Below are 72,089 nucleotides of genomic sequence, written 5' to 3'. Positions count from 1 at the left end.
TAAGAGCCATAGGAGGAAGGGGGAGGCAGACGTGTGCTGTGTAGCTCTGCTTTTCGTATCCAGCCCATTGACTTCTTAAGATCAGGTCACAAGGACACTCACAATTATTGCATCTAGTATAGCATCAATCTAGTGAATGGGACTAATCTGCAGTACCAGGCATAGCTGCTACTAATGTGCAGAGGCCGGAGCACTGAGGCCCTTTAAATCAGATGATCATAGGGGTGCTGGTGTTGGAACCCCACAATTTGACATTTGACATTGAATCCTAAGACAAGGCCATCAGTATTAACATTCTGTTATGTAAGTCATTTGGAGCGTGCACAATACCCTCCCAAAGGATATCTCAGCAGCAACGAACCACGGGACCACCAGGGATCAGGCTAATGGGTAAATATACATCCTGATCTATCTATCACTGATCTCTGACTATATCTATAATCAGTGCTGACTATTGGATAATAAAATGGCAAAAACTTCCACCCTGTGTATTTCTGCACTAAATTACACAGTTTTGCACTTAATTGTGCTGCTTTTCCCTGTAGATTTCCTATGGATTTTCCATAGCAGATTTTAATGTGGAATATAAAAAAAAAATTACATTTACAGTTAAGGGGTACTCCAGTGAAAATCTTTTTCTTTTAAATCAACTGGTTTCAGAAAGTTATATTAGATTCATAATTTACTTCTATTTAAAAAATCTCCAGTTTTCCCATACTTATCAGCTGCTGTATGTCCTGCAGGAAGTGGTGTATTCTTTCCACTCTGACACAGTGCTCTCTGCTGCCACCTCTGTCAATGTCAGGAACTGTCCAGAGCAGGAGAGTTTTTCTGTGGGGATTTGCTGCTGCTCTGGACAGTTTCTGACATGGACAGAGGTGGCAGAAGAGAGCACTGTGTCAGACTGGAAAGAATACACCCCTTCCTGCAGGACATACAGCAGCTGATAAGTATGGGAAGACTGGAGATTTTTTTAAATAGATGTAAATGACAAATCTATATCACTTTCTGAAACCAGTTGATTTCACGGAGTACCCCTTTTACTGCAGCAATGCAAATTTATTGCAGCTTTTAATATTGGCATGCCATCTGCAGTCACCAAGATTGCATGCCGCTCCATAGCCGTAACTCAATATGTAAAATTATTCACTAGCACTACAAAAAGTAAAATTATAAGTCATGTCCAGACAGCCACATGCTGGTCACCATCATACATCACATATGAGATGTGACTTGTTCAAATACCTTATACAGTGAATACATGTGAATTATATCTACGGCGTGCAGACTGCACTTCATATTCATATTTTTGCAATGCAAAGTGATTGGTGTTGCCGCCACCCAATTCAGATTACATTGTGACAATACACATCAGCAAATTAGAAATTTCTGCTTCGCTGGAAGTGACAAGCGCTGCATGGCCACAATGTGACAGCAGATGGCAGTGTTGCAGAGCTGCTGACCATCACTAGTCCCAGCTGAGAGATGATAATGGGCAAAACTGAGCCATGTCAGGTCTTTCAGCATGTGACATCTGCAGATTAACCCTATATATGATAAATAGGAACATGATGATATGAATAGCTTTATCTCGGTTTGACTGCACCACTGTCCATGTGGATTTCCAAAACCACTCTTTAGTTTTACATTTTGAGTTGGGTAAGAACATGGATTAGTGTATATGTCATACATTAGGTGTATAGCTATAAGGCACTGCACTGACCCTCTCATGTTTTCTCATGTGCCTAATGCGTATTTGCGTCTATATTGTGGACACAGGTCCTGGCCTGTACACAGGTCTAATGACAGCATCATAGATCACTATGACATTTTTAGTTCAGGTCTCTAGATTCACCAATGGTCCATAATATAGATGCAAATTCGTATAAAGGCGGCCTTACCACTACCATCATGCAGTGACGCCAATGGTAAGAAGGCTGACTGATGGGGCACCATCTACATCTAACAGCTGTACATAGGAAGACCACCAATAATGGTGGTTCTTCAACCATATTAGACCCATAGGCCTAGTATACTAGTAGGGATTTGTGCTTAGAAGAGTGACAGCTAGTAGCTATGGCCATTGGATGCCGTCGCCATCTGTCCTATATAAAAGTTTCCTATATGTAATAGCGTAATGATCATTTAAGAAGCCATGCCGGAACAGGAACCATTTTTCCTTCCCCCAACCCCTGGAAAACAATAGGGAATATCTGCACCATAGCAGGACTATTGTGAAGTGAGAGGAAATTGATAGACGGTCGGCTCAAGGTTCAGGAGTTAACCTTACAATCAGGAGTGACCTTGGAGATGATGTGATGACGGCAGATACACACCAGACATCCTTGTGTTAGATGAGCTGACTGGCGATGCCATGGCTACGCTGTTCATAGACTTTACCATCAACGTTCATTGCCAAAATATCTGGCTGATGGGGCAAACCAATGGCAGGCTTTATACAGACCTACTGGCATTGAGGCTGAATATTATAGCCCCATATCGAAACACTGTCATCAATCCAAAAATACGTCCCGATGGCAATTGTATGAAACCCGCTGTAATGTGTAAGATTGTAAAATTACCAAGGTGGATAGGCAGACCCCTATCCATATAGCCAGTGATACTGTGCATATATATGTATATGGATTTAGTCATATATATATATATATATATATATATATATGTTTAGGATAAAAAGTTGCACGACCAGCTGAAACATTTTTAATTACTAGGGAATAAAAAGTAGTGCTTTATTCCCTGTTATCAGCCACAGCCAAAGAGAGTCCAGTTGGATTGAATTGGATGGACCCAATAGAATTAGAGAAGAGAAGGAAGTATAGAAAAAAATAAATGTCTTATATACGTTCAGTCTGGTGAAAGTGGACACCGTTACATATAGGTTAGTTTCACATATTTTGGGTTCATTATTGTACTCTTATTTATAAACTGAATTAACAGCAACATAAGGAAATCTATTGCTGTAAGTTCATGTTATTTAATCTGCATTGGGCCAGGACATTCATAATACAAGCGCAAATCATCCATAACATATTCATGTGAAACTTGCCCTACAATGACTGATATCAACCTATCCTATAAACGTCACGTATTTCGGCTAGAGGCATAACTAATAATCGCCTGAGTCACAATTGTCCAGACTATAATTATATATAAAGTTACGATTTACAGCCATAAAACCAGGACCTCTAACTGGACCAAACTCAGTCGATTGTAGATCCTAAGGCCGTATTCCCACATTGCGGTCACCTCAGCCGTGTGATGTTGCTGGGATGGATCGCCAACATGGCACACCTATTGGTGACCACACGGCCTGCAGTGACGGCAATGTGGGAACGTGGCCTTCAGGTGATCCTAGCTCCGTTCTGTAAAAGTGAATGAGGTGCTTGTGTAATATAGATGCTGTATCATTACGGTGTGGAACCAGTCTTACAATAGGTGGTTCCTAAATTATTTCTTTTGGTTTTTCTCCTTGTATACCTCTATACTACAAAGAACATAAATTTCTTATATTATATTATATAGTGTCCTTCTCTTTCTTAGGATTTTTTATGTTACTCCTGAAGGCCAGTCTGTTCTATCGGTTACCTCTATGGCGATATATATATATATATATATATATATATATATATATATATATCTGTGTGTGTGTGTAAAGGGCGACTGTTCCATCATTGCGGTCACACAGGGCAGTTATCATTACGATCGCTCACTATCTGTCACGTCAAAGGAGAATGGCAGCGTGCAAACAGAACGACAGCAATTTTGCCTGCTCCTTCAGGATCCTGTCCACATCCGGCCCTATGTACGTTGTATTGTCCCATCACGGTTGCACTTGACTCTTGCGGGATCAGATTAGGATTCTCTTTTTTTCTAACCCTTTCCGCCTCCACCCTTTTCTCTTTTGCTGATATATGACTCGGGGTTATAGTAGGGGTCCTGTAATGTCAGCTTGTAAAGTGTGAAAATTAAATTCACAATATAGCAGTGGCCGTGCGGGGACAACAGCAGTCTCCTTGCAATCTTGGCCGTTACCTTGATGAACCCCCTTTGTCCTGTTAATTTGCTGTGTCCCTGTCTTTTGCTGTCATTGAAGCCCCCCCCCCCTTTCCCGGCCATTAACCCCTCTCTTCTATGTGCTGCAACAGAAAGAGTTAACCTTGCGAGCCCTATACTTCATTGCTGACCACCGGGCGCTTACAATCTGTGCATTGCCAAAAATTGTTAACCTGATTTTATCCATATGGTCTTTCAAAATACTGATCTGCGGTATGTTTTCTAGAAGCATCGGGGTTAAGGGAAAGTATAGCCCCTTTAAGAAGACATTGTGCATGTAGGTCTGTGGCATTTGCTAGCCTTCCTCCCCCCCTAGTGTGCGGGGGTACTTCTGGCTGAGGGAGGTCAGGGGTCAACCCAGCCAGCGTTGTCACTGGCTGACTGACGGAGCGAGAGAGGTAGAGAGTGCTGTTGTCACGGCAACCGAATACCCAGGACATTTCATTATTACAAAATAATTGTTTTTTTTTTTTCCCCTTATCGATCGGTTCTGGCAGAGAGCGGAGTCCGGGCGGCCGTAAAGACACCGAGGAAATGGCAGCTAGAGGGAGGGGTGTGGGGGGAAAGAATCCTGAGTGATCATGGTTAGAGACACATACAAAATATCACAATATGTTTGTGCGTGTAAATATATATATATATAGATATATATAAATGTGTATGTGTGTAAATATATATATTTATATTTGTATGTTTTATTTGTAAAAGTAGAATATTTTTTGACACATACACAGTATCACTACTCCAATAATATATATATATATATATATATATATATATATATATATTACATATACGTGTATGCAAATAAATCTTTGATATTTATATGTGGTATACAGGTATATAGATATAATTGAGAAGAAATGCTATAGACCTACATATATACTACAGCAATTTGGACATTCATGTATGCCAATAGCCAGGATCAAGCCATGTCGGTGATATAGAGCATGAACACACAAGTGACATACATGTAGCTAAGTATACATGTGCACAGTTGCATATGAGTAGATATGTCTATGCACTAAGGGCCGTGGGGATTGGGTTTCTTTGTCATGTCTAATAATGTAATGCCATAACTTACTGACCGCTGGGGCTCTGACTGCTGGATCCCCTTGATCCCTAGAACAAAGAGCTGCGGTCCCATTAGAGAGCTGTGCAGAAAACTGTAGCATTGCCCCATTTACGTTCCTGCACAGCGTTGGGTCGTATCTGAAAAGGCCGCTGTGCTTTCGGACCCATGCAGTTTGTAATGGGGATAAATTGTATATTATCCCTTGCAGGAAATATGTCCTTTGTAAATAGTTGCCTGTCAATTTAAATAGTCACCTAAGCAATAGGCACGTGTATGCATGTGATGTATACACAGTATGTTTGTTACCTCTTCTTGTTGCAGGTATTACAGGATGGTGGGCCATGATACTTAGTGACACCACCATGTTGGATTGCTGGGCCTGGTAACAGGACAAGGTGCAGGTACTAAATTAGGCCTAGTGCTGGTGAAAGGGTGTACATTTTGATACCATTGGACTGCACCACTATGCCGAGCGGGAGGGGCCTTCAAGGACTTAAAAGGTTAAAGTTTGGTGCCAATTGTAAAGTGTGTGGATGATGTTATGAAGGGTCAATGGAAGATGCTTTTGGTCTACGTAGTGAAAAAAATAAAAATAAGACTTGGACATGTGTCCAAGTCTGGTAGATTGAAGGCCACAAGGGCTGGTAGATTGAAAGCCATGAGATGTGGCATGAGCCTGGGTAAAACTAAATAAGAGGGCCCCCTGTGAATAAAAGAGTGACTGAGGTAGAAGCATTTGAGCTGCTCTGCCAAGGGGCCTAATTTTGACATAGCAGACAACATAGTAGCCAATACTCTGGATCTAGGAAGATATGGCCACTGAAGAAGGTGGCTTGTAGTGTTTTGTGTGGGTAACAGATGGAGTGTATGGTCAGTCTTGGGATAGTTAGCTCTAACAAGTCTGCTAAGTGGTGGAGTGCTCAACCCCTGGGGAGGCTGTAGTTAGGTCCTGTATGGGGGCTGTAGAGGAATCCCCAGGCCTGGTGGGCCAGTGGATAACTGCAGAACGATTAGATTACCCAGCAGACCTGGAAAGTAGCCTGGGTAGTGAGGGCCTAGGTTGTTCCCTGGTTAGAAAAGCTCAAAAAGTGTTCAGAAAAACAAAGGTGCAGGCGGGCCACACGCCTCTTCCACAAACTACCTGTGTGAAGCAACAAAAAAGCCTGGTAGGGGCTCCTGAAGAGAACAGGGGCATAAAACATTCTATACTATTGAATCTTGTTCTTGAAACATTCAAGACATAGGAGGACATTTATCAAGACTGGTGTACAAGTATCCCAGTCTTAAATAAAGCCCCGCCCCCTTTACCACAGCCGGATTTAATAAGAGGCGTACGCCTTTTAGTACAGCCCGTAACAGGCTGTGTGCATAAATTTACACCTGCTAAGAGCAGGTGTAGATTTTTGCCTGGTTTATGCCTGTTTCCATGGCGTAAACCGTAAAAAATCTGGCACAGGAGGCCACACCTCCTCCCTGCCTTCTGTGTCCCCCTTCCCACCTATTAGGTGAGTGTGGAATATGGCTGGTGTATGCCACAGAAAAGAGACAAATCTGCCCCTTTTCCGTGGCATATGCCAGGGGTGCATCTTAAATTAAATTTCCCCTTTAGTGCCATTTAGCATGGATGTAATCACTAAGCTTTGGTACCTCAGTTAAAACTTTCAGTCAAAAGTAGATTTGATATAAAGCAAGTTTTCAATTTACATTTATTATTTATTTTTTTTAAGTTATCATGCTGTAAAACACAGCTATACTTACTTGTATCCAGGTCCAGTCTACTGAAGGCAGCTTTTTAGTCTTGTGCTGGTTCAAGAAAGAGACTAAACACAGGAAGTCCTGGTCATCTGCACTCACAGAGAAGGCAGTCATTTCATTAACAGATATATTGAGCCATGACTCTCTGTACTGGCCGGGACTTCCTGCGTTTGTTTGTTTGTTCTTTTTCAACCAGCACAAGTAAGTATAGCTTTGTTATAAAGCATTATAAAAAAAAATGAATGTAAATTACAAACTTGCTTTATATCACATCTATTGTTGATTTAGATTTTGAAAGTTATAACGACAGTAACACTTTAAGTATATCTAACTTTGCTGCGGTCTGAGCTGACAACTGAAATGGTGTCACCCCCATTGATAAGAAAGGTTTGCATGCAGAAAATCTGCAATGTATAACAGTACTGACAAAGTGTACTGTATACCTCTATATACAGGGGAGGATTTGTCAAAAGGGTGTAAAATATCCAGTGGAGTAAACTGCCCACCGCAACCAATCACAGCTCAGCTTTCAGCTCTGCTAAATGAAACTATGATTAAGCTGTGGGCAGTTTACTCCAGGGGATATTTTACACCCTTTAGATAAATCTCCCCCACAGTGTCTGAATAATTACTGAATTCCCATTGCCTCATGACAGATACAGCCTGGGTTGTAACCATCAAGACTGCCATGCCACTGCCAAGTGCATCGTCATACAGATCCATAGTAGAGTTGTGTGGACACGGCCTAAATCCAGCAGTCTGCCATGACAAATCATATGCTTTGCCTGTGCCCTTTTCCTCTTTGCTGTCAGCCCAGTGGCAGTCCAGCTGGGAGAGATTGGTTGCTAGGGGTAAACTGCCTATAGCAACTTTTTTTTTATTTTTATAGAGTTACAGGCACTTAATTCCTAGAAACCAATCTAATCAATCATCCAAGGGGCACATTGCTATTGAACTGAGTGACAGGAAGGTGTGGCAGGACATAAACCAAGCCTTCGCTATCTATTGCCCTGTAATCTCAGCTTGGCTATAAAACATTGTGATATATGTAAGGAAACCAGACATGAATCATGGCTGGTAATGCATGGTTTTTAAAGGGTTCCTCCCTGGTGAGTCTACTGTTATAGCCACTTCTATGACGTGTGTATCTCCTGTGGAGTATAGTACGGTAGAAGCCCATGGCAGGCGCTGGTGCTGTAACCGTCATCCGTACACTCACAATTCCCCCTTCTGTACTTGGCATTGCTGTGATGGTGCCATAAACCCAATCAGTAACTGCTGGGCATGGCTGAACGCAGCAATACAGTCACAACATGTCAGCGATTAGTGTATGAACAAACATCCATTCCCTCTTAGTAACAGGATCTGTATTTAGAAGCTAAACGCATTTCAGGAGTCAACTGCATCTTTCCTTAGTAGCAATATTACATTTCACCCTTCCCCATCTTATATAGGAGTATCAAGAAAAGTAGATTATATACAACTATAGAAGACGTGTAAGGAAGACTCCTGGGAAGATAAATCGGCCTGCTTATTCGCTCCTTGCTTTCTTCTTTATCGTTGCATTATTTGGCGGATTTGTCATTCAGTCTATAAAATATAAGTGACCAAGGAGTAATAGCTGCTGAAGGACTTATATATATACATATACTGGTTTAACCCTTTCCCAATTTATCTGCCACAGTGTTTTAGTTTTTTAAATCACGCATACCTTTTTCTCTACTCCTCAATTAGCTATATGGAGGGAAAGATGTGTAATGGATAAAAAAATAAATAAATATATCCATGGGGTAAGACTAAAATAAAAATGAAAATGCACCATTGTTTTTTAGGTTTTATCCATCCAGCTGTTGCAAAACTACAATCCCGTCATGCACGGTTAGGCTATGTTCACACTACGTAAGTACCGCAGAAATCGCGGCCGTTGATTTCTGCAGTACTTACGTAGTGCTGCAGGCTGAAGGAATCCCAGCCAGAGTGTATACCAGGGGTGGGGAACTTCCGGCCCGCGGGCCGCATCCGGCCTCTGAGACCTCCCGATGCGGCCCGCGGCCCGCAGCTCCCCTGTGATGCGCGCCGCTCTGGAGGAGGAAGGAGCCGGCATACACAGCATCCTGTCTGTGTCTGTGACAGCTGCCGAACACAGGAGGATGCTGTCTATGCCGGCTTCTTCCCCAGAAGAGCGGCGAGTGTCTTCAGTCTCCTGCGGGCCGCGCGTGATGACGTCATTTCATCGCGCACCGCCTGCAGGAGAAGACCGGCACAGAGGACCTGGGACAGAAGAGGACATGGGCAGCGTGGGAGCGGAGGTAAGGTGAGTGGGATGTTTATTTTTTTTATTTGGGGGTTAACTAGGCCACCAGGGACATGCCTGATGGGGGTTAACTAGGCCACCAGGGACATGCCTGATGGGGGTTAACTAGGCCACCAGGGACATGCCTGATGGGGGTTAACTAGGCCACCAGGGACATGCCTGATGGGGGTTAACTAGGCCACCAGGGACATGCCTGATGGGGGTTAACTAGGCCACCAGGGACATGCCTGATGGGGGTTAACTAGGCCACCAGGGACATGCCTGATGGGGGTTAACTAGGCCTACCAGAGGCATCACTGGGGGGGTTAACTAGGCTACCAGGGACATGACTTGGGGGTTAACTAGACTACAAGGGGCATCACTGGGGGGGTTAACTACAATAGCAGGGGCATCACTGGGGGTTAACTACAATAGCAGGGGCACTAGGGGAACAATACTTTGCCTTGCCCCGGGTGCTGCAAACCCACGCTACTAACTGCCGCACACGGTATGCGGCCCTCGAATGATTTTATTAATGCCCGACCGGCCCTTGACATGGAAAAGGTTCCCCACCCCTGGTGTATACACATGGTATACATTTAGGCTGGGATCCCTAGCGGAGCCATGAGAAACTGATATGTCAGTTTTCTGCGGCGGCTGTTCATCGAATAGTGGCTGCAGAAAACCCTGTCAGTGCACACTGCAGATCTGGCTGGAAGGTCTATAGTGTGCAGTGGGGAGTTCTGATGCGGGCATGCACGGATGTGCCCGCATCAGAACTCAGCGGCGCTAAAGATCGTCCAGCCGGTACTGCAGTACAGGCCGGGATGATCTTTTCTGAGACCGGCGGTCTCTTACCAAATGTAAACATAAAGGAGAAGTCCAACAATTTTTTAAATCTCGGCAGCCGGTAGGGGCAGGGGGGAATTTAATTACAACTAAGAACATGCCTCTCCACGTGTCCGCGGTGAGTGGCGGGACCAGCCTCGGGACCCCCATGGGGCTCTGAGATCTCTGGCGCTGACACATAACGACCCAGCTGATGGACAGGTCCCTCAGACAGTCAGTGACTGGTACGGGACGTATCTCCAGTCACTGATTGGCTGAGTGGACGAATTAAAAAAATCTCCGGACTTCTCCTTTAAAAGGCAAAGCTTTTGCCGTCCAAGCATGATGGGAATTGTAGTTTTGTAACAGCTGCACGGCTGACTGTTCATCTCTGCTCTAAAGGGAGAGAGGAAAGGGAGATTATATTCAGGAGGCATCATTGTCTACATACAGTGGTAGGAACACAGGGGAACAAGGTAAGCAGCCCAGAATTTTATGGGTGGTAAGAGTATGCAAAAGAGGAGCCCATGGAGCCTCATTGAAGAGTCTCAAAACACGGGACTAGCCAGATATCCCTCCGGGAAGGACCCAGCCAAGGAGCAGCTCCTGTTAGGAAACCACCAAATCCACCATATTAAGTGGTCCTATAAGTCAATGTAATGAAAAGGGATAAACCAAGGCTAGGTAACCATCCACATACAGCTGTTTCAGGGTGTTGCCCCTCAGATTGCTGAACTCAGGGAGACCAGCCAAACGACAACACTGCCGGCTGCTAGTGAAAGCGCTCAATGCAGTGAAGTCCTAGGTGCATTGCCCCCTGGGAAACATGAATATGCAAAAGAGGAGCCCATGCATTGAGCGCTTTTACTAGCAGTGTTGTCATTTGGCTGGTCTCCCTGAGTTCAGCAATCTGTTTCTTTTATGGCTCTACTAGGCATTGCTCCCACCTAGCCAGAATCCTGCTCCACACTGATGAGGGGCAACACCCCGAAACAGCTGTGTGTGGATGGTTACCTAGCCTTGGTTTATCCCTTTTCATTACATTGACTTATAGGGCCACTTAATATGGTGGTTTTGGTGGTTTCCTAACAGGAGCTGCCCCTTGGCTGGGTCCTTCCCGGAGGGATATCTGGCTAGTCCTGTGTTTTGAGACTCTTCAATGAGGCTCCATGGGCTCCTCTTTTGCATATTCATGTTTCCCAGGGGGCAATGCACCTAGGACTTTATCAATTGCTATATGAGCAGCTTCAATAGATATTTTTTAAAGCAGGTGCAAAATAGCTGTACTGAGGAAGCAAATGGCTTGTTCTCTAGTTCCAGCTTCTGGATGTAGCTTACCTATAGGATAATGGTTCACCCCTTAAAGAGCATGGAAAAACAACTATGCATAGCATTACCTTACAGGGAAGCCACCTCCCCAATAGATGGCACTAGAGATCCAGATCTATATCTCCTAGACTAGAGTAAAGCTACCTAGCATTGTTTTTTTCTTTTTCTTTTCGCCAGGAAGCATCGTATTGCTTGTTTGTTTGTTTTTAGCTCTTTTGGGCGTTCCAGGATTTTTCGACGGCAAGAATCCTGCGCACAGTCAAGCTAAGAATAACCTAATTTATCTTTTTTTCTACCCTCACATCCATAGTATTACAGAAATTTGTGTTGTTTGTGGCTAATGCTAGATACAAGACAATAAAAAAACAGTAAAATCGGTTGTCTCCTCAAAGACAACCTATACCAAAATATGGTTGCTAGGAATGGGTCCTGCTTCTAGCACCTTCTGCAAATCGCTGCATTTGCTGGGGAAAGATGAGCAGTACAGGTCAAATTTAGTATTACCTGGTGGTCAGTAGTGATGAGCGAACATGTTCGTACAAACACGACACTAATTGTTCGTGTTCGCCGATCACAAACAATTTGTTTGATGATCGGAATGGGTCTAAAAATAATTTTCAAACATATTGGAACTTACGAATGTATCCCACTGCGTAATTTACACTTTGCACCTGACAATTTGTACAAATGTGCGTAACTCTAGAACGAAACGTACGCAATCTGTACGCAACTCTGTATGCAAGTTAATGCACATACAAAACATACGCTTCTACTGTATGTTCGTTATCTGTTCGTGAATGTTCGGCGAACACGAACAGATAGCGATAATTTTTAGTTTTTATGTTCGTGTTCGAGATCCAAACCGAACATGGGGATGTTCACTCATCACTAGTGGTCAGTCAGATGAATGGCCGCCCATAAAGGATAAGGATAGCTTGAGTCCACCAGAACAGGAGCCACTAATCCTAAATACGGGACCTGCCTCTATGATATTCATATGTGACGTAGATGAGGGCTGTCTTTCTTTTATTGCATTAAAAATATACATACATCAAGGTGTAATTATCAATCTTTACATCATTTTTATAGTCATATAAATAACAAATAAACCACATCCCCATTTCCCATAGGATGCAATAGAATGCATATCGATCAGAAAGCCAGGACACATGACTAAAATCAAATGACAAATTGCCGCTCTAATTCATTTGTCTGGAATAGGTAGTTTCCTCGGGACAAAGGCAAACACAACAGGGAGACAATTAGGAACAAGTGGGTCAGGTAAAAGGAATCCGTGTGTAGCAATAAAGCAGGATTTTATTTTGAAGGATGGAGTAGTGGATACTTTTGAGTGGTACAAACACCAACAGTAATATAAAAGCAATACTATCAATAACTAACAAGCAAATAATGTACTCAGACCTTTAAGGGTACTAAGACCAGAAAGAAAAAAAAAATTATACACACACGCGCACACACACGCGCGCGCACGCACACACACACACACACACACACACACACACACACACACGCGCACACACACACACACACACAGTGAATGTACAGAAGTGGAAAGTCAATAGACTATAACAACCTCTTGCAAAAAAATATGGAATCCCCAGACTCAGTTTTCAGTTCAAAAGATTGTACACTCAATGACATAAAAAATGCATCTATACAGTGATCCCTCAACTTACGATGGCCCCAGGATACAATATTCTCAACATACAATGTTCCTTTCTGCACCATCGTAACTTGAGACCAAACTCAACATACAATGCTACAGACAGTCAGGATCTTAGGCACATGTAAAAAACTAGATGATCGACCAATGAAATTGGCCATTTTACTGGTAAAACTCCAGTATTAGTGAAACACATGCACTGGTTGGCTGTCTGGTATCTCCTCTTTACAGTACAATGTGATACTACATGTCCTGTGCTGCTGTGTGTGTCTGGTATCTCCTCTTTACAGTACAATGTGATACTACATGTCCTGTGCTGCTGTGTGTTGGTATCTCCTCTTTACAGTACAATGTGATACTACATGTCCTGTACTGCTGTGTGTCTAGTATCTCCTCTTTACAGTACAGTGTGATACTACATGTCATGTACTGCTGTATGTGTCTAGTATCTACTCTTTACAATACAGTGTGATACTACATGTCCTGTACTGCTGTGTGTCTAGTATCTCCTCTTTACAGTACAGTGTGATACTACATGTCCTGTACTGCTGTGTGTCTAGTATCTCCTCTTTACAGTACAATGTGATACTACATGTCCTGTTCTGCTGTGTGTGTCTAGTATCTGCTCTCTACAGTACAGTGTGATACTACACGTCCTGTACTGTTGTGTGTCTAGTATCTCCTCTCTACTGTATAGTGTGATACTACACGTCCTGTACTGCTGTGTGTCTAGTATCTCCTCTCTACTGTATAGTGTGATACTACTGTACATGTCAAGTACTGCTGTGTGTTAGTATCTCCTTTCTACAGTACAGTGTGATACTACATGTCCTATACTGCTGTGTGAGTGTACTAACTCATTGCTACAGTACAGTGTGATACTACATGTCCTGTACTGCTGTGTGTGTCTACAGGGCCGATTCTAGCTTTTCTGCTGCCCGAGGCAAAAACTGAAATAGCGCCCCCCCCCCCCCCCCATACTGAGATCAACATCATATAAAAACCTAATACCACTACATAATGACTGCATATCACCACCCCATAGAGACAAAATATTATCGCCAATATTATCACTACACAAGGGAAAAATACCATGACATCCTGAACACACTACCCCATCTTAATGACTCGTCATTCAATTTCTCGTTTCTTCAAATCTGCGCCTTCAAATCTGCTGCAGATCCTGTACGTGTGAACGCACCCTTAACATGTTTTTTTTTTTTTTTTGTCTTGCTTGAGGAACTCTCTTGTCTCCCATTTAGAATCAAGACGAAACGCAACAAAAATGCAAATGTAATTGTAAGTGTAAATGTTAGTGCATGCCCTTTCCTGTGACTCTCCAGGTGGTGAAAAATTATAACTTCCATCTATCTGGGCATGCTGGGAGTTGTTTCACACCAGCTAGCATTACCAGGTCGGGACATTGGCATACTGAGTATAAGATGCTGCAAAGCTGGGTGACCACATTATACAGAGAACAGGACACTGGGAAAGCTGGGTGACCACTTTATACAGAGAACAGGACACTGGGAAAGCTGGGTGACCACATTATACAGAGAACAAGACACTGGGAAAACTGGGTGGAATGATGGGGGAGTAGTACAGAGCATATGTGGCGGCAGCGGGGGGGGGGGCAGATTGGGGCCACATTGAGCAGATGATGGGGGAGTAGCACAGTGTATATGTGTGCAGACAGACCTTTTACATAGACAGCTATTGATTCCATAGAGTGTCCAGCAGGGGCGCACTATATATAGAAGTCAATGGTACTCATTGAATTCTATATGTAGAGCGCCCCCTAATGGACACTCCATAGGAATTACAACTGATTCATGACGTCACGAATTTTGAGAGAATTTCAACACTCCATGATCTACTAAATTAATGGAAATAGCTCTATATGTGCATTTCCCATAATTAATGTACATTAGGAATTTGTCTAACTTTCCATAAGTAATAACATATAAAAAAATACTTTTGGCCGAACACCACATTATACAGAGAACAGGACACTGGGAAAGCTGGGTGACCACATTATACAGAGAACAGGACACTGGGAAAGCTGGGTGATCACATTATACTGAAAACAGGACACTGGGAAAGCTAGGTGACCACATTATACAGAGAACAGGACACTGGGAAAGCTGGGTGACCACATTATACAGAGAAAAGGACACTGGGAAAGCTGGGTGACCACATTATACAGAGAAAAGGACACTGGGAAAGCTGGGTGACCACATTATACTGAGAACGGGGCACTGGAAAAGCTGGGTAACCACATTATACAGAGAAAAGGACATTGGGAAAGCTGGGTGACCACATTATACAGAGAACAAGACACTGGGAAAGCTGGGTGACCACATTATACAGAGAAAAGGACACTGGGAAAGCTGCGTGACCACATAATACAGAGAACAGGACACTGGAAAAGCTGGGTGACCACATTATACAGAGAACAGGACACTGGGAAAGCTGGGTGACCACATTATACAGAGAACAGGACACTGGGAAAGCTGGGTGACCACATTATACAGAGAACAGGACACTGGGAAAGCTGGGTGACCACATTATACAAAGAACAGGACACTGGGAAAGCTGGGTGACTACAATATACTGAGAACAGGACACTGGGAAAGCTGGGTGACCACATTATACAGAGAACAGGACACTGAGAAAGCTGGGTGACCACATTATACTGAGAACAGGACACTGGGAAAGCTGGGTGACCACATTATACAGAGAACAGGACACTGGGAAAGCTGGGTGACCACATTATACAGAGAACAGGACACTGGGAAAGCTGGGTGACCACATTATACAGAGAACAGGACACTGGGAAAGCTGGTTGACCACAATATATTGAAAACATGACACTGGGAAAGCTGGGTGACCCCATTATACTGAGGACAGGACACTGGGAAAGCTGGGTGACCACATTATACTGAGAACAGGACACTGGGAAAGCTGGGTGACCACATTATACAGAGAACAGGACACTGGGAAAGCTGGGTGACCACATTATACTGAGAACAGGACACTGGGAAAGCTGGGTGACCACATTATACAGAGAACAGGACACTGGGAAAGCTGGGTGACCACATTATACTGAGAACAGGACACTGGGAAAGCTGGGTGACCACATTATACTGAGAACAGGACACTGGGAAAGCTGGGTGACCCCCAGTATACTGAGAACAGGACACTGGGAAAGCTGGGTGACCACATTATACAGAGAACAGGACACTGGGAAAGCTGGGTGACCACATTATACAGAGAACAGGAAACTGGGAAAGCTGGGTGACCACATTATACTGAGAACAGGACACTGGGAAAGCTGGGTGATCACATTATACTGAAAACAGGACACTGGGAAAGCTGGGTGACCACATTATACAGAGAACAGGACACTGGGAAAGCTGGGTGACCACATTATACAGAGAACAGGACACTGGGAAAGCTGGGTGACCACATTATACAGAGAACAGGACACTGGGAAAGCTGGGTGACCACATTATACTGAGAACAGGACACTGGGAAAGCTGGGTGACCACATTATACAGAGAACAGGACACTGGGAAAGCTGGGTGATCACATTATACAGAGAACAGGACACTGGGAAAGCTGGGTGACCACATTATACTGAGAACAGGACACTGGGAAAGCTGGGTGACCACATTATACAGAGAACAGGACACTGAGAAAGCTGGGTGACCACATTATACAGAGAACAGGACACTGGGAAAGCTGGGTGACCACATTATACAAAGAACAAGACACTGGGAAAGCTGGGTGACCACATTATACTGAGAACAGGACACTGGGAAAGCTGGGTGACCACATTATACAGAGAACAAGACACTGGGAAAGCTGGGTGACCACATTATACAGAGAATAGGACACTGGGAAAGCTAAGTGACCACATTATACAAAGAACAGGACACTGGGAAAGCTGGGTGACCACATTATACTGAGAACAGGACACTGGGAAAGTTGGGTGACCACATTATACTGAAAACAGGACACTGGGAAAGCTGGGTGACCACATTATACAGAGAACAGGACACTGGGAAAGCTGGGTGACCACATTATACAGAGAACATGACACTGGGAAAGCTGGGTGACCACATTATAGAGAGAACAGGACACTGGGAAAGCTGGGTGACCACATTATACTGAGAACAGGACACTGGGAAAGCTGCGTGACCACATTATACTGAGAACAGGACACTGGGAAAGCTGCGTGACCACATTATACTGAGAACAGGACACTGGGAAAGCTGGGTGACCACATTATACTGAGAACAGGACACTGGGAAAGCTGGGTGACCACATTATACAGAGAACAGGACACTGGGAAAGCTGGGTGATCACATTATACAGAGAACAGGACACTGGGAAAGCTGGGTGACCACATTATACTGAGAACAGGACACTGGGAAAGCTGGGTGACCACATTATACAGAGAACAGGACACTGGGAAAGCTGGGTGACCACATTATACAAAGAACAGGACACTGGGAAAGCTGGGTGATCACATTATACAGAGAACAGGACACTGGGAAAGCTGGGTGACCACATTATACAAAGAACAGGACACTGGGAAAGCTGGGTTACCACATTATACTGAGAACAGGACACTGGGAAAGCTGGGTGACCACATTATACTGAAAACAGGACACTGGGAAAGCTGGGTGACCACATTATACAGAGAACAGGACACTGGGAAAGCTGGGTGACCACATTATACAGAGAACATGACACTGGGAAAGCTGGGTGACCACATTATAGAGAGAACAGGACACTGGGAAAGCTGGGTGACCACATTATACTGAGAACAGGACACTGGGAAAGCTGCGTGACCACATTATACTGAGAACAGGACACTGGGAAAGCTGCGTGACCACATTATACTGAGAACAGGACACTGGGAAAGCTGGGTGACCACATTATACTGAGAACAGGACACTGGGAAAGCTGGGTGACCACATTATACAGAGAACAGGACACTGGGAAAGCTGGGTGATCACATTATACAGAGAACAGGACACTGGGAAAGCTGGGTGACCACATTATACAGAGAACAGGACACTGAGAAAGCTGGGTGACCACATTATACAGAGAACAGGACACTGGGAAAGCTGGGTGACCACATTATACAGAGAACAGGACACTGGGAAAGCTGGGTGACCACATTATACAAAGAACAGGACACTGGGAAAGCTGGGTGACCACATTATACAAAGAACAGGACACTGGGAAAGCTGGGTGACCACATTATACTGAGAACAGGACACTGGGAAAGCTGGGTGACCACATTATACAGAGAACAGGACACTGGGAAAGCTGGGTGACCACATTATACAGAGAACAGGACACTGGGAAAGCTGGGTGACCACATTATACTGAGAACAGGACAAATCACCAAATCACACTACCTACATCAGTAGTGGTGTTCCCTGGCCACCAGCAGCGCTACAGAAACCACAGTCAGCCACCTCTTCCTGTGGAGACACGTGTCGGCTGGATGCTTTTGCAGGTGGCAGTGGTGGGCTCCCCCACACACAGAGCCTGCAGTACACCGCGCTCTGCACCAGCTCCCGCACTTCTCCCAGCCCGGCTCCTGCGTACCCCCTCAGCCTGCGCTGCGTACTGCAGGTTGAGAAACCCTGCTGTAGTCAGTGAGCGGTCATGCATATAATATATGCATGGCTGCTCACTGTGCAGGGGCGGTTAGTGCCGCCCCTTGCAGGGCCCTATGAGCTGCCGCCTGAGGCGAAGACTTCACTTCGCCTCATGGCAGATGCGGCCCTGTGTGTCTAGTATCTCCTCTCTACAGTACAGTGTGACACTACATGTCGTGTACTGCAGTGTGTTTAGTATCGCTGAGTTGGGAGGAAGGGGTGTGGAAGTCGGCACTCCGGGACGTAGAAATATTAAAACATAACTTTTATTCGTGCATGTTAAAATACAGCGGGTGGCATAGCAGGACCTACGCGTTTCGTGCTACTGCGACCATGATTAAGCGCAGTAGCGCGAAACGCGTAGGTCCTGCTATGCCACCCGCTGTATTTTAACATGCACGAATAAAAGTTATGTTTTAATATTTCTACGTCCCGGAGTGCCGACTTCCACACCCCTTCCTCCCAACTCAGCATTGCATGAGGCGTCTGGCCAACGCCTCGAAGATCGAGCACCCTTCTCAGCCTAACCTGTTGCTGCTACAAACATTCTACGGTGAGCTGTATCTCTTTTTGTTTTTTACCTTTTATATTCGCTAATACTGTGTTTAGTATCTCCTCTCTACAGTACAGTGTAATACTACATGTTCTGTACTGCTGTGTGTTTCTACTATCTCATCTCTACAGTACAGTGTGATACTACATGTCCTGTACTCAGGGCCGGATTAAAGGGAGGGGGACAGGTTCTGGAGGAGGACGGGTTCAGCCACATCCAGGAGAAGCAGGTGAGGGAGCTCTGATCTCTGGGGCCTCCTGTGTGGCAGAGCGGTGCACATCTTCTCCTGCCAGCCGCACAATGACGTAATTTCATCGCGCGCAGCCTGCAAGAGAAGATCTGTATGCTCCGCCAGGGACATGGATACGGGGCACTAATTGTCCCACCCAACCCCTACCAGCGTGCGAAAAATCAACATGTGGCCGGATGCATACGCACCGCGAACATACGCCCGCATCTTCAGTATACAACCTGACCATTACTGGACCATTTCCAGGCACTTGCCAGTTGGAAATACAGTGCCACGGTGCCCATTACATGCCCTGGCATTGACAGCTAGTTGTCAATAGCCTGTTACCCCTTACTGCTGCCGCTCAACAGAAGTAGAAACAAGATTCTGCTACACCATCCTGCTTCTCCTGTACATTGGAAACTTCAGTCCAAGTTCTTAATGAAAACGTTTGCAATCAAGCAGCGAATGAGTCAGAAAAACCTTCCTTTTATTGAAAATCACCCGGAACTTAAAAGCCCAATGAAAACACACTGTTTACATGTTTCCGCTAAGTGCCTTGATCACAGCGTATGAAATTACATTATTTTTAGACCAAGCAACATAACCAATTATGCAATGATCACCCAAAAAATCTTAAAGGGGTATTCAACTCAAACATAACTTTTGATATGTTGCTGCCCATGGTGAGACTAACAATTTCTTCCCCACTTGTTATTGTCTATTTGGTTTCATTACCCCAGTTCTGAGCTGCTGCTTTCTGCTGAAGACATAAAAAACAGTGTGTGAGCTCTTCTCTCTGTCTCCCTCCTCCCTTCTGGGACAGCTGATGTAAACAAGTCCCTATCTGCAACATTGTAGTTTGTTAATCACAGTGAGTTGATCAGCAACTTGACCTCAGATTAACCCTCCTTGCATTACAAAGAAACTAAAAAGTTGCAGATACAGACTTCCAGTGACTTTTGTTCAGCCGTCTTGGAGAAAAAAGCTAACACAAAGTTTTTTGTGTCTTCAGCAGAAAGCAGCTCAAAACTAGGGGGAAGAAGACTAAATAGATAATAACAAGTATGGAAGGGATTGTTAGTCTCACCATGGGCAGTACCATATAAAAAGTTATGTTTGTGCGGAATACCCCAATACACAACTATGTCGCTCCTCCTCATATTTTATGACTCCTGAATTTCTTTATTTCAAGTTGGTTCTAAATTTCTTATGGCATGGTGACAGTCGACCTTTGTGGAACTGAGCCTTGTTGTGGACCAATTTTTCATGATAACATTATACGTGGTAATCTTTTCTTTTTCTTTCTCCTTTTCAAGCTTTGGCAGTCAATGTGTAATCTTTACAACAACTATCTGCAGATTTCCTCTTTATTCTATAGACTTCTTTCTCAACATTTTGCACCTGATAATGTGCTGTCACGCCAGTGACTCTACTATTTCCTGTGCAATTCATCTCTACCTTTTACAGTGTTCTTCGCATCTAGTCATTCTCACACACCTGCCATTTACACTTACAATAATGCTTTACTTCACCACATTGTATAGGTGCAGAGCTGCGCTCTTATGGTTTGTTATTAAAGAAAAAAAAGGCAAAAAAACAATAATAACAATAATAATAACAATAGACCAGATTTTATTTTATTGGAGCTAAACATTTGTAGTACCATAGACATAAGAATATTCCTATTAGTATCATAAAATGACACGTTTACTGGCCATTATATAGTTGACTGTAATGGGTGGTCCAGGCACGAGGAGGTGGCAGCGAGCAGGGAATGGGGAGCAAACGAGCACTGACAGCACTCGTTTGCTCCTCACAGTCGGCCCGTGGAATAGGGCCATAAAGAGTCCCCAGTTATCACCAGAGCCCTCCTTAAAGATGCCCTTTGCTGCGGGAAACTCCCACATCGCTACCATAAGAGAAGGTCCCTGGTGATCGCTGACTGAAAAGAATCAGGTATTGCCTGGGATGAGAACCATAACTGCTGACAAACTTCAATGCCCTATGAGATGACGTTGACCAGTGCAAAGCTGAGCAGAGAAACAGGGATGGAACACGATCCAAATGGGAAGAATGTCACTAGTAGGTGAGCGAAATGGCAGCAAGCTAGGAAGCACAGACATGGTTGCTGACTGGAACGACACCAGCAACTGAGCACAGAGGTCTGAAGGTGCTGGCTATAAATACCCTCAGGTGATCAGCCTAGAATTCACTAGAACTTGTGCGCTGAGCCTATAAATACAGGTGAACAGGTGTGCGACTGCCACTAGAGGGCACCCAATCCTCCAGGAAGCCTGCCTAGCACAGGGGAGAAGATGCTAGAAGACAAGTACACTAAGAAAGAGCAGAACGAATAGATGACCGAAACGCAGTGCGACCAACAGCAGGTACGAGATAAGGGACACGGCCACGTGCCCTTACATTGATTAAGGAATGGGCTCAAAAATTCCTTTCTGCTTATACATGGTCACAAGTTCTGGTCTTCACCTATAGCAATTGCTTTTCCTGGGTCCTAACTGTGGCTCCAAGTATTCAGATACCCCCAGGAATTACAGTGAAACAATAAACAGACAGACTTAACAACCATACAGGCATCTATAAATACTGGCAAGAAATAAGGGTAAGAATAGCAATTCACCAATAAATGACAGGAACCAGACTGAGAGAATGAAGTTTGCAATACAGCAGACCATGATGATAATCACAAACAGGCACTAGGACCCAGAGACAAAGCAATGCAATGTTTAAAACAAAAACACAGAAAATGAGCAAATAGGTATAATAGGTTGCAGCACATATGGATACACCCAGAGGCATAACTAGCCCCATAGCAGTCATGGCGGCTGCTATGGGGCCCGGTGGCCTGCTCCTGCAATGCACTGGTCCCCTGAGCCGTCATCATTTGCAGCACCCAGTGGCCGAGCAGACCTTAGTGGTCAGTTGGAAGGGGGGCAATCAAAGGTTTGCTACGGTGCCCAGCCGTTTCTAGTTATACCCCCGGATACACCCAGCACCTTCACAATCAGCTGCTTAGTGTCCTCACTAAACAGTAGTGGGGCCTAAAAAAGTTGCCGCCACTCACTGTTTAGTGGCTGGAACTGGTAACTGCAGGTCACTGCTTCTGGCCCCATTTATTGTGTAATGAACAGTTGCAGAACAGCTGATTGTGGGTGTGTCGGATCCCGACGATCATTGACTAATGACCTATCCTGAAAATGTTTTGCCTGAAAAGCTCCTGCCCTTGCCCTTGAACACTGAGTAAAAGAGGCTGAATTTACGAGCGGATTACACTTGAAATTCTGCCTGTCCTATTTCTTTAATGGGATTTCTCTTGCGCGTCTGCTCTCCGCTCAAAGGATGAACATGTTCATTCTTTGAGTGGAGAGCAGACGCGCAAAAGAAATCCCATCGAAGAAATACAACAGGCAGAGTTTCGAGCGGAATCCGCTGGACAGACTCCGCTTGTAAATTCTGCCTCTTTTAATCAGTGTGCAAGGGCTCTAAGGGCCCTATTCCACGGGCCGAGCAATGATGTAAACGAGCGCCGATCTGCTAGATCGGCGCTCGTTTACTGGGCCTATTCCACGGCCCCGATGATCGTTTAGTGAGGGCCGCAGGGACATCGTTACTGATGTCCTTGCAGCCCTTGCAGCATACATTACCTAGCAGGGCTTTTCCTTCGCTCCGTCTTCCTCCCCGAGTCCCGTGGCGCAGGCCGCTCCGGAGTTGATGCTGCGCGCGGGACCCAGGGAAGAAAGACTGAACGGAGGAGAAGCCCTGCTAGGTAATGTATGCTGCTTGGATCGTCGGTCGCCGCCGTGCACCGCTATTCCACCATAGCGATGTGCGGGTGGCGAACGACGATTTTAGGTTTAAACCTAAATGAACAATCAGCCGATGACACGATCATCGGCTGATCGTTCTCTCTATTCCACCGAGCGATAATCGGCCGAATCGGCTAACCTGTTAGGAATGCCATTCTACCCTAACCTAGAGCTGAGTGCTCAAGATAAACGGATCCAGAACAATGGATCAGCTAGGAAAGCAAATTGCCCAGAGGGGTAGTAGAACAAAATTAAATAGCAGGATGATCAATATGATCCTTAAAGCGAATGTACCATTATGTACATCACTTTTTTATTTTTTACAGTAGCAGATCGGTGCCAGCACAGGGATTCTGGTGGCACAGTCCTTTTTTTTGAAACGCCCTCCGATTCCCGCGCCTGTTCTTTGGCTGTGGACCAGTGTGGCTCTACCCACTGGGGAAGGCCCGTTGGCCACCAGTGGGGCCATATCGCTTCCTCTTCCTGACACCATAACCAACATACCTAGAGGCTAGACTCTAGTCTAATGTTAAGTGAATTTCATGAAGATGTCTGGGTTTCACAACTGAAATGCTCTGCATTTAACTCTCAGTGTCTAGAGAAGGTGGAAGCAGCCCAAGGACTGCCTGGAAAACAGGTATACAGCCTATGGCTTTATCCTGGTTTTCCAGGACTTCATAGGGCAGTCTAGAACTTCTCCAGAAGCAGAGAGGTAAAGGGAATCTGTCAGCTCCTGGGCCCTACCTGAGGGTCTTACAATGTGCTGTAGCTAGCAGCCCCCAGTGAGCATGGTGCCTTTTTGGTAATTTTCCGTGCAGCGGATTATGTACAATCTTATGTGTTTGACTGTAATGAAGAGTCAAAGAGAAGATGTTCGTGTCACACTCTGGCACACCTCTCCACTCCTTCCTCTTCCCTCTTCTTAAAGGGGTTACAAAAACATGGCCACTTTCCCCCTCTCTTGTCTCCAGTTTGGGTGGGGTTTTGAATCTCAGTTCCATTGAAGTAAATGGAGCTTAATTGCAAACCGCACCTGAACTGGAGACAACAGTAGGGGAAAAGTGGCCATGTTTTTGTAGCGCTAGATAACCCCTTTAATCCTCCCTCTTCTTCTTCCTGCTGGCTCAGCCAGTGGTGTAGCTACAATGAAGGCAGGGAAGGCGACTGCTATGGGGCCCCTGCAGGAAGGGGGCCTGAGGAAGCCTGCCCTGCCTTCATGGTAGGTACCCCGCTCCCCCAGGGGTCCAGAGAGGAAGAGGGACCCCCACTGCATTGTTCAGCCCCCTCACTGTAGTGCCGGGTGAGCGGGCTGAACATAGAAGCAGGACCTGCCAGACGGCACAGGAGAGGGATGAAGGACCTTTGGGTCACATGACCCAAAGGTCCTCAATACTTCTATGTGAAGATCAGCCCGGACTACAGGAGGAGGAGGGGTAAGCCTGGGAGCTGTAAGTGCTGTGTATATGTGTCAGAGAGTGTATATATGCAGGCTCGGACTGGGCCACCGGGGGGCCGGGGAAACCCCCGGTGGGCCCCGAGCTGGAGTGGGCCCCGCCCCCCTGTCAGGGGACACAGGGCTGAAGACTGCAACCATGTGGTCTCCAGCCAGCAAGCCCAGCCGGGGCCCCGTGCTCCTGGGGGGCCCACTCAGGTGCCGCACCTATCTTTTTAACTGGAAGCGATCGCAACAATCGCTTCCAGTTAAATGTAGTGTGCTGATTGACAGCGTGAGAAGCCATAGGCTTCCCGCCCTGTCAATCACTCTTGTGACCGCAAGCAGCGTTTGCTTGCGATCACAAGAGTGTCAGTGTCACCTCCGTTCCCGCCCCCGACAGATCCGCAGCATCCTGGGGAAGTCCCAGGCAGCACGTCGCTTCTGAGTTCAGTGTGCGCTGCGGCGGCTGGGACTTCCGTCTGGGAGCTTGTACCGGAAGTCTCAGCCACCGTGGCGCACACAGAGCTCAGAGTTCAACAGGATGCGGCTGATCTGTCGTGAAGAGAGAAGAAGACACCCGCAAGCGACGGGGGAGCGTGTTGTAAGGTGAGTTGTTTTTGTTTATTTTTAGGGGGACAACAGGAGGGGGCTATATGGGGGATGGACAACAGGAGGGGGCTATATTGGGGTGAACAACAGAAGGGGGGCTATATGGGGGATGGACAACAGGAGGGGGCTATATAGGGGATGGACAACAGGAGGGGGCTATATTGGGGTGAACAACAGAAGGGGGGCTATATGGGGGATGGACAACAGGAGGGGGCTATATAGGGGATGGACAACATAAGGGGCTATATAGGGGATGGACAACAGAAGGGGGGCTATATGGGGGATGGACAACAGAAGGGGGGCTATATGGGGGATGGACAACAGGAGGGGGCTATATAGGGGATGGACAACAGGAGGGGGCTATATGGGGGATGGACAACAGAAGGGGGGCTATATGGGGGATGGACAACAGGAGGAGGCTATATGGGGTATGGACAACAGGAGGGGGCTATATTGGGGTGAACAACAGAAGGGGGGCTATATTGGGGTGAACAACAGAAGGGGGCTATATGGGGGATGGACAACAGGAGGGGGCTATATAGGGGTTGGACAACAGGAGGGGGCTATATGGGGGATGGACAACAGGAGGGGGCTATATGGGGGATGGACAACAGAAGGGGGCTAAATAGGGGTGTGAATAACAGAAGGGGGCTATATAGGGGGGTGAACAACAGAAGGGGGCTATATAGGGGGGTGAACAACAAAAGGGGGCTGTTTAGGGGGATGGACAACATAAGGGGGCCATATAGGAGGATGGACAACATAAGGGGCTATATAGGGGGATTGACAACAGAAGGGGGCTATATAGGGGGATGGACAACATAAGGGGGCTGTATAGGGGGATGGACAACAAAAGGGGGCTATCTACAGAATATGGGGGATGGATAACACAGGGGAGCCATTTATAAGGGGGACAACATAGGGGAGCCATTTATAGGGGAGACAACACAGGGGGGATGTATATAAAAGGGCATGCACAGAGGGGGTCATATACTATTGGGCAGTGATAGGGAACCTTGGCTCTCCAGCTAATGCAAAACTACAGTTTTAGCTTTGGCTGTCCAGGCATGATGGGAGTTGTAGTTTTGCAACAGCTGGAGAGCCAAGGTTCCCTACCCCTTGTATAGGGGATGCACAGAGGTTGTCATCTACTATAGGGGGACTGCGCATAGGGGGATTTCTACTATAGTAGATGCACATGGGGCCATCTATATGGAAGACTGAACAAGGGACCAGTAAAGGGGCCAATACAGATGTGCAGTGTGTAGAGAGATGAGGATGGTGCCAGAGTGTGAAGCCTAATATGTCTGTCTGGCAGATTCTGTGGATTCGTGGCTTGGAGAAGTTCTAATAGCCCAGGGCAGATGGAGAAGAAAATGAAAAGCAAAGAACTCCGATCAGAGAAGACGTCTCCTGTGAGTCACCTGATGTAACTGCAGTGTAATGTATATAGTGTATAGAGCCTGTGTAGAGCTGGGTCTGCCTCTATATGACTGGATGAGGTGATAGTGGTCTGTGTACAGAGGATTTTATTCAGTAGCAGTGGTGACGGTGTAAGTCAGTATGTGGTGGTACTAGTCAGTAGTAGCGGCGGTAATATTTCCCCCTTGTATACTGGTAATATTGGTCATAGTATACCGGATTTGGTCAGCACCAGTATAGCGGTAATATGTATGGTGATACTATTTCCCTCCTATATACTGGTATTATTGGTAATATCAGTCTTGGTATACAGGATCTGGTCAGTAACAGTATGGCGGTAATATGTGTGGGGATATTTGCTCTTTATATACTGGTGTTATTGGTAGCTGTATGACTTTTGTATCTGTATAAAGTGTTATCATGCAAAGAAACCTGTCTTATAGCCAATTGCACAGGGCAATTATAGGTAACAAAAGCTCCTAGGAAGCCCCATGTAAAAGTGTCAGAGATCAGCTGACGCGCAAATGCCCGCTAGTCGGCTGATTTGATCTTTTGTGCAGCTGTATAAATCATTGTTGTTGGCCGCACATCTCAGTGTATTCCTGCCCTGCTGATTAGCAATCGTTTGCAGCCCTATGCTGCCCCATATCACACCGTGTTAATGGACCCTTATTAACCCCTTAAGTTCAAAGCCTATTTTCGTTTTTGCACTTTTGCTTATTCCATTTTAAGTTTAAAAGTCCATAGCGCTTGCATTTTTTCACCTAGAGACGTATATGAGCGCTTATTTTTTGCGAAACCAATTGTACTTTGTAATGACAGGCATTATTTTTCCATAACATATGCTGCGAAACCGGAAAAAAAATCATTTGCGCTGTCAAATTGAAATAAAAACGAATTTGTTTTGATTTCGGGGAGTTTTGCATTTACGCCGTCCGTCCTATGGTAAAACTGACTTGTTATGCATGTTCCTCAAGTCGTTACGATTACTATGATATATAACATGTATAACTTATATTGTATCGGATGGCCTGTAAAAAATTCAAACCATTGTTAACAAATATACGTTCCTTAAATTGCTCCCTTCCCAGGCTTATAGCGCTTTTATCCTTTGGTCTATGGGGCTGTGTGAGGTGTCAGTTTTTGCGCCATGATGTGTTCTTTCTATCGGTACCTTGATTGCGCATATACGACTTTTTGATCGTTTTTTATTACATTTTTTCTGGATTTGATGCGACCAAAAATGCGCAATTTTGCACTTTGGAATTTTTTTGCGCTCACGCCGTTTACCGTGCAAGATCAGGAATGTGATTAATTAATAGTTCGGGCGATTACGCGCGCGGCGATACTAAATATGTTTATTTATTTATTAATTTATATTTATAAAATGGGAAAAGGGGGGTGATTTGGACTTTTATTAGGGGAGGGGATTTTTTATTAATAAAAACACTTTTTTACTTTTTTTTTTACTGTAACTAGAAGCCCCCCTGGGGGACTTGTATATAGACAGCACTGATTTCTCATAGAGATCAATGCTGTGTATATACACAGCAAAGATCGATTAGATCAGTCATAGATTACTATGGCCGACGCTGAGGCCCGGCACGGGCAGAAGAACGGATCTCCCCCCCGCGATCGCATCGCGGGGGGGAGATCCGTCCCACTAGACACCAGGGACGTGCGGCGCAGTGCCTCTAAATGCAGCTGTCAGGTTTGACAGCTGCACTTAGAGGCTTAATTAGCCGGCGCGGCAACGGGACCCGCGCCGGCTAATAGAGGCACTGCCCGGCTGCACGTGTCAGCCGGGATCAGCGCCGTTCAGAGCGGGGTCCCGGCGGGACCCCGCTCTGAACACCCCGAGCGGCACCATGACGTATCAGATACGTCATGGGTCGCTAAGGGGTTAATGTTACCATAGATAAGTATAGTGGCTGAAGGGTGGGCCCCAAGAATGATTTCCCCTGGTGGGCCCAAGCACTCCAGTCCGACACTGTATATATGTATCTGTGGGTATATGTATATGTCAGTGTGTGTATATATATGTATCTGTGGGTATATGTATATGTCAGTGTGTGTATATATGTATCTGTGTATATATTTATATGTCAGTATGTGTATGTATCTGTGGCTATATGTGTGTGTGTATGTCAGCAATGTCTGTAGCACTGGTGTATATGTGTGTTTGTCAGTAGTGTCTGAAGTGATTGACAGGTTTGCTCCCAAAGATGTTCTGCAGCAGCTTCTATTAATGCTGGGCTCTAATAAAAGAATCCACCATTAATATCTGCTGCATTTTCTTTTATTTCTGGTTGAGTATTTCTTACTACACTGAGATGATTTCCCTGTGTACAGTCTACTCATGGTGTATACATCAGCACTAGATTACAGCGTATCTATGTGTGTATGTCAATGGCGTATCTGTATATACGTTAATGGTGCCTCTGTGTGTGTATATGTGCGTCATTGTCTGTGTTTGGCGCGGGGGGGGGGGGGGGGGGGGCGTACAGGATTCATGGGGCCCCATACAGTTTTTTGCTATGGGGCCCCATGAATCCTAGCTACGCCCCTGGGCTCAGCTGTCAGATTGGAGCTGTGGTCTAGGGGTAACTCACCTGTCTAGACACCTGCCAGCAGTTCATTCTCTGGTTTGAATCCCCTGATGGAAATTAACTAGAGGTCTTTTTTTCCCTCATTATTATACCATTTTTAGGGTATAAACCCACACACCGTATACGCAGCAGAAATGCAGCAAAAACGCAGCAAATACGCAGCAGATGTGATGGTGAAGATTTAATGCTGTGTTCAGTTATTTAGATCTAATCTGCTGCGTATTTGCTGCGTATTAGCTGCGTATCGCAGTAGTAAATACGCTGCATATACGGTGTGTGGGTTTTATACCCTAAAGGCTATGTTCACACACAGTACTTTTGCTCATTATTTTGCAACCAAAACTAGGAGTGGATTAAGAACACAGTAAGGCTATGTTCTCACACTGTTGAAATTGAGCGGATGGCTGTCATTTAATGGCAAATATCAGACGTTGTTTTAAAATAACAGTAATTATTTGCTATTAAATGACGGCCATCAACTCAATTTCAACAGTGTGTGAAACAGAGCCTTTATGTGTTTTCAATCCACTTCTGGTTTTGGTTGAAAAATATTGATCAAAAATACTGTGCGTAAACATAGCCTTAAAAATGATACAATAATGATTAAAACATTAATAAATAAAGACCTGTATTTCATTTCCATCAGGGGATTTGAACCCAAGAATGAGCTGCTGGAAGGTCTCTAGACAGGTGAGTTACCTCTAGACCACAACTCCAACACATACCTTATGCTGGGTTTACACAGAACAATTATCGTTCGAATTTGCACCATAACGATCAAATTCGAACGATAATTGTACGTGTAAACGCAGCGAACGATCGAATGGCGAGTGAGAAATCGTTCATTTTGATCTTATACCTTGTTCTTAAATTGTCGTTCGGAAAAAATTAGTCCCTGCTGCGATTTTGTCTGCAGCCCGCCCCATTAACCCCCTGGTCGCCGGACATTATACATTACCGGGTCCTCGTTCCTGCTTGCTTCGGGGCTCCCGGTGTCTTCACGGCCCGCCCGACCAATCAGTGCGCTGCGGCGGGGCAGTGCACTGATTGGCCAGGCGGAACGTGCCGGGAGCCGCTGAAGCAAGCAGGAGCCGGGATCAGGTAATGTATATCGCCCCCAGCCCCCGGCCGCACGATCGCCCCCAGCCCCCGGCCGCACGATCGCCCCCAGCCCCCGGCCGCACGATCGCCCCCAGCCCCGCAGCCCCCGGCCGCACGATCGCACCCAGCCCCGCCGGGGGCTGCGATGCTGGGGGCAATCGTGCGGCCGGGGGCTGCGGGGCTGGGGGCGATCGTGCGGCCGGGGGCTGGGGGCGATCGGGGCTGCAGGGGGGCGGGCAGGATATACATTACCTGATCCCGGCTCCTGCTTGCTTCAGCGGATCCCGGCACGTTCCGCCCGGCCAATCAGTGCGCTGCCCCGCCGCAGCGCACTGATTGGCCGGGCGGGCCGTGAAGACACCGGGAGCCCCGAAGCAAGCAGGAACGGGGACCGGGTAATGTATAATGTCCGGCGGCCGGGGGGTTAATGGGGCGGGCTGCAGACAAAATCGCAGCAGGGATGTACATCCCTGCTGCGAGTTTCTCTGCTATTGAAAGTATAGGGCTGGGATCTGCAGCGAGTCTCCCTGCAAAAACGCAGCAAGGAGACTCGCTGCAGATCCGGCAAGTGGGTTTGTAACCTTAAAATAAATATATATATAAATAAATGTATATTTATATATATATTTATTTTTTGACAGTATATTTAATTGCACAATGATGGATTCGTTAGAATTAAATTATTGAACAACGAAACTGAATTTATTTAATCGAAAATGTGTTTTATTAATTAAATATTAATTAGTACAGGAAGCTCCATAAGCCGTTAATTCATATTGCCGGCAAAAGAGCTTTCTGTACTAATCATCACTTTACTTTAATGAAAACATCAAATGTTTCTTCTAATTATGTTATCACAATAGCATTATTAGAAGAAACATTTAGAATTATATGTGCGCTCATATAAATAAATAAATAATTTAAAAAAAACGCATAGGGTCCCCCCTATTTTTATAACCAGCCGGGTTAAAAAACAAACGACAGCAGCCTGGTAACACCAGGGTGGAAAGAGCCATTGGTTTAGGCCCTCCCCAGCCTAAATCTTACCAGCCTGCTGCCGCCCGGTCCAGGAGCGCCAATTTTGACGCTCCGGGACCACTGGCACCCAGCTCTTCCCAGTACCCCTGGTGGCATTGGGTACTGGGGTAATAATAGGGGGTTAGTGTTAGCCATTTTATACCGGCTAACACTAGGCCCCAACTTAGTAATGGATTCCGTCTATTAGACGGCTTCCACTACTAAGTCTATAAAGTAAAGAAATAAAGACAAGACACAAGTTAAAAATTTTTTTTATTCAAATAAAAACACCCCCACACCCCTCATTGACCATTTTATTAAAAAAAATAAATAAAAAAATAACGCTGGTCATCGACGTAGTCCACGGAATCCGACGTAATCCCCAGGATACCGATATCTGAAAAACAAAAAGGGAGAAACACACAAAAACGATCACATTTGAGCAATAATCAGCTCGTGAAAACACAGGGAACGATCAAGCGATATGCAAGAAATTCTTTATCTTGGTCTTTCAACATGTTCTCAAATCATCGTTGGTCATTTGCTGAAAATTCTCAGATCGCTTAAGTGTTAACAGTCTTTCATATATTCATCCTATGATTGAGATGGGCTTAAGCGATCTTAAAATGATCGCAATAAAGTCTTTCCGCCCCCCCCCCCCCTTATCTGCTTTGCACGGGCGGGGGGGGGGGGGGGGTGCGCGATCTATAAGGATACATGGGAGGAGGGGGCATCTATGAGGGGGAATACATGGGGGGGGGGATACATGGGGGGCCATCTACAAGGGGAATACATGGGGGGGCATCTATAAAGTGGATAACATGGGGGCCATCTATAAGGGGAATACATGGGGGGGCATCTATAAGGGGGATAACAGGAGGGGCATCTATAAGGGGGATACATGGGGGGCCATCTATAAGGGGGATACATGGGAGGCATCTATAAGGGGGATACATGGGGGGCCATCTACAAGGGGAATACATGGGGGGCATCTCTAAGGGGGATAACATGGGGGCCATCTATAAGGGGAATACATGGGGGGCATCTATAAGGGGATAACAGGAGGGGCATCTATAAGGGGGATACATGGGGGGGCATCTATAAGTGGGGTAACAGGAGGGGGATACATGGGGGGCATCTATAAGGGGGATAACATGGGGGGACAACACAGAGGGGGCAATCTATAAGGGGGAAAAATTGGAGGCCATCTATAAGGGGGATAACATGGGGGCCATCTGTAAGGGGGATAACATTGGGGGGCCATCTATAAGGGGGATTACACGGGGGGGGCATATACAATAGGGCATGCACTGAGGGATGCATGTACTATAGTGGTCTACACAGAGGGGGGGAGGAATATAAGGGGGATCACATAGAGTCAGCCTACCCACTAAATGAGAGCACAAAGGGGCCAATACAGATGTGCAGTTTGTAGAGAGATGAGGATGGTGCCTAATGGAGTGAGGAGCCTAATATGTCTGTCCGGCAGATTCTGTGGATCTGTGGCTCGGAGAAGTTCTCATTACGGCCCAGGGCGGAAGAAGAAGATGAAAAGGGAAGAACTCTGATCAGAGAAGACGTCCCCTGTGAGTCACCTGATGTAACTGCACTGAAATGTATATGGTGCACACGGTGTTAGTCAGTATGTGGTGGTGTTAGTCAGTATGTGGTGGCAATATTGGTCTCAGTATACAGAATTTGGTTAGTAACAGTATGGCGGTAATATGTATGGTTATAATATTTCCTATATACTGGTATTATTGGTAATATCGGTCTTGAGATATACCAATAGCATCGCTTGGTCAAGGAAGGGGGGGGCCCAAGTTGACCGCTTGCACCAGGGCCCAAGAGACATTAGCTACGCCCCTGTATACACTTATCTATGTATGTGCAGAGAAAGAGGGATGGAAAATGGTTGACCCTTGTTCAGAGAAAGATAAGCCATAGCGAGAGTACGCTCGCTGCTCCTTACCCCTCCCCATAGAGGACAAAAAATTCTAAAAAATTTTTTTTATACGTTTACATAGTAAGGCTATGATCACACTACGTAAGCTATGTAATAATCACGGCCGTTGTTGCTGATTTGCAACAACGGCCGTGATTACTACGTAGCTTACATAGTGCTGCCTTCAATGGAATCCCAGTCAGAGTGTATACACTCTGGCCAGGATCCCTTGCGCCGCCGCGAGAAACTGACAGTGCTCACAAATGTCAGTGCTCACAATGGAGCGTACGGCTCCGGCTGCATGCTTCATTGTGAGCAGTGGGGAATTCTGATGCCGCTGCGCACGGATGCGCCCGCATCAGAATGAAGGGGCGCTAAAGATCATCCGTCTGCTACTGTAGTAATGGCAGGGATGATCTTCTCAGACACCGGACGTTCCGTGACCCGGCCGGGTCACGGAATGGCCAGTGTCTTACAAAATGTGAACATAGCCTAAAGCTTTAAGGCTGAGTTTACATTCATCCAGTGATCCGGCAGCATTTCCCGCTGGCGCAGTAGAAAAGCGCCGGATTCATGATTTATAAATTCCTGATTTATGTCTGGTAGGCATTTAATTGGGGGAGGGGCTATGGCATGTTTTTTAAAACTTTTACATTTTTTTTATTTGACAGCTTTTAAGTCCCCCTAGGGGACTTTAACATTTTTACATTACATTTCTAAAACTGATCATTGCTATGCCATAGTATAGCATTAATCAGTGTTATCTGCGATCAATGCATAGAGCCTGCTTGTGGCAGTAAGTGCCAAAGATTTGTAATTTACTTCTATTTAAAAATCTACAGTCTTCCAGTACTTATCAGCTGCAGGAAGTGGTGTATTCTTTCCAGTCTGACATAGTGCTCTCCGCTGCCACCTCTGTCCATGTCAGGAACTGTCCAGAGCAGTAAAAGTTTTCTATAGGGATTTGCTACAGCTCTGCCAGTTCCTGTCATGTACATGGACATATAAAAAAATGTGCTGGCTCCGATCTACTTTTAGGTGGTGCTTTGCATATAGTCCAGTTCACATTGCACAATAAGAAAATAGATGTGGCACTCACTAACAGTAACTTTGTAAAAAGACCTTTTTTTCATCTTCATAGACAGGCGACGGACCGTTTCATCCATCTCTGTGTGCTGTCATGTACATAGGTGGCGGCAAAAAGCACTGTGCCAGACTGGAAAATATAAACCACTTCCTGCAGGACATACAGCAGCTGAAAAGCACTGGAAGACTTGAGGGGGAAGATTTATCAAACATGGTGTAAAGTGAAACTGGCTCAGTTTCCCCTAGCAACCAATCAGAATCCACCTTTCATTTTGCAAAGAGTCCGTGAGGAATGAAAGGTGGAATCTGATTGGTTGCTAGGGGCAACGGAGCCAGTTTCACTTTACACCATGTTTGATAAATCTCCCCCGAGGTTTTTAATATAAGTAATTTACAAATCTTTATAACTTTCTGCCACCAGCTGATTTGAAATTTCCCCCCCCCACCAAAGTACCCCTTTAAATCGTGCAACCTTATTGAATATAAATTCCAACAGACTTTGTATAAATCAGTAAGACAAGTGCATCAGAAAGTGCATACAACTGGAATATGTCCTCCCTCCTAATGCCATTATTCACTCTAAAAATAGTCCATTGTGTACTGAGGGATCAATTACATGCTGTCTATAGAGAGGAAGTGGTTGAAGACAGTGATTGTGGTGGTCAATGTTGCTGCTCTTCGCTAGAACAGTGGTCAGTTGTCCACAGGGTAAAGCGTATGCTTGGCCACCATGTCATACTTTCTGAACAGCGGACTACCATAGTGTTTGGCTATGAAAGTGAATGGCGTGGTAATCGAGCACACACGCGTCCGCTTTATTGACCTCCATTCTGGTGATTCCCCCACCCATCAGCTAGTGGATAGCTTTTAGGGCCCTATTCCACAGGATAATTGTTCGGATAATCGTTAAATCATTCGGAATGAAGCGATAATCGTTCGGTTGGATAGCAGTTGACGATTAAACTACGAACCAGAAATCGTTGATCGCTTAAAGGGAACCTGTCACCCCCCGTGCCGGGGTGACAGGCTCCCGACCCCCCGTTAGAGCCCCATATACTTACCTAATCCCGCCGGGTCCCGCTTCTGGAGGTGGTCGGGTGACGGAGATCTCAGCCGCTGCAGCCCGGCGCGCGCGCTGAGAGATGAGTCACCCATAGAGAATGACAGGAGAGTCCAGCGCTCCGTCATTCTCTATGAACGTTGGACTCATCTCTCAGCGCGCGCGCCGGGCTGCAACGGCTGAGATCTCCGTCACCCGACCACCTCCAGAAGCGGGAACCGGCGGGATTAGGTAAGTATATGGGGCTCTAACGGGGGGTCGGGAGCCTGTCACCCCGGCATGGGGGGTGACAGGTTCCCTTTAATAAGACCTGGACCTATTTTTATCGTTGTTCGTTCGCAAATCGTCCGCATGGAATAAGACGTTGTGTGGTCGTTCGCAGTAGCAACAAACGCAATAGCAACAAGACGACCGCAAGAACGATGATAAGTAACGATCACCGTTCCGTGTAAATGGGGTGAACCATTTCAGGTCGTTTGCAATAGCGGTTGTTTGAGATCGTTCGTTTATCGTTAACGATTATGCGAACAATAATCGTACTGTGGAATAGGGCCCTTAGGACAGCCCCTTGAAGAAAGTGTTAACAGCGACACAAAAACACAGTACAATTTTATGGACCAGAGAGTAAGTTTACGCAGAAAACCAGCGTAAAGGCCGCTGACATCATTCAGCTCTGTGGCTCCAGGCCAATGTCAGCTATAAATATCACCAGAATGATCTGCCACCTCAGGCTTACTCCACACACAAGGCCGCTGTACTATGTCGCCATGGCAACCCATCCGGCCCTGCGCCTTCTCTCTCCGCATTGCTTCAATGACGTCCTTCCAAATAAACAGCGTAACCGCCCTTCGTGAATAGGACTTATGTAAACGTAGAGTCAACGCTGAGCGCCCAAGTCCTGGGAGTCACGTGAGGGCCCTGCTTTGCTGCGTGACAGCGCATTATGGCTTTTCGCCCAGCTCCACTCTGCGCATGCGTCCCTCGCGAGATGGCGGCTCGGGGCGTGGACTCCAGCGGCCGGTGACGTCACGGGGCTTTTACGCTTGCGCACTGCTAGGTGGAAAATACCAGAACCTGAGAAACGCTGAGGTAAACGGACGGCGCTCGTTCTTCAAATTCGTTCTTTAACGTCGACGACCGTTAACGGTAAGCGGGGGGTACAGTTTCATGAGTGAAGGGCGCAACGAATTGTTGTGAGGGCGAGGTGGGGATAAAACGTTATAATATTTATTGGTGCGGAAAATGGCGACGAGGAGTAGTTGAGTGACATGGCGGCCGTGGTGCGTCTGTGGTAAATAGGAAGGTTTATGAGGTAAATGATCATCGATTTTGTCTCCTCATCCCTCTCTATGGGCTGCAGTGTCCCGCCGGTGACTCCTCGCCTCCCCGGGGCGGTAATAGCGGTATACTGAGGGCTAATAGCCGAGTCACGGCTCCATCATGTGATGACAGGCGGCCATGGCGGAGTAATGACCGGTGTTGTCGCAGTTCCCAGCAGGGCACCGAGGGGTTAATGATGATTCTCACCTCAATGGCTGCAGACTGGGGAATAACATAGTATTATCCGGGATTTCTGCTTCCTTCTGCTTAATGGCTGCTGTTGGGAATTTGCTGGAAGTGTCAGACTAGAAATCGCCTCAGTCCCCGGCTGGACGGGCTGCGCGGTGTCCTTTAAGGGTCATGTGACAGTAGTCAGTGGAATGTTAATGTAAAGCTTAGAGAGGACCTGTCACCCCCGTACCGGGGTGACAGGCTCCTGACCCCCGCTAGATCCTCCTATACTTACCTGATCATGCCAGGTCCCGCTTCTTGATCCGGTCCGGTGACTGAGATTTCCGTGCCCGAAGCCCGGCGTGCGCGCTCCTGAGATGAGTCCGATGCCCATAGAGAATGACTGGTGAGTCCGATGCTCCATTCATTCTCTATGAGCGTCGGACTCATCTCAGGAGCGCGCGCGACGTGACGTGATCAGGTAAGTATAGGGGGGTCGGGAGCCTGTCACCCCAGCACAGGGGGTGACAGGTTCCCTTTAAAAGGGTAGACCAGGATGCAGTAGAGGTTTTACCGCTTCTTGTTCCGCCACGCTTTACTTAAACTCCTGTCACGTTTTCTGCTCCTCCGTTACTTCCGAGATATGCTGTCACCGGTGAGAAGAGTCCATCATCGGCCATGGTGCCAGTATCCCCCTTCAGTCATTGATTTCCTGAGCAGGCTGCCGTTGTGGGAAAGGTCAGCAAGGGATTGGAAGACTTAACAGGATGACCCTAGAAGGAGCGTAGTCGGGTAAGGGCCCATTCACACTACGGAATAGGTGCCGAGATTCCATACGGAACCCCCTCGGCATGGATTCATCGCAGAATCCTGCCTTCTGTCAGTTTGAATGGGAGGGCTTGTGCGCCTCCGCTCAAAGAATTGGCATGTCAATTCTTTTGAATGAAGAGGCACGAGCTCTCCTATTCAAACTGATGGAAGGATTTGGCACAGTCAGTTTGAATGGGAGGTTCTGTCGCCTCTCCGCTCAAAGAAGTGAGATGTCAATTCTTTGAGCGGAGGCACGCAAGCCCTCGCATTTAAACTGATAGAAGGCAGGATTTGGCTAATTCCATAGTGTGAACGAATAAGATTTTTATTATTTTCTGTGGTGCCCCAGCACTATATCAAACAGTTTAAATGGCTGTGGTACCCCTTTAATGGGGTTTTCTGGGCAAAAAGGATTAATGGCCTATCCTCAGGACCACTACCCCTAAGAGTCAGTTGTTAAAGTGATACAGTCACCCCCCCACTCTATTTGCCGTTCACCGCACCATCCACAAGCTTAAAGGGAACCTGTCACTCCCCGTGTCGGAACCAGGTCGACCGGCCGCTAGAGCCCCTTAAACTCACCTCGTTCCCGAAGTCCCGTTCCTGGAGCTAGTCCTGGGACGGAGATATCACCGTGGGAAGCCTGCCGCGCGCACTGCTGAGATAGGTCCGATGTCATAGAGAATGAATGGAGCCGTCATTCTCTATGGGCGTTGGACTCATCTCAGCAGCGTCGGACTCCCCTCAGCAGCGCGCGCCAGGCTTCCCACGGTGATATCTCCGTCCCGGACCGAGGTGAGTATAAGGCCCCTTTCCACTGAGCAAAACTAGCGGAATGAACATGTTCATTCTTCAGCGCGGACAGAGCAGGAGCGCGCACCTCCCATAGACTCCCATTATGAGCGGTAGGCTAATGGCATTCGGCCGCGGAATTCCGCTAGTTTTGCTCATTGGGAACGGGGCCTAAGGGGCTCTAGCGGGGGGTCATGCCCTCAGGTACATCACCATACACCTAGTGACAATCTCTCCTACGGAAAGTGACAAGGAGGTGGGCTCTTCTTGTTGATCAGCAACAAGATGTGCCACTAACGCTGGGTTCACACTGCGTTTTTAGCATACGTTTAACGGATCCGTTATTTTTAACGGACCAAAAAAAATAGTGTCCGCAACGTTTTTGTGTCCGTCAAAAAAAAAACGGATCCGTTTTTTTTATAATGGAAGTCAATGGAAAAACGGATGCACACAAATGCATCCGTTTTTCACCCGTTTTTTCATTCCGTTTTTTTTACATGGATTTTTACAATAAAATGAAGAGGAAAAACTGTATATGTTGAGATTGGCATTCTCTATTGATCTTATAAAACATACGTTAAGGGGGTACTCTGACATCAGTAATATAAAAAAAAAAGTGTAGTTAAAGCACCTGCTGCTTCATTCAGTACAAGGCAGCATGCTGTAACCACACTCCCTAAATGTCCCAATAAAGATCTGCATATCTGCGAAACCACACTGAAGCCAGTACTATTAGTGATAACATTATATATAAGTAAGTTCTTCATCTTTAGGTGATTTTTTTTTTTTTTTTTTTTTTTAAACTACAGTATAAACCCTTTAACTATTAGCATATGTGTCCTATATGATTAGATATACCATGAAATATGGTTTGGACGCCTTGAAATGCCACCAAGGTGTCAGTAGCTACTCTCCTGTTTCCGCATCTTTACTGTAATGAATAAAAAGGTATTTGTCCTGTTCTGAGTAGAACTGCAGCACCCAGTTGACTAATATTAATAATCTGTCATTTCATCTGTATCTGTCACCACACATTATACACTCGCAATGTGACTGGTGATTCATTCTATTTAGTACATTAACTGGAATGGTAATAGCTGGTTTGTTACGACACAGATTGATGAATTCATATATTTAAAATGTAACAAGAAAATGAAGACGCTGTAATCCCCAGCTCAATAAAACATTGTCTTTTATTTTGCTGTATTAAAAATTGACATTAAAATACGTGCCTACGTATTTCAGGAATGTCCCGTAATCATGGCAACATACTAACAAGTAAAAGATAGACAATATATATGCCGTTGATAGCTTAGCAACGCCCCCAACCAGGTGAAGCTAGACACGAAGTGTACACACAGGTCACATGACAAAGAATGTAAATAGACATGCAATATAACATGTGATAACTCACATGGCACGTGCTAATTCAGATATTTACAACAAAGCAGTTACTACCCTGTTTCCCTGAAAATAAGGCATAGTGGAGGATTGAAATATAGCTTAAAATAAGGCATCCCCTGAACATAAGACCCCAGTTGCCACCGGGGTTATGTTTGGTTATGCTGATGACAAATATTGTAGAGTATATAATAAATATTCTCTTTTTTTGTGATTTTTTTTTTTTTTTGTGAATTCTTCATGGAAAAATAAGACATCCCCTGAGTTAAGAGCTAGCGCATCTTTGAGAACAAAAATTGTGTGTTTTTTTTCCGGGGAAACACATTAGTAAAGCGATAGGTCAGTTTTAGAATTCAAGCCTATTGTATTTTTTTCGCTGATCTCCCTGAGCTCAGTGATTGTTGTGTTTTGCTCACTTTCTCAAAAGACATAACCCTAGACTGTTTCTAGGGGTGCGAAAGGGTCAAAGTTCTCAGAAAGCATGAGGCTTTCTGGATACTGAGATTGGATACCAGGATGCCTAAGGACTTGAATTATATAATAGGCCTATCAATTTTTTTTTACTAATAACTGCTTTGAATTTGCATGTGCCATGTGAGTTGTCACTTGTTATATTGCTTGTCTATTTACATACGTTGTGTCATGTGACACATACCGGTGTGTGTACCTCATGTCTAGCTCCACCTGGTAGGGGGCGTTACTAAGCTGTCACGTTTATGATTAACTGCATATATATTGTCTGTCTTATGGAGCTGGGGATCACTGCATCTTCATTTTCTTGGACTTTACCAGTGTACGGCCCGAGTTACTCGTTTTCTCCTATCTGAAAACCTATGGACTAAGCAAGTTTTAACGCTGGTGAGCTGACGTTTCTTCTATGTTTGAATTTAAAATGTAAACAGATATTCCGAGTGACTGCCCGCTCAGCCAAACCCTGACTGCTGCGCTTTCCCACCTGTCAGTAATTGGCTGAGTGGGCTGTCACTGCTAAGAAGACTTTGGCTCAAAAGGCACAGGGCCTGGCTTCCCCGTGACGGCGCCGTTTGATCCGTGGGTTCAGCTTAAAGAGGATGTACCTGGTGGTACATCCTCTTTAACCAGTGGTTTGTCATTCATTTTCTTATAGAAATCCTAAAACTAGTTTGTTTTGCCTAAAAATCCAAATAGGTAAAAACATATTTACGCAATTTGTTGCGTTTTGTGGACATGTGGCGTGACAGATCTAAGTCATATCTGTCATACATTCTGTTTCATTTTTTTCATGTTTTAATGGTCTTTTCCCAAGCACTGTAACCTTTTTATTTATTTTTTTAGTGTCATAGCCATATGAGGGCTTATTTTGTGCGGGACAAGTTGTACCATTTTGGAATACGTATGACTTTTTGATTGTTTTTATTTCAGATTTTTGGGAGCTGGATTGCCAAAATTAGCAATCCTATCCATTTTTATCTTGTTTTATGTAGAAGATGAGGGGAGAGGCAAATTTTGTTTAATTTATGGGGGAATATTTAATGTACTTTTTTTTCTCACTTTTTTCTTGTCCCACAAGGGGATTTTTCCAGTGATCATCAGACCAATACTATAATATTTTTGTCTGTATTCAGGCAGTGTACCCTATTCTGCTACATGGCCGGGTACTCCGGCATCCATAGTGGCCCTTGGAGCATTCACAAGGCCTCATGGCTGCCATGGAGACCTAGAGACTACGTCAACCAGATGCCAATAGGTAAGTATTACAGCCCCAGATTTTTCTCCTGATTTGACCATGGCATTTAAAGGGTTAATTCACCAGGAACTGGGGTTTCCCTAGATATAGTGGGAGCCCAGCTGTCAATGTGCTCCTATGATCTTATCACAGGGTGTGGAGTGGTGTACTGAGCTGCTGTGCCTTGGGGTCCTATTCCACGGGCCGAGCAGGGCCCGATCAACGATGTAAACGAGCGCCGATCTGCTAGATCGGCGCTTGTTTACTGGGCCTATTCCACGGCCTGACAATGGTTAGCGAGGGCAGCAGGGACATCGTTACTTTCATACATTACCTGTCCAGGCGCAGTTCTTCTCCTTTTTCCCGGTCCCGCATCGCAGCAGCTTCGAAGTGCCCTGTCTGAACTGACAGACCGCTCAGCCAATCACTGGCCGCGGCGATTCCGGCCAGTGGTTGGCTGAGCGGTCTGTCAGCTCAGACAGGGCGCTCCGAAGCTGCTGCGGTGCGGGACCGGGTGAAGGCCTGCGCCTGGACAGGTAATGTATGATGTTTTGAAATCGTCAGTCGCCCACTGCGCACCACTATTCCACGTAGCGATGCTCGGGTGGCGACCGATGATTTTAGGTTTGAACTGGCTGATTGTTCTCTCTATTCCACGAATCGGGCCGATTATCGCTCCGTGGAATAGGCCCCTATTCTAGGCCTGCCAGGAAAGGCAGTGGCCTAGAATAAAGACCTTTAATTACTGCTCTAAAAGGCATATCTGTGACCATTAATGGTGGTTTTACACGGAGCGATAATTCGCCCGATCGCACGATTAACGATTTTGAATGAACGATTTTTTTTTTATAACGATCAGCGTTTAGACGGAACGATACATCGTACGGAAAAATCGTTATGCCATCGTTTTGCGATCGCTTAAGCCTATCTCACACATAGGTGAAATTGTTAAGAATGTTTACACGTAACGATCTGTGTTTTTTTTTTTTTGTTTTTTTTTTTTTGCGAACGATCAACGACGATTTGAGAACATGTTGAAAGATCAAAATGAATGATTTCTCGCTCGTCGCTTGATCGTTCGCTGCGTTTACACGTACGATTATCGTTCGAATTCGATCGTTACCGTGCGAATGCGAACGATAAATTGTTCCGTGTAAAACCACCATAAGGGTACAAAAAAACTACACAAAAAAACAACTTTTTACATGTGATTGTGATTTGTCAGAAGTTATGATCAGTGGGGTCTCTGTGCCAAGACCCTTGCTGATCAATAAAATGCTGGGGCAGAAATACTCAAGCCTTCTATCTCTGTCACTTTCTGCCTTCTATCCTGATCAACCTTTTGATTGGTGTGTCTTGTATTGACCTTCTATCAATTGGTGCACTGCTCCCTCACCTCCCAGAGGAGAAACAAAAGAGCACCACGTTCATCCAAGTGCTTCTGCACCCTGATTTTAGCGATTAGTTTCAGGACCTTGATTCCACTGGTCAAAACTGCTGACAAGAAAGTTAAAGAAAAAAAAAATTATTAGGTACGTTTTTTCCCCACTTCACAATGTAGTATTTAAAGGGAAACTAATAACAGGTCAGAAGATGTTTCTATAGGACAGAAGACACTGGAAATCAAGGTAGTTTTCTTGCCTTCATCCTCATCATTAGACTGTTTGGTTCTCTGGACGAGACTACAGTCCTAAGTGCACCGATTTGCCCCACCTGCCTGACCCACAGTATTCATCCAGCGCCCTGCATGGGTGTCACTCTGGCCATCCCTGTAGTCCCAGTCCCACCTTATCAAACTGCCTAAGGCTGGGTTCCCACTGTTCCCACTGCATTTTTGCAGTCCGTTTAATGTATTCATTTTTAAATGGATACTTTTAACATACACAAAATTGTGGTCAACCATGTTTTTGTGTATGCTAAAAAAAAGCATCCATTTTGATCCCCCATTTTATAATGGCGGTCAGTGGAAAAATGGATTTAAAGGGATTGCACACATTTGCATCAGTTTTTCCATGGGTTTTTTTTCCGCTCTCATAAAATGTATACATTAAACGGACTGCAAGAATGCAGTGTGAACCAAGCCTTACTTAAAGTTCACAACAGTTCACAAAAATTATTTATCTACCAACCGCCCCTTGCCATGGCGCGTATACTTTCCACAGGTGACCGGTGGCGTGGCCTCATTCTGTTCCCTCGGTGCTGTTCAAATCTGGCACTCGCTCCTGTGACCCCTCTTCTGTCTTCTGTGATTGAAGGCCGGACGTCCACTTTCCAATGCATTCTCTATGGGAGAGCGTGACTTCCGGCCTTCAATCACAGGAGACAGAAGAGGGGTCACAGGAGCAGGTCACGTGAGATTTGAACGGCGCAGCAGGACAACGATCACATGTAGTGAGTATACGTGGCATAAAATTTTTTTTGTGGACTTTTTCTTTTAAGTGTTAATAAAATGGAGGATTTTACAAAAACTGTGCAGAGGATGGAGGTAAGAAAACTACCTTTATTCTCTGCGTCCCCTGCCCTATGGGAATGTAATAGCAGGGTAAGGTCTTCTAACCAGCTGTTAGTTTCCTTTTAAGAAATCTCATTTACTCTCATTACCCTGTAATATCAGTGGTAGTTTCAGTAGCCTGTGTCTTTCCTTATAAGAGTATGGTCTTATGAGAAGGGGCCTTACTTCTCTTGTTTGACTTTTAAAGTGGCTTTATTTTCTTTGTATGTGTACCCTCTATGTTTTGATTCTTGTGAATATACCATAAGCCATCTGCAGAATCCTCTTCTCCTTTGTGTATGAGCGGACCTGATTGATATTTACCCATGCAATGGGACTGCAAATAAGCTAGGATTATCATTTTACAAGAGGACCTGTGGGTAAAACAGTGCATGTTTTATCTGTACGTGTAAGACACTCTGGGGTATTGGATTAATGTTAGGAGTTGTATAGACATCATTGATCAGAGCAGTGTTGAATTAACACCTGTTGTATATTTATAGATTGACAGAAATAAGCTATATTTTCTGTCTCCTTATTAAGACACCCTTTGTCAGGATGGCGATACATATATGATTCGCTTGTGGTGCAATGAAGTCAGAAGTGATTAATGGGTGGGTTATGGACAGGATTACTCCTGGTTTATTGATCATTAGGCATTCTATTCAGTGAGCTGTGCTAGTAAATCTCTACAGCTTTCTGCTGCTTTAGAAGTAAAATACCAAATCTGCCTTGGTGAGGGAGCAGAGAAAGCCTTACACCCTGTGGGCCATTGATGACTGCCAGTAGTAGTTATGTTGTTATCTTTGGTAACTTCCTTAAAACACTTGTCTGTGTCAGTATGTAGACTTTATTTAAAGCTGTTCTAAGGGGGATCTATCTTCAGCATCTACATTATCTGTTTGAAAGAGTCATCTAAATATGACCTATTGTTAGAAATATAATATATCCTGAAATTCTGTACAACGATTCTTGTAATTAGTCCCTGTCCCTAATCTATTGATCCTTAAAGTCCTCTTTAAAGCTGCACTTCGGGCCAATTTGCAGGTTTGCAGTGCTGCTCTTTCTATTTCTGTGGGGTTCAGTATTGTGACGCTTTTTACGTATGCATATATGAATATGCATAGTGGCCAGCCCCAGGGGGTGCTCTGGGCAGATGGGTAACGCCAAGAATGCTCCAAACCCGGAGATTAGCATATGGGCAATTATCAAAAAGCGGCACCATACCGGACCCCACAGAAATAAGAAGAGCAGTACTGCGACCCTAAGGTAAAGAGCGGCTAGGTGAACTCAGCAGGTTCATTGGCCCGAACCTGCTGATAGTGCCGCTTTAAACCGTCCGATCATCGGCAAGGAGCATTGCTAGAAACGCTCCTTTGGCCGATAATCAACCTGTGTAAAACTGTCCGCAATCAGCTGAAGGCTGGAAAATGCCTGATCGTTGGCTCATTGCATCTTTTGTGCGGCTTCTAAATTCATGGCTACCGGCCCACCCATTTCTGTTTAAACAGGATGTGCAGTTGCAAGCAGTACATTTAAATGGCTGCACAAACAATATAGTGATCGTTTGTGCCTCATGGCCACTTGATAAATTGTGCCTTCTAAAGGCACTGCAAAGGAGCACTGATCTCGCTGATTGGCACTTTCTTGGGTCCTTGCAAGATCTGAGGGGTGAGTATGTGGTTTTTTTTTTGTTTTTTTTCCCCCTTTTATGTGTGGAAAAGATGGGAAACCCCTTTTATTTCACTATTATTACTATGCTTTTAATGTCCTGTTCCAGTAGGTGTACTTATCCTTTTAAAAGGTTATGGTGTTTTGATGGTTTTCTTTTGTAAACTAAATGTTACTTCCTTTTCAATAATTTCTGTTTTAAATTTTCTTTCAGAAACTTGATCTTCGTACGTCAGTGTTGGCATCATACCAAATTGTTAGCTGCTTTTAGTGGACCTCTTAATGCTGAAAATTGCAATGGCTGCAGTCAGAAAGCCAGTATTCTCTCAGTCCTGGGAGGAGGACGAATGCCTGGAATACTATGGCATGCTTTCTCTGCACCGTATGTTTGATGTGATTGGATCCCAGTTAACAGACGGTGATATTGATGCCCTGTCATTCCTACTGAATGAATCTTACTCATTTACTCACCCTCTTGACCCTAACATCTGGAGTGTAGAAGAAGCTGGGGAAGGTCCTTCTAGCGCTTTGCTTGCTGCATGGCACAGGTGGAACAGGAACTCCAGTGCATCTAGCAATAGTAAGTTGGATACCACAGACCTACAAAGGCCTAAAAATGGTACTGAGCTACTTCTTGAACTGGAAAGAAGAGGGAAATGTGATGAAACCAACTTCAAGCACCTTCTTCAGCTACTGCGAATTTTGACCCGACATGACCTCCTTCCATACGTGTCTTTAAAAAGACCTCGTACAGGTAATACCCATAAAGACCACAATGTCCAGTTAACTAGAAATAACACATACTGCAGTGAGTTGTTTCAGCACAGTTTATAGACCAGTTCCCAGTCCATGTTTACTCAGCTCTAATTTCACAACTGTACCCAGAGATGGGTGATTGTAAACATAGACAGTTGTCACTTGTGCTCATAGCTGAACAGCACAACCAACACAGCTCTTTTATTTAACAGAGCTAACACATATTTAGAAGCTGCGCTGTGATTGATTCTAAGATTGCATAATAGATCTCCTCCCTAAGCAGTCAGCTGTATTTGACTGCAGTTATAAAAGAATGAAATATTGTTGGCCAAAAATGGTCAGTCAGTCTTGTGGCTGATCATAAATTCCATCTTTATTGACAGTTTTTATGGACAGTCTTACCTATGTGAACAACCACCTAAGATAACAGTAGTAAAAATGATCATTAACTTACCCCCAAGTCTTACCCCCCTGTCTTTTACCTGCAGAATTTTTTATGCTTTAACTTCATATGAAACCTTGAGGCAGCCATGCATTATCAGTAATTGTTGGCTGAACTATCTATTGCAACAGATGAACCTTTGGCATGGCTGAATGTTTGTTTTCTCTATAGGGAGGGATAAGCCACCGCCAGTCTCCTCTGGCAGCAGCTTCTCTGCACCTAGACAGTTGGTTGGGGTGTTAAGGCCCTATAACACAAAGCGATTATCGGCTTTATTTGGCCGATTATTGGCCATTACAGCTGATATCACTTTGTCTTATAAAAGGCAGCAATCAGCTGACATGCACAATGTTGGCTGATCGTTATCTTTCGACATGTTGACAGACCAACGACTAGGATAGCAACAATCTGCTGCCATTGCTATGTGGAACAGGAGCGGTGGCAGCAGACCGCACCTCAGCTCCATGCAACCCCCCCGCTGCTTTATGTCGGTGCGTGTAATAGCGCCAGGAAAAAGAAGCTAGGTTGGAGCTCACTTGCTCCTGCTGATCGCCCCGTTTAATAGTGGCCTTTGAAAGCCAAAACGCCCAACACTTCTCTCCATTAACATAATAGGTCAGTGTGTGTGTGTGTGTGTGTGGGGGGGGTCAGGCCACCATAATTAATCAATTGGTGGGTTCAGCCAGCTTTAGTATAAGGTGTAATGGCACCATTACCTTTTAGATGCCATCATTGTTATATGCAACGTCAGCCATTTGCCTTGACAAATGTAAATGTAGGTCTCATTTTTTCCCTATATTTGACTACAAGATGTTCAAGTGTTGTAAAATTTTATATATTTAATTTTGTTTTTCTTAATTTGTTTTCATAATTGGACCTTTCTTTTCTGTACTTTACAGTGTCCCCAGAGAGATACACATACGGCCCTTCAGTTATAGACTCTGGCAAACAGATGGATGGATGTTTTAATTCAACAACATCACAGACCAGTGAAGAAAGCTGGGAGACTGGTAATGCTTAGTTATCTGTAATATGTTGTATACATATCTAAATTTTCAGGAGGGCACATCTTAAACTACTAATGACCTAAAGTTTATACATTTAGTTAAAAGGGTTTTACCTTGATGCATTTGTACAGTCTCAAAGATCCCTACCAAGCAGGACTGTGGAGTCGGTAAGCCGCAGCTCCAACTCCGACTCCTGAATTTTATCAGGACCGACTCAGACTCCCGACTCCTGCTCCTTCATAAATGGCCGGTCAGATACCAGGGGAGTTATTTATCACACTGGTTCAGCAGCTTCTCCCAAATGTCCTACATGATCCTGGTGCAACTTCTGAGTGAATAAAGGAATACTGTATATAAAGCAGCTTCTCCTGTGTGTGCAGAGGATTCAGCCAGTCTCCAGCCTCCATGTCCTGAACAACTCAGAACTAGACTAGATGGAACAGGTGGTTTTTCCTGCTGACAGGCTTCGATGTTTCTAACTAATATTCACCATACACAAAGAAACACTGCTAACACTGCCAAATCCCTGTGATACAGAGGGGCCATACTGATAGTCACACATAGTGATGTTGAGGGTCACTGTGGGGGCAAGCAATAGCACACACACACAGCCTGCTGCAGCCATAGCGCGCACACGCACACACAGCCTGCTGCAGCCATAGCACACGCACACGCACACACAGCCTACTGCAGCCATAGCACACACACACACAGCCTGCTGCAGCCATAGCACATACACACACACACACACACACACACACACAGCCTGCTGCAACCATAGCGCGCACACACAGCTGCTGCCATAGAACAATGAAGAAAACCACACAATCTTCTACCAGAGAGAAAACACCACACTGATGACTGAGGTTACTGCTACATTAATGTCTTCTCCTCCTCCTCCTCTATATTACACAGGATATCTTTATATTACACTACTGCTGAAATACAATCATCCAGCATCCAGGAAGAGAACAGCACAGATCTCCCCCCACACAATGGATTCTTCCAGCTCAGAAACAAACTGCCAAATAGTGGCTGACAACCTTTCCCCGACCACCCTTATGTAATAGAGCCAGTGATCTATTAGAATGTTGCTCATAAAATATATTGATGAGCAAAACTTATAAAATTCATATCAAAACTCAATTCTAAATTGTTTAAAGATTTTTTTTAAAGCTGGAGTCGGTACATTTTTTTTCCGACTCCAGCCAAAGCTAGCTTCGACTCCAGCCAAAACTAGCTCCACGACTCCGACTCCACAGCCCTGCTGCCAAGTACATTGCTGGGACTGGACCTCTAATAACTCATCAATATAAAGTGCTAGAACTAATGTTGAATATGTAAATGGCAAAAAAACTTATTTATTTCCTTTTCTTTGTGTGTTTCCGAAGGTGTTGACTTTCCAAGCTTCACGTATTTGATCAGATTTTTTCTCATTGAACAATTGTAATTTCTCTAAATTATTTATTGCTATTGGTTCTATTTCACAGGCTCTAATGGGAAGAAGAGAAAGAGAGTAGGCAAAATAAACAGGGGCCGCTGCACAAAACCCAAAAAGAGCAAAGTGAGCAGTGCCACCCCACCAGCTGAGACAACCCAGAGCAAAGTTACATGTGGTAAGTCATAAATCCCTCTGTCCTCATTAACTTTTCAAGCATTTCTTCCGAAATGTTGCATCCATTTTTACTAAAGAACCATGGCCTTTAGTGGGAACAGGTTTTCATAGATTGATAGTTACTCAAGGTGTCAGTTATTCCGAGGGCTTGCTTAGAACTGTGGCAATTTTCTGTGATCAGTGGTTCAGACTGTCAGCTTCTCTAAAGAGTTAAGTAATGTTCTGTTATCTGCCCACTAACATTTTCTCTTACCTGCAATAATACTAGTTTCTCTATTCACCTCTACATAACATTCAAATTACACAACTAGATCTGTTAACTGGAACTGAATGCTTCCAACCCAATTTAGTAGTGAGATGCTGCCTAAGTAATGATGAGACTATACCATCACATGCCAATTTACAGTTACACGGACTGTATGGCTTGTCAGTGTCTTCCCAGTTGGTATTTGGTCCTACTGTCCTGTGCCTCTCTCATGCTGCTTTATAACATCTTGACTTAGTTTAAGGTCTTGTGCTACTTCCCTTCTATGGAACTAATTAAAGAAATGAAAAAAAAAATAAACAAATACCAGGCACTGGCTTTTAAACAACAAAATAAACGAGTGCAAGGTAAAAGAAAAAATATCATATGACGTACTGGGTTTTCGCCATGTTGTGGAGAGAAAATGCAAGCTTAGTGGGGGTTTTTTTTTTAAGTGATGATACAAAATCATAGAAAACTCAAGATGTTTCTTAAAACGCATCTTACTGTGAGTTGACTCTTGTATCACAAGCTTTGGATATTTCTGTCCTTTGGTTTGTACTTGTGCATACAGTTAACATCTGAAAATGGGTGTCCTCTGCTTCTTTATGACACCATACTATAGTTGCTGGCATCTAAAACCCAGAAAACTCTCCTTTTAAAGCACGTTTACCTGCATGATTCAAACTCAAGAAACTGTCTTGCCTTCATAGGTCTCCTAAACTCAAGTGCCTAACTATGGGCACTATCATATGCACATCCTTTTTAACGATAACCTGCTGCTGTGAACATGTTGCCTACAATACAAAACAACTCCCCCAAAAAATCCTAACCAATTAAGTAGCTTTCCATCATTACACTATGTATGTCTTAGTTCCCCATTCACTGTGTTCCCCCAGAAAAAGGCGTCCGTTCTATGTGTCATTTAATTTCTCTGTGCTGCAACGTTTCTCACATTTTGACAGTTTCAGGAAAACAGTGCTTAAGAAGATATTTACTAATAAAACTAGTAAATACAAAAAAATTCTTCAAACCTGTGCTACCTGGATGAAACAGTAAGACCTTTCAACTTTTAAGTGTTGTGCTTTTTCTTCTTCCTTTTTTTTTTTTTTGTACAACTAATTTTCACTTGCAGATGGACCCGTTTGATTCATGATGGTGGTCCTTTCTGACAGTGATGGATGGGGATAGTGTTACACCCCCCCCCCCCCCCCAATTAAGATCTATTCCTGATGAGTTTAATTTTACTTTGTTTTGTTTATTAGCTCAGCACTTGCAATGCACTCTTTGGTGTAGAAACGAACGTTCTGACTTGATGCTGAATACTTGATTTTAAAGGCTACTTGTGGGAAAACTTTCCCTCCGGTCCATTTATAGTCTATTTTTCCTTAAATCGTCCACAGTAGGGGCTATATTATCTTTTTTACTGTAGATCAAGAGGAACACCAGAATGCTCAGGCATTACTACGAAGTAAATTAAACTACTTTTTAAACTTCAGTACTTTTAACGTGTACCTGTCGTTATAACTTTCAAACTCTAAATCAATAGTAGATGTGATGTAAAGCAATTTTGCAAGTTACATTATTTTTTTTTGTTATGCTGTAAAACAAAGCTGTACTTACCAGATATCCAGGTCCAGTCTTCTGAAGGCAGATTTTCTGACTTGTGCTGGTTGAAAATAAGAGACTAAACACTGGAATTCCGGCCAGTACAGAGAGTCACGGCTCAATGTGTCCATCAATCACATGACTGCCTTCCCTGTGTGAGCGCTCAGATGGCCTGGGTAATACAACACTTCCTGTTTTTTGAGAAAAAAAGGATAAAAACAGGAAGTGCTGTGTTTTTTCCACGATAACTAAAAAAAAAATTAATGTAAATTATAAACTTGCTTTATATCACATCTACTGTTGATTTAGATTTTAAAAGTTATAACGACAGGTACACTTGTAGCTGTCGGTCTCAGTCACTGGACAACTTGCAGAGTTCAAGCTACAATTTAAAAGCTGAATATTAAAGAATCTTTTTTTATTTTAATGTTAGTTATAATAGTTTAGGGATGGTCCGAACCTGCCGATGTTCAGGTTCGTATGAACCCGAACGCTCCGTGCAGCGGGTGGATACAGCCTATGGTTATGGCTGTATCCCAGTTTTCCAGGCGGTCCTCCCGCTGTATCCACCCTCTCCACGGAGAGGGCAGACAACGGGAATCATTTCCGAGAGTTCGGGTTCGTACGAAAAATGAACCAGGTTCGGACCATCCCTATACTAGATTTGAGAAACATGTCGGCTTTCTTCCACAAACCGTGCCACACTTGTCAACTGGTTGTGTTGTATTGCAGCTCAACTCAGTTAAAGTGCTGCAACACCACACATGACCTGTGGGCAGGTGTGAAACCTTCTTTGGAAGAAAGCAGCCACGTTCTAATCTCAATATCCCCTTTAATATGGTATACGTGCACACAAAACCCCCCCACTTTTTTCTGTGCTTTATGCCACTTTTATTTTATTTTTTTAAGGTATATTTGGTTTACTTTTTTTTGGGGGGGAGGGGGGGGGAGGATAGCATTCTGGTTAGTTCTATTTGCAAGTGTGCAGTTTTATATGTGCATAACCTTTCTGTGGGTTGTTGCTCTCCCTTACACGAAGTTCTCCTCCTAGATGTATCATGTGAATGTCATGGTATTATGTTGCTCTCTCTTCAGTCGACTTTCTCTGAAATTTAACTTCCAGGTTTACTGAGGAAAGGTTGATGCTTAAGAGAGAAAATCTCTCTGTTAAAGACATGATCATGAGCTCTACCCTTCAAAAATACAAGCGTACCATACAAAAGGTAAATGTATGCCTTCTACAAGTGAGAGACCATTGAGGCATAGTATTCCTTAGTGACCACATACAATATGACCATCAGTATCTTTTCCTCTTCCTCTCTGCATGCAGATTCAGGACCCACGTGCTGGATTGTTAGATATGTTCATATTTTACCCGGATTGATAGTTTTAATGTTACTAGTCTACGCTCGATGTTCATTTAGCAAGAGTTACCAAGTCTTAATTTTCTTCCACTTAGAGCCCTTACGCTTCAGATAGTGGGCTATTCCAGTTTCCTATCTCTGAATTGTTAAACCATATGAATTGTTTGTCTGCTTTTAGACCTCACAATATAGCTTTCTTGCTAGACTGTTGTCCAGTTACTGCAGATACCAGAAATAAAAGGTCCTAATGTATCTATCATTAGATGTAAAGTGTATATTGAATTCTTTTAGCATGATCAGAAACGGCATCACCTCGAGCTGCTTTATCAGACAAGGCCTTAGGGCAAGAGTAGTGCTATTTCTGTGCACATTCTGCCAACTACAGCCCATTTCAGTTTGGTCTTAGTGAATTGCACACACTTGGATCAACTAAAGAGCAACTCCAGTCAGAAATGAACATTTACACACACTGTTTTACATGAGGTGCATTATGACCCTATTTTCCCATCAGTTGAGTAATAAAGCATTTCTAAGATGCTCTGAATACAACTAAGCATCCCTATGCAGCCTTATCCATGTTGTCAAGAACAAGTCCACTCTACAAAACAGGTATGCCTCTCATGTAGTGATCCCTCACCATTCCGATTCCTGCCGATCTGCAGACGATTCCCTTTTGTAATGGGAATTAAATACCCTGCATAAAGCTTCAGTATATTGGCTTCTAGTGGCTGCTAGGTTATAGATTTAAGCTATGTTCATGCACTGTATGAACAACGGCCGTTGTTTAGCATGTTCCTACAGAACATAGAAAAATTATTTTAGCTCATGTAAAAAAATTTTATTGACTTTAACGCAAAGGATGGGTCAAAAAAAAATACTGTGTGTGAACAACTAAAAACAGTGGCCAGAAGAAATTGACATGTTCATTATTGGTGCAGCTTTGGTGAACAACGACCGTTGTTCGCTTCATTGTATGCACAAATGGCCGTTGTTTGCATTTAACTAAATGGAAATGATCAATGTTAGCAAAAGTATGTTGTGTGAATATAGACTTATTAGGCAAACTCCATTTATAAAGCTCTGTCTTGCCTTGTCAGTCTAGTTGACCTGTGACAGACCCATGAACAAAAAATATTATAAATTGAGCCACCTATCATGCTTTGTCACTTGTGACTGAAGTTGCTTTTTTCAAGGGTAAACTAACATTTACATGCAGTGGTTTCCATACATCTGAATGGGGTTGTTGCTGCAGCATGTGCATGGACTTTCACTCCCTTGCACTCAGTGATACTACTGAAAACCACATGATTGAGGGGATGCTGCCATCCTGAATCACCTGCCCACATGTTGGATTCCTCTTTTGTCCTGTGGTTTTTCCATGGTGTACAAAACTATGTAAAACTATACATTTTAGTTTTTTTTTTTTTTTTTTTTTTTGTAATGTGAGTGATATGGAGTATCCTTCAGTAAATATATATACATAAATTATAATCTCTATTTCCTCCATCACTGAAAGTTTTCTCTCCATAAAATTAATGCTAAAGCCTCAGATACACCTTTTATCTTCTGCTATCTGCTGCCACAACAGTGTTTTTTTCAGTTTAGTCAGATATTTTTTATTTCCTTTTACTAAGGGAAAAATATTGTGTAAATAAACGCTTACAAAAGGCACTTTTTTCATGAAAGTGAATATCTTGCTACTTAGAAAAGAAATGTTCTTTTGTATTTGTCAAAAGCTCAACCTGTCTCTCTCGGTTCACAGTTAAGACCGCCAATGGAAAAAACCTTAAAAAGCTGCTCTGACAGCCTGGCTCTACAACTCAATGGTAAACATGGGAGCAAAAATACGAGCTTGTTTTGTTTCTGCTTCCGTCTGCGCTGTATTATACAAGCTGCTCCATTCATCCTATACTGTAAACTGTCTCTTCATGGACATTCAGTCACTTGGTTCAGGAATCCTAAACTGGTGTGGGTTTTCTTTCAATTGTGATGTTTTTTAATAAAGATTTTTTTTTTCTTTAGTCACCCAACACTACAAACGGTAATTCAGATACAGTAAGCTTCATGGAATATGACTGCTCTCTATGGGGGTTTAGATGAGTCTTCCTGGTGACTGTCCCTCAAATACTATGGGGGAGATTTATCAAACATGGTGTAAAGTGAAACTGGTTCAGTTGCCCCTAGCAACCAATCAGATTCCACTGATTGGTTGCTAGGGGCAACTGAACCAGTTTCACTTTACACCATGTTTGATAAATCTCCCCCTATATTTTTAAGGGGGTTTTCCTTCTGTAGACATTTACAGCTCACTGGTAGAGATGAGCGAATCGGGTTCGAGTCCACCCGAACGTTTTGGTATTTGATTAGCTGCGGCTGCTGAACTTGGATAAAGCTCTAAGGTTGTCTGGAAAACATGGATACAGCCAATGACTATATCCATATTTTCCACATAGCCTTAGGGCTTTATCCAAGTTCAGCAGCCACCGCTAATCAAATGCCGAAAGTTCGGGTTCGGATGGACTCGAGCATGCTCCAGGTTCGCTCATCTCTACTCACTGGATATGTGATAAAATATAATAGATACCATCCCCAACTGTCATTAGAAATGGGTCCCCTGACCTCTGGTTAGGCAGCTGACACATTTAGGTGGAGGCTGAAAGTAGTTGTTTTTTGTGTCTAGTAGGAAAACCCCTTAAAGTGAAGTTCTACATTTGGACAACTTTAAAGTGCTACTGTCTAATAAACTTTGTAATTGGGTTTATTAGACTTTCGCCAGGCCCCCCCTCCCTCCTCTCTCTTATTCACTGCTCATTATCGGGAAATCTCGACCCTTTTACATCAGTCGGACCCTGTCTGTTCTATGAAGGAGGGAGGAGGAAGATTAGTCGCCAGCAGAGAACAAATGATTACACAGCGGGACCTGTGTGAAAGCTGGTATTCAGAGGTCCGAGAGGTCAGTGCTGACTTCAGAGGAGATAGCCCGGAGATGTAGCTAAAAATTAACTCTTTGTTGTCCTGTTTTGGTGCTCATCTCCCTCCACCCCTCCCCTCTCTATAGAAAACAATGAAGTCGGGGGAGAGTTTCAAACTGCTTTTTTATGATAAAAATGCATTTTTCGGCTAATAAACCCAATTACAAGGTTTCTTAAAATCGCCTCTACTATTGATTTCTGCAAAAAAAATGTAAACGACAGTGACTTTAACTCAGACTGCCACTTCAGGTATATAGAAAGAGACAACTCGCTGCTGTTGATGGATCCTTCGTTGTCCCTGGTCAATATTATCAGTGCATAGACTATTTGGATGTAAATCCAAACCTGTCCTACAACTAGCAGATGCCACATTTTGTTCAGATGAGGAAAACATTTCTACAAGGATTTGTTCATATCCTTATTACATTTAAGGTATCCACAGTTTGTTTTAAACAGCACCACTCTTGTCTTCAGTTTTTGTGCAGTATTGCAGCTATGTTTTGTAAAGTAAATATGTTGTGTAATACCACATACAACCTGAGAACAATAGTGGTGCTCTTTCTGTGAGAAAGTAGATATGTTCTATTCCTCGATGAACCCTTTAATGCTTTAAAAACATGTATTAAAAAAAAGGAGAAAATGGGTGGACATCTGCTTTTATTTGTAATTCACATAAAAATTATTCATTGTAAAAATGTGGATATCTTCTGCAATCTATTGCAAAGGTTATGGGATTTGTCATCAAGTAGAAATGGTTAGGTTGTCGAAAGGTATTGTCCAGGTTTAGATAAACATGGCTGCTTTTTCTAAAAGAGTGCCACACTTGTTCAGAGGCATTGTGTGGTATTGCAACTTGGCTCACTTACAGCCCAGTTCACTTAAATACATAATCTGTGGACAGGGGGAAGCAGTTTCTGGAGGAAAACATCCATGTTTTTCTAATACTGACAAAACATTTAATCTGTCATTACCAAGATATCTTAGGTAATGAGATATGAGTAAGAGATCAGAAGACTTTCTCACAGAAGATGTCTGCCTACATTTGTAATACAGCATCTTCTGTCTCTGTTATAAAACTTCACCTTTCCGGATGTCACCAGTGTAAATACCCAGAGGCAGTCAAAAAAAAAACACTTGGTTCTCTTTTTAATGAGCTTCTATAGTTTGGATTCTGTCATCTGCAATAATTAAGTTTCGTTTGTTTGCTCACTACTGTATATAATAATTGAAAACTTATTGTACAATACATAAAAAAAAGCATTTTTTCCCATCTGTAGTCGATGTTTGTATCATGTACCTGTAAAAGAAATCAGATTTGGTCATCACAACCAGGCAAAGTCCTTTCAGTGCTCCATCAAAGTGCATTTGTGATATCTGTCCAGTTGACAGATAATTACAAACAGTGGAGGAGGTTAAAAAGCTGAGCTGCGATTTGTGCGATACAGTGTGATAAATCTCCTCTCTTATTCCACACTCTACTTCCGAATTCATTTGTATGCTGAAAACTGAATGAACTATAAGGACTTAATAATAATTCTGTGTATCGGATAAAGCAGAAATGATCCTGAAAATGTTTGCCTGTTGGTGGTGGCACATCTGATGATCTATGCGAACAACAAATGGGAAGATTAAGTGTCGGTGACATAAAATAAATCTAAGGTTTTACACCATCATGTAAAGGTGGTTGAAAATAATGTAAACGAAGTGCTATATATGCAGAAAAAAATTGTGTGTTAAATGTGAACGTGTATCACAGCACAGATGTAAGGTCAGGCGCTCTGTGCATTTCTAAGGCTGCTAGACATCAGTTATACAGGCCAAGTAAACTACCATATGAATGTATCAGAAGGGGGCACAATGTGTGAAATCAGTATAAAGATGTGAGCAGGGACATAACCGTGACAGCTCTGAATGGATCACTACTGGTTTATGTCCTTACATTGATGATTTGGAAGCTTTCCACATCTGTGTGTGCAGAAAAAAAATGGTTCTGTGAATTGTTATGCAGACACAATAACCCTCCAACGTAACTCTTACGGCTTCCATTTCAATTAAGTGCTTTGCACTAGCTTCAACCTTGTTACCACTTACTGATAATGCATTCCTCAAAATACCTTGCCATGTGTCAATCCATGGAGTGCTGGTTTTGACCATTTTCCTAGCCTTAGACGATTTAATATTTTTCTCTAGCAAAGGGCATTAACACATTGTTTGTGCCATCTCCGGTGTCCCCACTATTCACATCCATGCATTTATTTTGTAAGCCTTGAATCGCCTTAGAGCAAGGCATCCTCCTTCTGCTAGAATAGCTCTGGTATCCTCCTCCCCTGTCATTGATCTCTACCCTTTGGGGAGATGTTGTTTTTATGTACCGACAGCAACAACAAAAAATGTTCTATTTTGCACTGTTGATTAAATACTTCTACAGGTTGACTGACCTTCAACAAGAACAGAAAAAATAAAGCGGAAAAAAATCACTTATAAGCGTATGTAAAAGCCACATATTTGTTCTCCTAATTGAAGTGCTGAATTTTGGTCGTATGTCCCCCCATTCCTATTTTCTATTCATTAATGCTACAAATCCAGTAGAAGCTGTGTAGATATTAAGGAGCCATTAAACATTGCAACCATTACTTGCTGTACTATACGTACATGTGCTGTGACGTGAATAAAATGGGGTGTTGTGAAGACATCCCTAACTTTGGCCATTATAAAATGTCTTGTAGATCTCGATATTGGCTGCAAACTGGTAATTCCAATGTGCTCTTCTAGTGCTTTAGAGCTGTTACAGCTTTGCTGGTCCTTCATATCTTGAAGGGTATACACTATTTTTTTTATGGAAAAAGTTGCATGATCTTGTAGCATTTTCTAAGTGTGCTACCTTTTTTTAATGGTTTCCGTTTGTTCTTCCCTCCCCCTCTCTTTCCTTTTACCTTCCTCCATTTTCCAGGAATCAGATTGCGTGTTCGAGCAGAGTACTGCCACCACGACACAATCCTTAACCAGAACGTACTGTCTGTAAAGCAGGATCCACTGGAGAAGCAGTTTGATCTGTTTAGCCAGTCCAACACTGTGCTGAAATCCAGAGACCTGGGCTCCATTATCTGCGATATCAAGTTCTCTGAACTGTCCTACCTGGATGCCTTCTGGACGGACTACATGAATGGCTCCCTGCTGGAAGCTTTGAAGGGGGTTTTCATCACAGACTCTCTAAAGGAAGCTGTAGGACAAGAAACCATTCAGCTTCTTGTTAATGTAGATGAAGATGATTATGAAGAAGGTCGGAGAATGCTGCTGGAGAATTGTCCCCAGAGGTCAGATTGAACTCCTAATAATAAAGGACCTGCAACATGTTCTCGTCACAGTTGAGAAGTACTTTTACTGTGTTAAGTGCCTGCTGGTCACCAGGAATACAAAATCTATGAACTGTTTCAGCTTTCTCACTTGTCAGTCCTGCATTTGTGAAGAGTAGATTTTTACTTGAAGGGGTTGTTTTCAAAATGGGATGTGAATTGGCAAAAAGCTCCCAAGTAGAGGCTGATGTTGTACACATCCATTCCTGTGCTGAAACAGGTCTGTCACTGGGTTGTGATAGGAAAAGAAACCAGCCTGGAGCTATCCAGTGAGCAGGAAGATATGTCAGAATACTTTTCAGTGGCTATTAAAACTTTATTTTTTATTTTATTTTTTTTTAAGAGCTTATTTGCATTTTCACATTCCAAGTACCCAGGCAGTACTATCTGTGCTAGGCTGTCTGTGTTTTTTTTTTTTTCTTTTTTCTTTTTTTCTTGTCTTCTCTCTAGATAAAGGGAAAGATATTATTTTTTTTAAATTACTATACACACAGTGTAAGCAAAAATATTGCCGAAATAATTTGTGCGGTAAGATTAGTGGTTTGTGACTTGAGGTCTTTTTAAAGACGTCCTTTATTTATTTTGGAAGTCTAGCATTTTACGTTAAGAAAAAAAAATATATTAAAGCTAAAATTAATATATGTACAATTAAAACCCTGAGAATAAGAGAAGTTAGAGACAAAGTGATGCATATTATTTATTGGCAGCTCTACATGAGGATCTGCCTGATAAATGTATACCTCTACCTCATGGCTTTACCCTGGCTGTGAGGAATGTGGTAACAGGCGAGTGCTTATAGTACGGTTCTACGATCAGTCACAGTGGAGTGGAAAGGTGTGTAGAGAACCAGTATTTAGCCAGCCAGTTCCCACACCTCAATAGGGATCACATGTGTTGCATCTTGTTTATTCATAGGCCAACTTTTTATTTTGGGCACTTACATTTTGTTTCAGCCTACACCATGCGTTCCTCTGATTTGTATAGACAACTTGTTGCTAGAGGTCTTGGGATGCAGCCATGTGGTGCTAGTTAGTATTGACTAAATCCTGTGCCGGTGGTTTCAGAGTACAATGCAAAAAAGGAAGATGCAGACTGTTTATTCCTGTTCTCCCACTTGTTAATAAGTGAGACATAGGAATCATATCCACCTGCACCAGGTATCCTTGTTTTTGTTATGAAACTACTTGTCACCCCTCTGACTTGTATGAATTCATGATTTGTACTGGATCCCATCTAAAGGGATATTTTTACTATGTAAATAAGAAGCTTTCGGAGAAAGCTGTGTAAAAATGATTTTGTAACAGAAAATATTTCTAAAAGTCTCTTGTAAATCAAAAGTAATAAAGATGTCTGTTCAGTGTTGACTGTTGCAGTGATATGTCATCTTGTAGTATATTTATGAGCATGCATAATACTGAAACCTAAGTGCATGTGTATCCTATGCAGAAACACGTTGATTTCTCAATTTTTATTTATTTTTATTTTTTTTTTGCATTTGTATGAACTGGGTAAATTACCAGGAATAAAAGTGAATATGCCTGAACACCTTAAAGTAACCAAGAAATATGGAGGGTGATAAAGTTTTGTCCATTTCATGAAATTTGAGTAAAGATTATCTACTAAAGAAAAGCAAGACTACAAGGAAATCTAGCAGCGGGTTAGGTGATCCTACTGATTCTAGTAGTGCAGGTCCCAGGGAGGCCACATACACTTTTATTATGTCTCTGCACTGGCACTCCGCAGTGACCAGCAGCCTAGAGTGACATCAACCAGCTGAATAACTAGTTTGCATTCTGCAGAAGCAGGCAGGCGTCCTTATTTACATATTTAAAAAAGTTACTCAAAGCTGCAGCCGCACAGACATAATAGGAAGTTGCATGTGGGCTCCCTGTCCCCTGCCCTACTAGAATCTATCCTTAGGTTAGGTTCTCCTAACCTGCTGTTAGATTTCCTTTTAATATTTAATGCTACCAAAGATATAGGACAACATTTTATATTTAGAAATTAAGGTCCGTCCTTTGTGGGGCATAGCATTGGTTATCATGATATTTCTTTTTCGAGAGAAAAATTGGAAGAGCTAGGAAACAGGTGTGGTAACAGAGAGATGCAAAGTACATGCCTCTTCTAGGTGTCCAAATGACTGAGAACCCTAAAGCAATGTTAACAATCACTCAGTAGTAGTAGAGGGTCGGCTCTGGAACTGGCTGTTAAAAGCAAAATTATATACTGAGGTAATTCAGTGGAACAAAATGTGTGCACTGAAAGAGTGGATGGATTGTTAACAATGAAAACAAGTTACAAGAAGAATCTGCAGCAATTCATACCTAACAGTAGAAGCTTTTACAAAAATGGAGAATACAATTTTTTTTTTTTTTTTAAGATGGCAGATCTGGGGGGCGTGCGATTGAGAGAGCACACTGTTCAACTGTTAAATCTCTGCACATTATGTCATCCTGAATGTGTGCGATTCGGTGTATTGTGTTTGGGTGGGTCTATGTGCCCATGTAGTAATTTATTTTTTTTGAAAATTAAAAAAAACTTTGTTAAAGCATTATTCACCTACATAAGGCAATCTTTGTTCAGGACCAGGGAAGACCTTCAGGTTTGTGATATTCATCCTGCCTCTGAAAAGGTATAACCTGTCAATGGATAATTAAAGGTTGAGTAGGTAATTAAAAATGGGTTCAGCAAGTGTTAAACACAACAGTGTTGATTCAACAGGCCTCCCCCCCCCCCATTACAACACCATTTATTAGGCCTATATTTTCAGCCAGGAGTTGTAATATACCAATGCATCGAAATGACACTGAAATAGGACTTATTCCCTGGAATCTGCTTGTGAGTAAAGCTATCCATGCAAAATACAATAAAGTTGATGGAAATAGTGATTTCTTCCTAAACAGCAGTTCAATTGATGGAATTTCCCATTTATCTCAGCCACTGATAGACGACCACCACCACCAGCTAGAGAGAAGTCGGCTGTGTTTGATATTTTTGGCTAATGGGTGAAAGATCTTCCATCCACTAACTACTTATAGAGCAGAATGTCCCCTTTTAATATTTGTTGTCAATGATCTGGTGGTGTTCATCATGTATAATGCTTTTTTTCTTAATTCTTTATCAGATTTTATCATATTGAAACAAACAGGTGGTTACAAGCTACACAGAGAAGAATGCAGACTGAACAACGCAGCTTATAGTTACAGTAACCACAAATGTTAACTGTACATAAACTTATAGCAAAAGCAAAACTCTTTTAAGAGAATAGAAAGAAAGGGAGAAGAGAGACAGGGAAGTGGAAAAAAAAACACCCCAGGGGGGAATGGGTGAGGGAAACTCAGACCTGGACCGCACAAAAGAATTCCTAGATGGTCAGTAGCTGCTTGTAGTTGGTGGACCCCTTAAAGACAGTCCAGGCCGTCCAAGCAGAGGCAAATTTCTCGGACCGTTCCTGCAGAGATGCCGTCAAGTCCTCCATCCTCTGTATGTCCTCCACCTTGCGGATCCAATGACCCACTGTAGGCAGAATCCTGGACTTCCAGTGTGCTGGAATGCAGGCTCTAGCTGCATTAACTAAAAAATGTTAGTATAGATTTTTTATATCGCTTGGTGGGGATGTCTGACAGGACCAAAAAACATGCAATGTGCCCTCCTTCACTCCGCAGTGCCAGCAAATGGGGGGTACCTCAGTGAAGATCATATGCAATCTAACGGGCACATAATACCATCTTGCTAACAATATATAACCTGTCTCCTGGGATTTACAAGCAATAGAAGATTTGTGTGTAAATTGGAACACCCTTTCTAATTGGTTCTCAGTCAAAGTGATATTCAAATCCATCTCCCGCTGTGCCACAAGGACGGAAACCTTCAGGGGGTAAAACAAGGAGAGAGTAGAATAAAGAAAGGAATTGGCGCAATGGATCAGAGCCCATGCAAATTGTGTCAAGAGGTGAGGGTTCGTACCCCGACTGTTCCGGGAGAGACCTCAAAGTGTCAGTTGTCGGACTCGCCAGTCACACAGACTGGTCAGTTCTCTTAAATCTAAGAGTTCCTGAGCAGTAAGCCAACTGTCATTGTTAAGGAAATCCTGCGCCCTATATTTCCCCGCTCTCCGCCATACCCAAAATGGCCCCCTGACAGTCCTGGGCCAAACTGAGGGTTAGGCTAGGTTCACACTGCGTTTTCAGCATCCGTTTACTGCATGCGTTTTTTGCAAAAAAACGCATGAAAAACGGATTGCAAAAAACGGATTCATTTGTGTGCATCCGTTTTTCCATTGACTTCCATTATAAAAAAAAAACGGATCCGTTTTTTTTGGCGGACCAAAACGGACCAAAAAACGTTGGTGACCCTATTTTTCTGGACGTTAAAAAAAACGGATCCGTTAAACGGATGCTGAAAACGCAGTGTGAACCTAGCCTTACCTAGAATTGGTAAAAGCGGAAAAGGGCTAGGAGAAATGTCCGCTTTAGGGAACTAAAGCAGATAGCTACAGTTGGTGGCGATACAAATTCCTTAGGTGCGCAAGGTGGATCCAGGGAAGAGACGTGAGTGGCTCTGTGGTGAAAGTTTGTTCTAGGCAGACCCATTGCTTTAGGTCTGCATGTCGGTGCCAATCTAAGACACTCTAGTACAGAGGCCTCATAATAAGCCCTGACATTCGGTAGACCTATGCTACCTATGTTTCGGTATGAACAGAAGAGTGCGTGAGATACGTATACTGCTTTTTAACTCCAAAGGTCATTCTTTGAGATGGAACATTAATTCAATGGTTCTGCTAACATTCACCATGGTCAAAGATTTGGACAAAAACTCCCATTGATGCAGGGGGCTCATAAATGGAATCCATATTTATCTACGTATTTATGCCAGAAAGCTTTTCTGTACACAGTTGGTTGTCATATAACTACAACACACAAACCCTTGCCTTCCCTGACTCTTCACTCCTCCGGCATCTGTTGAAGGACTCTGGACTGAAACATCATGAAAATTAGAATACATTGATATTTTTAGAGTACAAAATATGCATGACAACTTATAGGGTGATATCTACTGTATTAGAATATTGGGATTCTACGTTTGCATTACCATTACAGTGAAAACCTCAGGAGGCCGAATACACAGAATACTTGGGCAGATTTATCAAAGTATTTGTAATAAAGAACTCAAATGTAAAGCTATTGTGCTGTGTATTTTCGTTTCTTTTTCAGTGTACATAAATGTTCAGATAGAGTGTTAACTTCTGATAGTTTCCCTTCAATTTTCAGCTGTAAATCAATATATGTAAGAAATGAAATTGCAGCCAGTGTTTCCTCTCTGGATCTGTAGGAGCCAGCATTGTCTGCCTATCCAGGGGTTAATCTGTGTATGTCCCACATGTGAGAAGCTTGCAGGCAATCTCCCAGGGTTTAATAAGGCCGTTCTTCATTTGAGCAAGGCAGAGATGTGTCCCTGCGGGAGATTCCCGATCCTCCAGCTAGGCCGGATAACCAGGTGGCCGCTTATTGAACAGACCAGGGACCTTTCTGTGCGTTATTAATGCTTTTTAATTAATGTCTTTGGCTGAGAGGTGTTGGAGCTCTCCTCTTAGTGAGGTGTAGCACAATCTCATGCAGTGTGACAGCAGTGTCTGTGATAAGCAGCCTGCTAAAATACCCAATGCTGCCCGACAACTTAGACTGTAGTAGAGATTTGTATCCCCCTCTAAAGACACAGCGGGAAAGGTTCACTCTTAAAGGGAAGTTTCTCCCTGGTAAAAAAGTTAATCTTTATTGCTTTATAAACATGTAGTATTTTTTACTACCGCACCGTTTGATGTGCTTGGTTGAAATCTTATGTTATTTCCTAGGAAAGTGATGGAAGTACAAATTGAAGGCAGCAGCCATTTGCTTTTCCAGCAGACCCCAGCAAGGTATGATTCAAGTCTCCAAATAAGTCTTGATAAGCTGCTCCTTTGTGATTGGTCGGTTGTTCTGTAATCTGATTGTGCAGAATAGTGGAGAAAAGCAAAGGGTTTCATTCAGAATCCTTGATATGATAGCGCTGTGTGTGTGTGAGTCTGATAATGCACGCTTAGGGTAAGGTTTTACCAGCGTTATCAACCATCTAAAACAAAGTCCGAAAGCAGCACAAGTTTTTTACAGGCAGATTGTATCGCAGGTACACAAATTAAGTTCTGAAGTTCACATTTTTTCCCCCAACCAAATCTTGTCTATATACAGTATAATATGTTAAAAATATCTGCCCCAGGCTGGTATGGCATAATGGAGGCCTGTTCACATTTTAAAGGGTATCCTGCCTTGTAGTAAATAAAGTTTAATAGAAATCGTAGAGATAAAATAATTTACAGTATGTTCCAGGTCTGCACAGTTTCTTCAGTCTTTGGGCTGCTTGAGACTGGTAAAAATTATGAAACCCCCACACTTATGGAACTCAGATTTTTACTGTACAAATTTATTAACCCCTTCTTAACCCCCCAATATATACTTAGCTATTGTATTTTTATTTTTTTTTATTACATCTTCATCCTCCTTTCCTTCTAAAACCCATGATGTCTTTTTACAGACACCTTTTATTATTCTATATAATGTATTAGGAAGCCAGGAAAAAAAATATTTTTTAAAGAGGGGGGAGAAGGGGGGTAGGCGTTACATGATTTTGTGTGGCAATTTGTCCACCGCACGGTTTCTCTCAGATTCCAACAATAATTTACTTTTTTTCTTTTATCAATACCTTTTTTGTGTGTATGGGATTTTTATTTTTAATCACCTTTTACTTTTTTTTCTGGAATGTAATATGTAAAGAAATGAACAATTTTAGACTTAAAGGAAACCTTTCCGGGGTGACAGGCTCCCGACCCCCTGTTAGATCCCCCTATACTTACCTCATCGTGCCGGGTCCCGCTTCCTGACTCGGTCGGGTGACTGAGATTTCAGCGCCCGGCGCTTGCGCTCATAACAGAGTCATATGCTCAGAGAATGAATGTCACCCGACCGGCTCAGGAAGCGGGACCCGGCGCGATGAGGTAAGTATAGGGGGATCTAACAGGGGGTCGGGAGCCTGTCACCCCGGCACGGGGGGGTGACAGGTCCTCTTTAAAGTGTCGCTGTTAAAACTTTCAAAATCTAAATCAATAGTAGATGTGATATAAAGCAAGTCTGCAATATACATTCATTCTTTTATTTTTTTTTGTTCTCATGCTGTAAAACAAAGCTGTACTTACCAGAAATCCAGATCCAGTCTCCTGATAGCAGATTTTTAGTTCTGGTTGTAAAAAAAACGGACTAAACACTCCAGCCAGCCAGTACAGAGAGGCACAGCTCAATGTGTCCCTTAATCACATGACTATCTTCTCTGTGAGCTCTCAGATGGCCTGGGAAACACGGGACTTCCTGTTTTCTGACTCTTTGAGAAAAAAAACGGTCAGAACACAGGAAGTGCTGTTTTTTTTGTAGTTGTCATGCTGTAAACTTGCTTTATATCACATCTACTGTTTTAGATTTTGAAAGTTATAACAACAGGGACACTTAACCCCTTAAGGACAGAGCCAATTTTGATTTTTGCGTTTTCGTTTTTTCCTCCTTGTGCTTAAAAGGCCATAGCACTTGCATTTTTCCACTTAGAAACCCACATGAGCCCTTATTTTTTGCGTCACTAATTGTACTTTGCAATGACAGGCTGAATTTTAGCATAAAGTACACTGCGAAACCAGAAAAAAAATAAATGTGTGGTGAAATTGAAAAAAACGCATTTTGTTTATTTGGGGGAAATGTGGTTTTTACGCCATTTGCCCTGGGGTAAAACTGACTTGTTATGCATGTTCCTCAAGTTGTTACGATTAAAACGATATATAACATGTATAACTTATATTGTATCTGATGGCCTGTAAAAAATTCAAACCATTGTCAACAAATATACGTCACTTAAAACCACTCCGTTCCCAGGCTTATAGCGCTTTTATCCTTTGGTCTATGGGGCTGTGTAAGGTGTCATTTTTTGCGCCATGATGTGATCTTTCTATCGGTACATTGATTGCGCATATACGACTTTTTGATCGCTTTTTATTACAATTTTTCTGGATTTGATGCGACCAAAAATGCGCAATTTTGAACTTTGGGATTTTTTTGCGCTGACGCCGTTTACCGTGCGAGATCAGGAACGTGATTAATAGTTCGGGCGATTACGCACGCGGCGATAGCAAACATGTTTGTTTATTTATTTACTTTTATTTATAACCTGGGAAAAGGGGCGTGATTCTGACTTTTATTGGGGGAGGGGGATTTTTACTAATAACAATACTTTTTTTTTTTTACTTTTACACTTATACTAGAAGCCCCCCTAGGGGACTTCTAGTATAAGTGCACTGATCTCTCATAGAGATCTCTGCAGCATAGATATGCTGCAGAGATCCATGAGATAGGCACTCGTTTACTTCCGGCTGCTTCCCCGGCCGGCTTCAGTTACGGAGATCGCTCCTCCGGGATAACATCCCGGAGGAGCGATCTCCCCACTAGACACCAGGGATGACGCTGCGTCCGGTAATCGGATGCAGCTGTCATGTTTGACAGCTGCATCTGATTACTGTATTAGCGGGCACGGCGATCGGACCGTGCCCGCTAATACCTGCGGTCCCGGGCTACGAGCGGCACCCGGGACCACGGCGGTTCAGAGCGGGGTCGCCGCGCGGCCCCGCTTTGAACGTCCTTAACGCTATCAGGGCGTAAATATACGCCCTATGTCGTTAAGGGGTTAAAGCATTTTTGGGGAGTGTACATCACTGGATTGTGACTAATGCCATTTTTTTACATCTACTTTGTCAGAAAAAAGAGGTAATATGAATATTTTAATACTTTATTTTTTTTTTCATACATTTATTTAAGTCCCCCTTGGAGATTATTATAAGCAGTCATTCTGTTACTTACATTGTCCAGTAATCTGCTAGTACAATCTACCACAGGCAGACTGTACCAGCAGATCAGTCACAGTAGGCACCTAGCAGGGGTCTTATGCTGCTGTGACAACCGGTCAGCAACCTGTACGTGCATAGCAGCGGTAGTGAGTGGTGCTCGGGAATACCATTGACACAGGAAAAACTTTTGATGTCACCAAAAGTCCAAAGTTTGGAAAATAGCACCTATTGTCTGCGGAGGAGAAAATGTCTTACCTGTTCTGTTCTTTGGTGCTCATTTCCTCTAACTGCTCATCTTGGAAGTATGCCATCCGAAATGAGAGGGGGATGAATGCATGTTACGATAGCTCCCTAAAGTTGTGGCAATGGTATACTGAGTGGGAAGAGGGGAACTGAGCAACAGAGACCAAAATGGGTAAGCTGTTTTCTGATCCCTGGAAACTTCTTTTAGGATCTCAGACTTTAACCCCTTAAGGACCGGGGCAATTTTGATTTTTGCGTTTTCGTTTTTTCCTCCTTGTGCATAAAAGGCCATAGCACATTTTTTTCACCTAGAATCCCACATGAGCCCTTATTTTTTGCACCACTAATTGTACTTTGCAATGACAGGCTGAATTTTTGCATAAAGTACATTGCAAAAGCAGGAAAAAATTCAATGTGTGGTGAAATTGAAAAAAAAAACACATTTTGTGTTTTTAGTGGATATGTATTTTTACGCCGTTCGTCCTGGGGTAAAACTGACTTGTTATATATGTTCCACAAGTCGTTACGATTAAATCGATATGTAACATGTATAACTTTTCTTGTATCTGATGGCCTGTAAAAAATTAAAATCATTGTTTACAAATATACACTCACCGGCCACTTTATTAGGTACACCATGCTAGTAACGGGTTGGACCCCCTTTTGCCTTCAGAACTGCCTCAATTCTTCGTGGCATAGATTCAACAAGGTGCTGGAAGCATTCCTCAGAGAGTACAGTTGCCGCAGATTTGTCGGCTGCACATCCATGATGCGAATCTCCCGTTCCACCACATCCCAAAGATGCTCTATTAGATTGAGATCTGGTGACTGTGGAGGCCTTTTGAGTACAGTGAACTCATTGTCATGTTCGAGAAACCAGTCTGAGATGATTCTAGCTTTATGACATGGCTCATTATCCTGCTGAAAGTAGCCATCAGATGTTGGGTACATTGTGGTCATAAAGGAATGGACATGGTCAGCAACAATACTCAGGTAGGCTGTGGCGTTGCAACGATGCTCAATTGGTACCAAGGGGCCCAAAGAGTGCCAAGAAAATATTCCCCACGCCATGACACCACCACCACCAGCCTGAACCGTTGATACAAGGCAGGATAGATCCATGCTTTCATGTTGACGCCAAATTCTAACCCTACCATCCGAATGTCGCAGCAGAAATCGAGACTCATCAGACCAGGCAACATTTTTCCAATCTTCTACTGTCCAATTTCAAACTTAGTTTTTATTGTGTTATAAGGCAAAATAGTTTACAAGGGAACAGTCCGCCATATAGAGGCTGTACACAGACAACCATACATAAAATGTCAAGAGGTCATCATGAAATGAAACAAAAGAGCGGCGACCGTGGGCATAATATACAGGAAACAAAAGATAACCATAACACCCCCCTAACCCCCCCCCCAACTCCTCCCCTACCCCCCCCCCCCCATCCCTTTCCAGACTCGCGGACAAAGGATTGACCAAGGCTATCCTATAAGATGGCAATTGTCAACCCGGCTGTCAGGGATGCGTAACACCCCTAAGGTACCAGCAACATCCTTTCTCATGTACCATTTTGTGTCTTTGAACGGTCGGACAATCTCATGAATTTCTGAAGGTGAGAGAAAAGTGATAATAAACCTTTTCCATTTTTTAAAGAATGACTTGGCTCTTTTTTCCCTAGCCGGCTCGGCATCTAGTTGGTCCATAAGTAGGTATCTCTTGACCTGTTGGAGGACATGTTCCACTGACGGCATATCCGACACCAACCAATGGGACAAGAGACAACGTTTTGCCACTAAAATAAAGATGTGTATTAGCTGTGTAATTTGCAAATTATCCGGGGGGATATGGAGCATCAGCAGATGTGGGTCCAGGGGAACAGTGAGGAGAAGCTTAGAGCCCATGAAGGAGAGCAAGTGCTGCCAGAAAGTAGTTACCCTTGGGCAAGAATAGAGACCATGGTATAGATCGGTACCATATTCCGAACAATTCGGGCACGCCTCTATTCTATCCGGATGTAGCTCAGTTCTAGGGAAACTAAATCCGTACGTGGCGTGGTGCATGATGCGGAATTGGGTCTCTCTCCACTGTTCACAGACAATAGCTCTCCTGACCGTCCCCCACCCCTTCAAGATCAGCTGCGTTAGATCAGGAAGGGGGAGTTTATCCCCCCAGTATTTGAACAAAGTATGAGACGAGCCTTTCGTGATGGCCGTTCTCATGGTGATAGATAGAGAGGAAAGAGTATGGATGGGGGTAGATGTCATAATAAAGATTGCCAATGGGTTAGCCGTGAATTCCTTAGTCAGGTTACGCAACCTAGAGGAGAGAAAGGTATGCAGTTGATGGTATGCCAAGAAATGTCCCTGCCCCAAGCCATATTTGGATTGTATCTCCGGAAAGGTCAAATAACCATGGCCCGACAACTGCATAACATCGGCTGCCGTCCGGACCCCTCTCACCCTCCATTGCGAGAACATAGCATTTTGGTGGCCTTGCGGGAATTCAGGAAGGTGCCAAAGGTCCATATGTTGGCTCACCAGGCTATGTAGACCCAATAATTTCCTACTGTGGTGCCAGGCCTTAATAGTATCTCTGAAAATAAGACTAGATCGAATATGAGGCGGGAGTGCCCCGAACCTCGTATGGAGCAGGCCATTTAACGACCAAGGGTGTGCTAAGCGGGATTCCAGTAGGAAATTGGAGTGATTGCTAGAACCTCTGAGCCAGTCCACCCCATGTCTCAATAGGCATGCCAGATTATAACTCCGTATATCCGGCAGAGACAGACCTCCCTCCTCCCTGGGAAGCACCAACTTCAGCCTTGCAATCCTAGGGCGTTTGGAGGCCCAAATAATACTGTCCAATTTCGATGAGCTTGTGCAAATTGTAGCCTCAGTTTCCTGTTCTTAGCTGAAAGGAGTGGCACCCGGTGTGGTCTTCTGCTGCTGTAGCCCATCTGCCTCAAAGTTCGACGTATTGTGCATCCAGAGATGCTCTTCTGCCTACCTTGGTTGTAACGGTTGGCTATTTGAATCACTGTTGCCTTTCTATCAGCTCGAACCAGTCTGCCCATTCTCCTCTGACCTCTGGCATCAACAAGGCATTTCCGCCCACAGAACTGCCGCTCACTGGATGTTTTTTCTTTTTCAGACCATTCTCTGTAAACCCTAGAGATGTTTGTGCGTGAAAATCCCAGTAGATCAGCAGTTTCTGAAATACTCAGACCAGCCCTTCTGGCACCAACAACCATGCCACGTTCAAAGGCACTCAAATCACCTTTCTTCCCCATACTGATGCTCGGTTTGAACTGCAGGAGATTGTCTTGACCATGTCTACATGCTTAAATGCACTGAGTTGCCGCCATGTGATTGGCTGATTAAAAATTAAGTGGTAACGTGCAGTTGGACAGGTGTACCTAATAAAGTGGCCGGTGAGTGTACGTTCCTTAAAACCGCTCCATTCCCAGGCTTATAGCACTTTTATCCTTTTGGTCTATGGGGCTGTGTGAGGTGTCATTTTAGCGCCATGATGTGTTCTTTCTATCGGTACCTTGATTGCGCATATACAACTTTTTGATCACTTTTTATTAACATTTTTC

General features: G+C 43.8%; 1 protein-coding gene across 3 annotated transcripts; it reads left to right on the top strand.

The window, feature by feature from the left end:
• The first annotated feature begins 36,628 nt into the window (after positions 1–36,628).
• On the top strand, positions 36,629–60,696 carry DEDD2 (death effector domain containing 2). Of its 3 annotated transcripts, none has more exons than XM_069948504.1 (5): positions 36,629–36,758; positions 46,188–46,727; positions 48,071–48,181; positions 49,669–49,794; positions 58,932–60,696. In XM_069948504.1, the coding sequence occupies exons 2-5, from the start codon at positions 46,256–46,258 to the stop codon at positions 59,303–59,305; spliced, it is 1,083 nt and encodes a 360-aa protein (XP_069804605.1). In that variant the 5' UTR covers positions 36,629–36,758; positions 46,188–46,255; the 3' UTR covers positions 59,306–60,696. The 3 variants fall into 3 exon arrangements, with proteins under 3 accessions (XP_069804605.1, XP_069804607.1, XP_069804606.1); XM_069948506.1 differs by having other exon boundaries at positions 36,658–36,701; XM_069948505.1 differs by lacking the exon at positions 36,629–36,758 and adding an exon at positions 36,820–36,924.
• The last annotated feature ends 11,393 nt before the right edge of the window (positions 60,697–72,089 follow it).

This window comes from Dendropsophus ebraccatus, chromosome 12 (assembly GCF_027789765.1).
Source record: "Dendropsophus ebraccatus isolate aDenEbr1 chromosome 12, aDenEbr1.pat, whole genome shotgun sequence".
Lineage (NCBI taxonomy): Eukaryota > Metazoa > Chordata > Amphibia > Anura > Hylidae > Dendropsophus > Dendropsophus ebraccatus.
The sequence above is the reverse complement of the archived record's forward strand: the minus strand, read 5'-3'. Positions and strand labels throughout refer to the sequence as shown.

Bases quoted from the DNA above. Each gene is read 5' to 3' on its own strand.
- DEDD2 (XM_069948504.1), top strand. From the start codon at position 46,256: ATGCTGAAAATTGCAATGGCTGCAGTCAGAAAGCCAGTATTCTCTCAG. The intron at 48,182-49,668 runs GTAATGCTTAGT...TCTATTTCACAG, and splicing joins TGAAGAAAGCTGGGAGACTG to GCTCTAATGGGAAGAAGAGA. The intron at 49,795-58,931 runs GTAAGTCATAAA...TCCATTTTCCAG, and splicing joins CCAGAGCAAAGTTACATGTG to GAATCAGATTGCGTGTTCGA.